General features: G+C 29.3%; 4 protein-coding genes across 4 annotated transcripts; 3 read left to right on the plus strand and 1 right to left on the minus strand.

Moving 5' to 3' along the window:
* Positions 1 to 8,515: 8,515 nt before the first annotated feature.
* On the plus strand, positions 8,516 to 23,701 carry LOC135930341 (basigin-like). Its single transcript, XM_065467124.1, has 8 exons — positions 8,516 to 8,613; positions 8,676 to 8,957; positions 9,146 to 9,204; positions 9,255 to 9,471; positions 21,061 to 21,270; positions 22,299 to 22,418; positions 22,487 to 22,628; positions 23,454 to 23,701. Exons 1-8 carry the CDS (start codon positions 8,544 to 8,546, stop codon positions 23,509 to 23,511), a joined length of 1,158 nt encoding a protein of 385 aa, XP_065323196.1. The 5' UTR covers positions 8,516 to 8,543; the 3' UTR covers positions 23,512 to 23,701.
* A 1,120-nt stretch (positions 23,702 to 24,821) lies between these two features.
* LOC135929573 (ubiquitin carboxyl-terminal hydrolase 14-like) lies at positions 24,822 to 41,267 on the minus strand. The gene is made up of 14 exons (XM_065466223.1): positions 41,246 to 41,267; positions 41,150 to 41,200; positions 40,882 to 41,060; positions 40,472 to 40,761; positions 40,249 to 40,316; positions 31,896 to 32,125; positions 31,648 to 31,810; positions 31,215 to 31,246; positions 30,149 to 30,214; positions 29,969 to 30,061; positions 29,318 to 29,552; positions 28,635 to 28,739; positions 28,205 to 28,279; positions 24,822 to 24,944 (listed from the first exon to the last, which is right to left on the minus strand). The coding sequence occupies exons 1-14, from the start codon at positions 41,250 to 41,252 to the stop codon at positions 24,889 to 24,891; spliced, it is 1,650 nt and encodes a 549-aa protein (XP_065322295.1). The 5' UTR covers positions 41,253 to 41,267; the 3' UTR covers positions 24,822 to 24,888.
* An 11,388-nt stretch (positions 41,268 to 52,655) lies between these two features.
* LOC135930342 (uncharacterized) lies at positions 52,656 to 54,161 on the plus strand. The gene has a single exon (XM_065467125.1). It carries the CDS (start codon positions 52,659 to 52,661, stop codon positions 54,159 to 54,161), a length of 1,503 nt encoding a protein of 500 aa, XP_065323197.1. The 5' UTR covers positions 52,656 to 52,658.
* A 5,787-nt stretch (positions 54,162 to 59,948) lies between these two features.
* Positions 59,949 to 67,864, plus strand: LOC135929839 (uncharacterized). Its single transcript, XM_065466567.1, has 8 exons — positions 59,949 to 59,992; positions 63,272 to 63,528; positions 63,594 to 64,499; positions 64,559 to 64,709; positions 65,186 to 65,377; positions 65,893 to 65,993; positions 66,979 to 67,099; positions 67,716 to 67,864. The coding sequence occupies exons 1-8, from the start codon at positions 59,965 to 59,967 to the stop codon at positions 67,862 to 67,864; spliced, it is 1,905 nt and encodes a 634-aa protein (XP_065322639.1). The 5' UTR covers positions 59,949 to 59,964.
* Positions 67,865 to 72,089: the final 4,225 nt, after the last annotated feature.

The raw sequence follows: 72,089 nt of genomic DNA on the forward strand, positions 1-72,089 counted from the left end.
TCTAATATAATGATTTAATTAAATCAATTAAAAAGATATATTATTGTTTTTTTTTAAAAAAAAAATGTCGCAATCATTTAATAATAATAGTAATAATGTTTATGAATAACATAAACATTTAATAAGATTAGGAGAGACACGTATTATACATAAGAACAAATGTCCAATAAAGTGATATCAAAATCATTTTGTAAGTTCATCGCTTGTTTAAACGCGTGTTATATTAAATTAAGTAATTATTATTTGTCATCATCGATAATTGGTAAATTTTTATTAAATAATTGAATTAAATATATTTAATTTTTTTATTTGAAATTTTGAGAGGAAATAATTTATTTATTTAAATCGAAAATGTCAAGGTTTTTTTTAATAAAAAATTATAAAACTTTTTCTATTACTTATCAAATTAATATATATAAACTAAACTTTTATACTAATTAAATGATATGTACATAACTAAAAGGAATACAAGATTTTACGATCAGTCAGTATTGTTCTGCAGGGGCTAGGGCCCCCCCCCTTTGGAGAGCCGCCCCCCCCCTTCCCTTAAAATTTTGAAATATTTTTATACCTAAATAAAATGGTCGTTCTAAACAAATCTAAAAGCTAATTAAAAGGATCATTTTGGCCATCTGAGACTAAGGGTAGTGAGGAGGCCACCACTGTTTATATTTAAAGAAAAAGAAGAACTGATAAAGATAGCAATTATATTTTAGACAACAATATATTTTAATATTTTTACAGGCTGGGTTAGAACTTTTAAAATATCGGCTATTTTAACCGGTTAGCCGGTTTTTAAAAAAAATCCGCTATTATTTCACGAATAATTTTTGCCTTATATTTTGGCAAATAATTTCAAACGGGGAATTGAAACAACAACGGTTTCATCGATATAAAAATAATTCGACCCGGCCCGGCTCGGCATGTCCCGATATGTAGGGGAGCGGATCTGCCGGTTTCTGGTTTTATTTTGTCAATATTCGTCAAATGTGGATTGCGATATCCGCTAACAAAAAATATAAAAACAAAGTGCGTATTTGAAGAGATTATTTTAGTCATAAAAACTGTTAGGAGGGCTGGTTCGACTTATCCCTAAACTGCCGGCCTTATAATGGGCTAAATAACTTCGGTTTATACAACCCCTAAAAAAGTAAGAGAGAAAAATGAAGAAAAAAAAACGCCAAATACTAAAAAACAAACCTTAATAGGGTGTCCAAGTTTGAAAAGGCTAGAAAGAAATTAATATCAAAAATAAACTGAACCAGGACACTTTTGTTTTTGATTCCTTTTTGAAATACCCCCGAAAAGTTTAAAATCTTAGAGGTTCATACCTGCCCCTGATCTCAATAAATTATTAGTCTTAAATTATAGTGTGATTCACGCCAAAATGAAGGGTTATTTTTTTTTAAAAAAAAAATTATTATTATTTAATATTTTTTATGACATTTTACATATATTTATTTATCTTAATATAGAATATCTAGATTAAAAACCATATTAATCGAACTTGAATATTTAAAATTGAACATTTTATTTCAGCAGAAGTTAAATAATATATATATATATATATATATCGAAATTCAATTGATACGAAACATTAAAATCTCTCAATATTTTCTATAGTATAATCCTTTTAAGACTCATCATACTAAGGAATTTAAACTTGAAATCAGCCAGAAAAGGTAATTAAATTGTACTGAACTTCTTTGCCCCAACTCTTCTTTTCTTAGCCTACGGACGTTTAAATAATAGTTTAGCAGGAGACTGTTGTTCCCTAAAAAGTATTTGAAGCTTGGCCACAAGCGTGATGGCGCATCCCCCATTTTTAATCTTTCACTCAAACCTAATTTAGCTCCAGTTAGCTGGAAATGAGCAATACATAGTCGTAGCTCTGTTTGAATCTTCACCGCCAGAGGGCAAAAAGCGCTATAAATCGCGCATCGCGTACTTATATACTTATAGCAACTTAGGATTTTAGGACTATACATTAAAAAATTTAGGCCGCATTCTAGCTCAGCTGTTTTCTTTTTTAGAATTCTTAATTAGCCGTTTTCTAAATAGAATGAAAATTTATTCGAAAAATTGTAGCTGGGAATCACCCAATGACAAATAATAATACCTGGACTGTCGATGCATTCGTAATAATGCATACGAAAGTGTCGGTTGAATGCGAATCAGCTGGATCCGCCATTTTGGTAACCCATATAGTTAATTATTTTAGTGATAAAAACTGCTATCAAACTTGCTTCCTTTATTATCTCGAATGATCAGGCAATTCTTTAATAAAGTTTGAGTCAAGCATAGGAATAAATTGGTCTCTCGTTTGAAATTTTTTTAAAATAACGATATGGGTAATCAAAATGGCGTTCTCAGCTGTTTTTCATTGGATTGTACACTTTTAATGACTGCATCGTCAGTATAAGGATTTGTAATAGATGATTAAACTCTATTAATTAAAGCAATGTATATTTAATTTATAGTTTAAAAAAATTGTTTAAATATTTATTTAATGGTGTAACCCAATAAATATTAAAAATTAAAGTTTTATTTTTTTTTTTTTAAATTTAATATTAATAATAAAATAAATAAAATAATTATTAAACGATTTTTTTTTTTTTGCAAAGCGATAATTAGGTTAATTATGAGGTTACGATAACTTTTATATAACTTCCATCACACGCTCTCTTAATTAAAACAAAAATGGTATATTGAGATTTGCTTTGCCGGAAGTATATTCCAAGTATGCATAGCATAAGTCGCCCTAGAATTTTTGCTAAAGGAGATGGGGGTGGTTGGTATTAGATGCTTACCTTTAAGTTCACTTAGTGTGGATCCTCTGCTGGTTATGTTATATTATTCTTTGAATATTTATTGATTTTTGACTTATTTTTCTTGTTTATAAAATGATAGATCTTATATGTTCTGAGACAGCCAAAAATAAATGTCGGAAATCCACTAGGTAAATATTCTGCAGATTTACTGGAAAGAAATTTCTAGCAATTGTTAAACTTTTTCAAATTATATATATAAAATTATTTTAAAAAAAATCATGTTTAGTAATTTGATTTTTATAAAGTTTTAAAAATAAATATATCCACATTTCTGGAGTATAAATACCATCTCTTGAGGCTGACATTAAATTATATTACATGAATATTTTACGCTTATATCTTTGGGCTTACAAAATATGATGAATATTGTTTTTGAATATTAATCAGATTATCTAATCTAGGAACCCAATTTAGCCATCTAAAGAAACGTGGACTCTAATGAATGCCAAGATTATGCATTCTAAAGATCTTTTACTCAAATGGGAAGAACTATCAATATACCAGTTCTGGCATCCCAAAGTTTTTATTGGCATAACAAAATTCTAATAAATACATATATATGTTTCCTAATTCATTTGCTAATTTGAAGTTAAATTCGCGATAAAATTTTATCGTTAATTACAAAACGTGCAAGCCAGGGTGGGTTTACTTTTTATAGGTTCGGCCCGAATGCGTCAAGACAGATGTTTTCGTCTATGATAATGAGGCAAGATTAGTCAGGACTCCAGGTTTGTTTAACAAAATAAAATTGAACAATTTTATTTTTTTGGGCTGGTTGAATAGAAACATATTCCATATTTTATTTGCATTTATTTCTTTTCAGAATATAGAAATCGTCAAATTTTTTCGATTATTTTTTAACAAATCATATATGTTATAGTATATACCTTCTATAATAAAATAATAATTCTAACTAACCTCAGCACATTAATACAAGAGATATATATACCATTCAAGATGATTTTAAAAAAGTAACGATTTAAATAAACAGTTACTTTTTCGGTATATTATATTTTTAATTTTTTTTTATTAATTAATATGAGATTATTCAGATTCACAACAAATTTTTTGTGAAAATATAAGCTCTATTCAAATCTAAAATAAATTTTAATAATTATTTTATATATAAATAACCCCCCCTAAAAAGAATATAATAATCTATAAAGATTATGGGAATCATAATCTTTGAAACTTCATTTTAGAATCCGTTACTTAAGACTCAGGCTTGGTTCTCTTTATCGACTGGTAAAAAATTAATTGATAAATTAGAAAGTAACTATTCGGGCGTTACATATTGAGGTACTCGGATACTCAGTGATTCTGTGAATTTCGTTCTAGCATGATTCATATCACGATTATTTCTTAATTTTGCCAATAATCTATTCTTTTAAGTATTCGTGAAATGTGTTTAAGCACAAAAAAATTAAAATGGCGCATAATTTTCAATAATCAACGATATAAATTTTAGAATGTTCCAGATGATTTAACCAATGACATATAATGATACCTAGACTGACGGTGAATTCGTTAAAAAAAATGTACCTCGATGCAAATCAGCTGGGGACTCCATTTTGGTTACCCATATCATTATTAAAAATTTTAAATGAGAGGCCAATTTATTCCTATGTCTGACACAATGAGATATGTTATTGGATTTAACGTGTAAAAGTCGTAATATCAAAGTTTCTATCTGTCTTATATTTACCCTTTTTTTTGTGGTTGGAATACATGATAATTGGAACAGATTTCTTCCATTTTTTTCCACCATAAAAATAAAAATTAATATTTACGTTTTTATTTCGATCTCTTTTTACGAATTTTTATAAATATAAATATATGATATTTTAATTCATTTTGAAATTTAAAGTAAAATAAATTAAAACATATCTTATATATATATATATACATATATATATATATATATATATAAGAAAACACAAATTTAAATAATGAATAATTTAAACATTTAAAAATAAAAACATAATATCAATCACATTACCATTCCACCCTCCTAGGAAACCCTTCATACTGTTCCTCGTTATGTTGTCAAGTAGAGCTTGTTGATTGCATAAGTTCTTGATATAAATATAATAGTAAATAATTTTGCATCAATATCGCAAAAAATATTTTGTCAAATTTATAAAAACATCCTTTTAACAATACTGTATCCAGGGTAGGGCAGTATGGTGAATACTTGTATCTAAGATATAAGATCCTTGTGTATCTTGTACTCAGTATCTTTTTGAACATAATAAGATTCTAGTATCTGTATCTAAAATCTTTTATTTTGAAAAAAAATCTTGTATCTTTTTCTTGACAAAAGATAAAGATACAGATTTTTTTTAATATTCATGTTTAAAGTTTTACATATCACAGTTTATATCTTATTTTCTTCTAGAATCTTGTATTAATTTCCTCATTCTTTTCCGCTATATTTTAAATGACAACCAAAATTAGCTGGAAAATTTACGACTCATATTAAGGAAGATAAATAAAAAATAACAACACCAAGTAGAAATAATTATATTTTATATATAAATGTAACTCGATAATATATTTTTTAATCTGTAGGATAATTGACACTCATGGCAGTGAAGAAGAAGGTAGTGAAATTTAAATTATAGAAATAAGTTCACCTGGATCAAAACCCAATCTTAAAATTTTATATGGAAACTTTTTTTTTTAAATAAAACTTAAAAATGACAATGTACAGGATAGATGTAAAACCTGCATAAACAAAAAAAAAATGATAAATGGTTATTAAACACAATTATTTTATTTTTTTAAACATGTTAAAATATATTATTTATATGTGGTTAAAAATGGGCGTAGGTTATTTTTAAAATTCAACAATATTGTCTACCTTTATTAAAAGCTGTCCAACATGGTATAGGCCAATGACATATAATAATACCTAGACTGACAATTCATTCATTAAAATGCATTTTTAAGCGTCGTTAAAAGCAAATCAGCTGGACCCGCCATTTTGGTAACCTTTATAATAATTATTTTCATGTTAAAAACTAATATTAAATTGATAACTTACTTTCTTATTATCTCGATGATCAGGCAATTCTTTAATAAAGTTTGCATCAGGTATAATATAAAATTAGGCTCTCGTTTAAAATTTTAATATTTATTACAGTAACCAAGATGGCGTCTCTAGCTGATTTGTATTGATGTACACTTTTAATGAATGAATCGTCAGTCTAGGTATTATTATATGTCATTGGTATAGGCAAAAGATTTTACATCCATATTTTAAGAACTTATGGAGTAGAAATGGTCGCGGGCCTAATTTTTTATTCACGACCCTCACACTCACGGTGGCGATAAAAAATATTCACGCCCATTCACGCTGACCACTAAAAAATTTCCGACCCGACCCGCCCGCTCACGAAAGGCGATATTTTGATTCACACCTGTCACGCCCGAAAATTCACGGTGTTTTTAAATTTTTTTAAAACTTCAATGTTATAATTTTTTACATTTTTTTTTGAATTTATTCTATTTATTTCTTTAATTCCATAATCCATAATTACGAAAAATAAATACGTATTATAGATCTAAATTTTTTCTTAGAAAAAAGAAGAATGTCTATTTTTTTTTTCATTTCAATTGTGTAAGCCTTTCCTCTAATAGACGATTGGCAACAGAAAATAACCTTTCACTAGAAACCGAATTTGCCAGGGCTGACAAAATTTTATTCTCCAATTTTCTCAAAATAAGAAATAAATTTTCCTTCTTCTAAAACTTCAAAATATTGCCATTGTTATTTGTTTTTAATCTTTTAAATTCACATAGCTATCATCGGTAGATGTTGATGCTTCATCAGAAGCATCTAAAAATATGTTTCATTTAGAGTATAAGGTTTTTATGAATTTAGGATGAATTAGGAAAGTTATTAATAACAGTTGGCATTGACTTATGCATATAAATCATCTAATTTTATATCATTTCACATTTTCAAGATTGTTTTGTAAATATCTTCCTTTCTTCATCTATTAATAACTTAGGGCTTTTGAAATTAGGATCTAGTATTATTGAGAATAAATTTTAAAGTTTAAGTAAAAAATCTCGACCTAATCATAAAAAGAAAAGAAAAGAACTAGAAGCGTGACACCAGATGTTGTTTATAAAATGCCGAATATTTTTTGTTGTCAAAATTTTTTCTTTTTTAAAAAAGAACTAAAATTAAATTAGAAAATATGTATTATAATTATAAAATTGCGAATTTATATTTATAAAAAAAAAACTAAAAAATCAAAATTTCCGTGATTCACGGGAAATATATGTTCACGCCCGGGAAAAATTTTGGGAAGGCCCGTCACGCCCAGTCACGCCTAATAATTTAAAGTTTATTCACACTCATGCCGTGACCCACCGTGACACGAAGGGTCACGCGTAATTTCACGGCCCGCGCCCCGCCCATCTCTATTATGGATGAGTTGGATAATATAAAAAAAATACTTTCAAAATATACTAATTACGCTGAAAAGGTAAAGGTCTAATGATTAATATTTAAAAAATTTGATTATCTTATAAAAAAAATTAATATATTTTAATAATCCTCCCTTCTTCTATCAATGCTAAGAATAGACTAATTCTAATATTAAAATTAATGTTTTAGTGAGTAATTATATGTAACAAAAAGCAAACTTAACACTACTAGGTCATTGATCTTCTTCATTCCTATTTTTCAATAATAATTTCAAGTCATACACTCCCCATCTTCCCTCAATAAAAGTGACAAATTTTTATCAAACTTAATTCTATTTAAAAATAACCTAGCTTTAATATTTTTGTTGTAATTTAGAAACTATTTTTGTTCGTTTTAAATTGTAAATAAAAATATCATTTTTAATACTTATATAATAATATCCTAAATAAATAAAATATCTACTATTCTATTCTATTAGATGTTTAAATTTGTAATATTTTTCAAACTTAGTCACACAAATTCTAATATAAATAATTGGCATTTAATATTCCAATTAATTCAATTATAAGAATGCCTCTAAAGCTTAATAAATGCCTACGTACTTTCAGATATTTGTATCGTTATTTTATAAACGCATTTTAATTGGAAGGATGGGGTGGAGAGGGGGGGGGGGGGGTGGATAGGATTAAAATAAAAATTTATTATAGGAAATATCATGATATGTAAATAACCCCCATTCTTCTATTATTTTAATTCATCAATTAATAATATATTGTCGTATTAAGATATGGAATTCATTATTTTCCAGATTTTCTCCATTTTTGTTATTTACTAACAGCGATTTTTAAATTCATAAATCAAACTATTTTGTCTAGAACTGTTGACTCTTAATACATATATCCACTTTTTATATAGATTAGAAAAGCTTATGGGTAAAATTGTTGATATTTTTAACTTAGATATTCCACACATTAAAAATTCTTGGTCAAATCAGATCTTTAAATAAATAACCCTCAGTATGAATGTAAAATCGAGACATTCCGAATCCTCATGGATTCCACAGTGCTATATATTTTATTATCATAGAAAATTTATAATAAAATAAAGAGGGCTTATGTTTTTAACTAATGGGTATTCTGAATATTTTAAGACACCCCTAAGAGTTGAGTGAGAATTTTATTTAAAATCAATAAATGTATCTTTCACTAAGCAAATTTTGATTGTCCAATTGCTATTTATCGACTGTTTTAAAAAGGCATTTAATCTTCATAATGCAGTGGGGAATGTCGATAATATTTATTTTTGTGTTGATATTTTACCAAATTGAACATATCCTAGCAGGTTAGCTTAAATTTTTTTGTTATAATCTTTAGTCTTAAAACTATAAATTTGGTTTATGTTAGCTTACACTATAAATATATCTGGACCTACACATGTTGTCAGTGGAGCAACAAATGTCGCTCTTAGTTGTTCTATAATGTCATCTAAAAATGAAATTCCGATTTGGTATCATGATAATCGAAGATTAGATATCACTAGTAAATCTGGTTATCAGAGTTTTTCTGAACGGTCTGGGCAAATTATTAATAGTAAGTTAATAATTAATCGAGCAACTCTTGATAAAGCTGGGACATATAAATGCCAATCTGATACCAACAAAGTTTTGGTATTTCAAATAGTTGTATGTAAGTTCTTTTAATGATTTTCTTGATGTTGCAAAATATCTGCTCTATCTAAAAACCTAAACCCATTATGAAATCTTTTACTTTCAAAGCATGCATGGAGCTTTGTCATTTAACCTTTAACCTTCTTGCATGTTATATATCCATAGTTCTTGAATATTAATATTTCAAAATATATTTGTTTTTTTTAGTTGACTCACCAAATGAAATCATGATGCAATATAAGCCATCAAAATATGATGAATTTCAGGTTTTATAAAAATAATTTATTGTTTAGATATATTTTTATGTTTAATCTAGGAGGTCATTCTGCAGTGTAATGCTAACACCAGTATTCTTGGGAAAAATAATAGATTTACTTGGAAATTTGAAAATGGCACAGTTATCCAAAATGATACTCAATATAATATAGGTTCTAATACTCTCAAAATCATGCATCCAACTATAAAACATTGTGGAAATTATTTTTGTGTTAGCTCTGACATCCCAAATATTAGGAATCCGGTATCAATTAAAGGTAATTATTTTTTTGTATTATTTATGTCATTTTATATAATATGGAATAATAAAAATCTATATAAAATAAATATTTTTTAAAATTCATTTTGATCAGAATATTACCTATCTTTGGTTTTTATAAATAAAAAAAGAGACAAAACTTTAAAATTAAAATGATATGTCTTATCTTTATTTGTTGAAAGGTTTGTATTAATAAGTGTTTTATAAATACATATATTTTTTAATGATTTTACTTATGCAAATATATGGCCTAAGCTTCAAGATTTTGATAATATATGTCTAGACCTTTGTTCCTTCTATGAGCAAAATCTTCGGGATTGCATAATATTTTTTCTGGATGAAATATTGAGTTAGCCATTTTTAAAAAATTGTATCAAAAATAAGCTGTTTAACAACACTACTTTAAATATATATATGCTAGTACACTATATATTGATATTAAATTTTCTGTGCAACAAACTATGTATCTTTATTTTAATAAAAAAATATTAAAAAAACAAATTAACCCTTCAATAGTACAGTGGGGTCTATAGGATCCCAAGCAAGATAGACATGATCTTAAAATCTTCCGTAGCTTCATTAAATATATTTTGGATTATATATTCCGAATTTTATTTATTTTAGTCGGATCTGCAGATACCATTCATGGCCCGATCCTAAAATGGGCCAGCCCTGGCTTTATATTTTCAGGCATGGCCCAATGCGGATTTTATAAAAGAATTTTTTTTATATATTACATTTATTTTTGATGTTTATAGCTAATAATGATGATTAAAATATACAGCCTGTACCGGTTTTAAAAAAAAAATTCTTTTACTTGGCCTGGGAATATTTTAAAAAATCAAAATATGGCCCAGCCCATATAGATCTCTGATTTTAATTAACTATTTATTGAGATATAAAGATATCAAGGCTGATATCGGGAAATATTGGATCTGTGAAAAATTTGTGGATCGGCACAGCTCTAGTAAAATTATTATATTTATACCATATTTTCTGTACTTCGCCTTGAATTCTCACTAACTGTGAATTCAGGGTAACCAATCACCATAGGAGGATTACGTATTGGTACTTATTCCAGATTTACGCTGCCCCATAACTAACTAACCAACTTCATATGTATTAACCCCAGTCACAATTTTTTTTAGTTTATGAATTTTTATAAATTTTGATGAAAAAAATAAATAATAATAACACTCAAATCAAAACAAATATTCTTATAACTTTTAAGTACAATATGTCTTATTGGTGATACAGAATTTATGGGGTATTTGGAATCTCATTTTTAAAATTTATCTATAAAGGCTATTTTTTTAAAAAAAATTTTGGAACATCCGGTTTGTCCAGAAAACTATTTCTGTATGGAAAGAGTGTTCACTTAATTTATATTAATCTTTACAAATAGATTTTCAAAATAAATTTACGAAAAGACAAATATGTATTAAAACTTCATAGGGTAGATACTCTTACATGTGGCTGGAATACAATTCCGATCAGATCAGATGTTTCAACTAAAGATCTACAAATCACGGCCCGGCCCGAGCCTCCGGGTGTATCGTAAAAAAATAATTACGGGCCGGGCCGGGTCTAATATATTCAAATAAATCCGAGCCGGCGGACCAATAGTTTTTATTTCTGGTCCGGGCCGAGTTTGAAAAATTTTTCGATAAATGATTTAAGATTCTGAGATCGTAAATCCCTACGAATTCCGTTTTCCCGATATGACATAAGAATACATTCAAAAAATGAAATATAAAAGCGCCTCACGAATTACGTTCACTATTCGATTTAAACGAATACGAATAATGGAATTATTCGATTTAAACGAATACGAATAATGGAATTATTCGATTTATACGAATACGAATAATGGAATTATTCGATTTATACGAATACGAATAATGGAATTATTCGATTTATACGAATACGAATAATGGAATTATTCGATTTATACGAATACGAATAATGGAATTATTCGATTTATACGAATACGAATAATGGAATACGAATACGAATAATGGAATTATTCGATTTATACGAATACGAATAATGGAATTATTCGATTCGATTCGCTCTCATGAATAATCGTTCTTTCTTAAGAAATGTTAATACATTTTTAAACTGAATTCGAAATTTAATTTTATTTCAAGTGTTTATTTTTTAAAGGAAAACAATGTTCACATAATTTTTATTCAATTTTTTTTTTAAAAAATTTTAAATAATGACAAACAAGCTTAAAATTTCCATCGTTTGAGATAGCAGCATTGATATCGTGTTTAAAATGAAACGCGTCACGAATTTTTTTTTATATAAGTAGCCTACCTAACTCACAGAAATTTATGGAGAGAAAGATGACAAAAAAAGATTCATCGCGTGACATGTCAATCGTAAATCAATTATAATAACTATTTTTTAAACGATAGAACAAAAAGCCTTTCATTGGCATCGTTAATGTTTATTGATAGCGCCATCTATTATACCTTTTTTTATATATATATATTATTCAATTCAGCTGAAGTTTGATAGAAAATAAAAAAAAATTTGAAATATCGAAGCTCAATGATATATTCGGATAATATTAATGTTTAGTAATTCCCCCCCCCTAACTCCTCCCATAATTATAAATTATGATTTAGTTATTAATGTTAGATTTAAATATTCAAACTAAATATTAGCTTTTAGGGTTGTGTCGATCCGCATATTTTTCACCGATCCGATCGATATTTTTCGATATTGTTTCAAACCCTATCCAATCCGATATTTTTACTGATTTTTAATCACCCCCGTTTGAACCAAATGTAATTAGGAAATCAATATTTTTTATGCAAAAAATCGAATTATGAATAATTTAATTTTTTTTTATTTCTACAATTAGGACTATGATAAAAAAAAAATATATATTTAAAAATTGGAATTATAAAAATTGTAATATTTAATTGTATAAAATTATAATATATTAGATTTTTTTTTAATAAATATGAGAGCCTCTAGATTTTCTGGGTATAAGTTTCTACGATAGATTATCTACATCTCCTGCCGTACTGAAGGCAGACTCAGATGATTCCGCAGATAACGCATTTTGCAAAATTATCTTTGTCTTTCGTAAAATATTTCCATAATTCAGATACCATATTTAAAAAATTTGTATTTAAAATATAAATAAAAAAATTGGCGTTATTTAAAAAGAATTAAAATAAATAAAACTTTGGGTGTTCCTTTCTATTTTTATTATAAAAAAAAGCTTCTAAAATACTATAAATCTAAGAAAAGTAAAAAGATCGATCAGATCGGTTTTTTACAGGTATCGGCCCTATTCGATATTTTTGGAAAACGCTAAATATCGGTACCGATCCGATCCTATATTTAATATCGGCACAGCCCTATTAGCTTTTAATTCACAACTAATTATTTAACCCCAATAAAAGGTTTAAAAAAGCCGATTTTTTTTAACCTCTAAATTCCTATTAGCTCAGGCAATATAATTGTTAATGAGCCTAATTTTTTGTTTCGGTTATTACTAGAACATATTATTACGTGCTCACAAATTTTTGTCTAAATTGAAAGGGGCCTGCCAAAAATCTCGATTTTCCTGCTCGTTTTGACATGGAATCACCCCCGAAGGAAAATTCCTAAAATGGGGTATTAGTTTTTTTTAACAATGTATTATTCTTTAATCTAAACTAAAAAAAAAATGGACTCTTAAAATACAGTAATTGGACCGGAAACGATGGAATGTCCTTCCGCTTTACAGATGATATAGGGATCGTTTTTTTTAAAAAAAAATATTGAATAACGCCTTTCGGGGATGTTGCGTGACGAGTCTTTTATGGACGGCCACAATAAACGCCTTAAAATAACGTCATCCAGTCATCTAAAGTTTATTTCGGCCCATCGCCATACTGCTAAAATCATCTTTAAAGAAATGGCCATCTGACGGAATTAATCAATATTTCGGATTGCCAACAGCCACCCACGGGCTGGGATCTCATAAATTGAATGACTGATGGAATAAACGCTGTCATAAAATTTGAACAGCTGATGTGACCAAATATAAAAATTAATATTTATAGAAAACGCGATTTGTTCAAGCGGCGCAGTATTGAACGCCGCGTTATTTATGGATCTAGCCAATAAATGGGTATAATTTATAAATACCGGGCGAAACGAGGAAAACGCTCTATGTTAAAGGGTTTTTTTTGTAAATTATATTATCACGGTTCCCGTTATAAATCGCTAAAAATAATAAAAAAATTAAGTACCACTAGAAAAATAATAATTATTAACAAATAGTTATATCATACTTAATACAAATATATATCTAAGGGTGAAATTATGATAAATTTTAGTATATAATTACAAATTATATTATTTAAGCAAGCGTTTTACAAATTTAATAAATATTTTAAATGGCAATAAAAAATTTCACCAATAGTTATATTATATACTTAATACAAATACATATATATCTTACAAATTATATTATTAAACAGACACTATACAAATTTATTTAGAGGCAATTATTATCTAGAAATTATGAATAATCATGGATTTGCAGAATCCCTAATAGATTTTAATGAAAAATATACATATTTTCGGTAAATTTCTATATAAACATCTAAAAAAATTTCTATATAAACATCTAAAAAAATTTCTATATAAACATCTAAAAAAATTTCTTATATTTTATAGGAACCGACGTTTATCGATAGCCAAAAGGGCAAAGCATTGCTCTTTTTTTCAAAATTTTCTTTACCGTTCTAATGGCACATACAGGAATACAATTCACTACAGGTGTTTAAGAGCTGACTGTAAAGTAACACGTAAATATATAGGGATTCACAGTATCCAAAATGCGTGGACATGAAAAACATGCTATACTTTTTCGCAAATTAGAAAACTTTGCAAACAGCAGATATCGCTCCTCCTTCATAATCGGTTTATGCCATGTCTGGTAAAAACAGGATACCATTCAATGTCCCATATTCCACCATTATTTGAAATAGCTCAATATACGACTCCTTTCTTTTATCTGGAAGAAGTGCTAGGGATCATCGTTTGATTATACATGATATGTATAGTATATAATTGGCTAAAAAAAACGTGGACATGTGTAAAACGTCCCATCCATATAAATGAATTTTGTATGGGATGATAAATTGACTAACATGGCAGACCCAAATACAATGAGTTTGTTATTACTGTTTTTTATTAAGAAGCTATCACCACTGAATGTTGTTATCAATTCGGTGGTCAATACAATTGTGTCATTGCTAGTGGGAATATTTGGCCTGGTTTGTTTTAAAACACGGTTAACCGTATTTTTAGCGGAAATAAAAGGTGGTAGGGCTCTTGGATAATTATATATATCTGGATCTTCAGAGCATTGTTGGTTTGATGCCTTTAGATAGATATCCATCCTTGTATCTAGAGGATTTTGTTGTACCGTTGCTTTTACTGTTTGCAAAGTTTTCTAATTTGCGAAAAAGTATAGCATGATTTTCATGTTCACGCATTTTGGATACTGTGTATCCCTGAATATATTTACACGTTACTTTACAGTCAGCTCTTAAACACCTGTAGTAAATTGTATTCCTGTATGTGCCATTATAACGGTAAAGAAAATTTTGAAAAAAGAGCAATGCTTTGCCCTTTAGGCTATCGATAAACGTCGGTTCCTTAAAATATAAGAAAATTTTTTAGATGTTTACATAGAAATTTGCCGAAAATATGTATATTTTTCCATTAAAATCTATTAGGGATTCTGCAAACCCCTGATTATCCATATTTTCCAAATAATAATTGCCTGTAAAATATAATGTGATTATAGCTAATTTCATCGAGAACTATTACTTTCTATTTCCGAATTAAGAGGAGATGTAAAGGAAATCATTTGATATGTTGGGAGCATCTATATTTTATGTATATATTAAGTGGATTTGTTATTAAAAATGTTACTTTGAAAGCCCCCAGACCTCATTTAGGACGGGCCAGGAATATATGCGGGAAATATCATGAGCAAAGAGGGGACGTGTAAACTGATTGGCTTTGAGTATAACCTATTTTAAAATTCGTGTTTAGATAATGGTTATATATAATTTGTTGTACCTAAAACTAAGATTATTTATCATTTTTAACTTAACCTTTAAAGGGTCAAAGATTCTCCATGATGTGAATGAGAACGTATTTGAGAATCGTCTATTTAATTTTGAGTTTGTTGTTTTATAAATTACGTGATAAAATATTTTTACCCTGAAAATGTGAACTCAAGTTGTTCTAAGATAAATGTTTGATGATAAAGGTGAAACATCTAAAATAATAATAATTTAATTGCAATTAAGTTTAAAATACTTTGAATTGGTTTACTGGTGTCTAAATGACATTTAGTTTTTACTAAAGTCACGATTAATGGTTAGTTTTGCTCTGCCACCACATCTTTTGCGGCAATAGTTAATATATTATGGCATTAATAATGGCCCGAATAAGATTTTAGCCTAAATAATATATTATGTAAGCCTAGACTTAACTCGTAGATGGTAGAAAGGGTTGGACCTTTATTTTCCTAACCTCGAGGCTTAGATATTAAGATTTTGGCTAAAATATTGATCAGGTCATTTAACAACACTAGAAAAAACTGTTAGATACTGATAAGAAACATAAAATTATTTCCAAAAAATAATTGTCTTCTTTCCAGATTATTAATTAATTGAATAACTCAATATCAATTTTTTTTTTTAAAAACTGACTAGAACAAAATTTTTATTTTTATTGTAATAAACATAGAAAAATACAATAAAGATTTCGAAAAATAAAATTTATTCGAATATTTTTAATGCAAAAATTCGAATATTTTTTTTATCATTTTCTTCCTTTTGCCACCTCTACCAGATTTGTGCTTTAAATACTGCTGATAATTCCAAATATTCTCTGTAGTCTTTATTTTTTAATGTAAATAAAATTTTCGTATCTAATAAATTATACATACTTTAATATCTAATTTCTTTAAGTAATTTATTTATGTTTTTCTGCTACGGTTTGAATCTTCATTTTTTTTAAAATAAAACATTGGTAGCCATTTTTGGGGATTTTCACTGGTGACAAAATTGCCAACATTCCCCATTTTTTTTTAGCGATTTTTCGTTTAGCGATTTCGAACCGATCCCCTTTATTCCGTATTTAAAAGGCAACTTTATTAAATTTAATTAGCGTATAATTTAAATAACTAGGAAGGGATTTTTAGTCTCCCCCCCCCCCACCTTTGTCGGCTTTCTTGCAAAAAATCCGAAAAGAATCATATGGGAGACCAGGGTAAAACGATCGGCATTTTGCATATTTACAATAAAAATTTTAAACAAGAGTCAAACACAACAATTTGCAAATCAACGTGTAGCCACATCCCTCTACGAGATAAAAGAAAGTGTAGCCCTCTACCTAAAATATTTTAGGAGCTATGATTAGTTATGTTAAATTACGCGTTTAAGCCAGGGTAAAATGGTTAAGCACTGGGGTAAAGTGGTTAAAATAATATTTGACATTATATTTATTGTTTTATTTAACAAATATTACAAATTTAAGATATATTTATGATTTTTATTTACAAACAAATCAATGTAACAGTGGCGTAGGCATGGAGGGGGTTCAACCCCCCACCTCCCCCCCCCCCCATGATAATGAAAAAAAATTATTTTTTTTTAAATTCTTAATAAACGCTTGATTTTTATGTTTTAAATTTATTATAAATAATAATAGATATACACATTTGATTATTTTTATATTTATTAAATAAATTTTATATTATTTTGCATTTCATAAAATTGTCTAATTTGTCATATTCCATTTTATAAAAAATATATAATTTCTTATTTTCAATATGAAAAAACAATCATTTATTTTATTCATATTTCAACAAATCACATCCTACACCTATCACTACATTGGAAAATCAATGCAATATGGACATGTAAAGTAATTTTCATAATTACCACATCTAGGCACATTGTCAATTCAAATACAAACAATATAATTTAATTACTTGTTTAGGCGTTTTACCATAAATGGTATACTTGCTTCTAATATGTAGTCACACAATGTAGATTCTCTTCATTTGTAAATATTTATTTATGGTGATCTTAACTTTTAATACCATTTTTATATCTTCCACTCAACGTTGGATAAGGTATGTTATATTTTTTAGAGGACAAATTAAGTGAAGTTTTGCTATTTTATATTTTATGGCTTCGTCGATTATACCTACATCTCCTGAATATTGTTTTTCTCAAATAATTTCTCGTTATTTGATTGGTGCAATAAAAGTTATAATAAATGAATGAATGAAAAATTTAATGTAAATAATCATATGTTTTAACCGTTTTTACCCATAACAGCTTTTACCCCAAGGTGACATATGTTATAAAAAACCGTTATTGCGTAACTTCTAGTATAGCTATAGATGTCAGATAAATTTATTTTATAGCTAGTACTCCATGTGTGCCGAGAATGATTTTTTTTTGACAAAATATATAAAACCAGGTAAGTTTTTGGAAAATATAAAAATACATCTTCGCACCAAATTTAAAATCTTTGTGCCTAAGGGTTAAAAAGTTATTTGCGTTAACTTTGTTACCCCGTCAATCGGGATCGCTTTACCCCGGTCTCCCCTACATCAACGCGCAAAAGACTAAAATATGCCTTTTTTTAAAAAAAATAAATGGTTTCTAAGCCATTGTTTATAGTAAACGCGATTTGTTCAAGCGGTGCGGTATTTAATGGTATTATCGAAATCACAGCTGATATATTACCGCAACGATAATATTTCGAAATGTATAAGTCGCGACATATATGTTTTTTTTCTTCAAATTTTTGTCATCACTTGTTATCATCGTTTTTCTCCCACAAATATTTGTATATTGTACCTAATATATTGGCTTGAATTTTTCTAAATAACGCGGACCGTTCGAATAAATCTCGTTTACTATAAAAAAAGAGGCGTAGCGTCAACCGATAATTTGACCAATTTGACGGGATACCATTTGAAACGCATTATTTATGTGAACGCTATGAAGCGCCCTATTTTTGTAGCACAATATATATATATATATTAAAATTGGGAAAAAATATTTGCGAATGGATTAATATACGTTGTTGGATTAGTATTATTATTATATATATAATAACCATTATGGTATCTTATTTTAAAAAAAGGAGAAAATCAATAAAATTTATGATCAAAACAAAAAAATAGTAATAACCCAAGATTTTCTATTCCTAATAACTAATGCTGAGAAGGTTTAATCACTTTTTCCGCATCGATTTTCAGTCTGGTCGAGTTCTTGAGATGGATCTTCTCCCGGCTCGAAAAATTTCTCGGTCTTAACCGGGCTGGCGATGTTGACTATACTGATATGTCCACTCGCTCATTCGTATTCCGCCTAATTATCGATTTCTATTAATCTTACGTCCTTAGGCCGCGTTCATAGTCGAATCCGATGCGGCACGACTTAACAGCTGATCGATTTTTAAAATTTGTTTACGAGATCATTTTTACAGATTCTAAAAATCGATCAGCTGTTAAATAGTGCCGGATCGGATCCCGCTATAAATCCGTCCCTAAAACTTCTATCAATCGTTAGCTCGCTCTATGGTCCCAAAATGGAGGTAAGAAGTTTAAAAAATGGCCGATTTTGGATTTACAAAAAATGTCAATTTTTACATCTTGGTATTATGTCATTTGACAATTTATATTTTTTAGCCAATATCATGGTCAAAAAAAAAATTTTTTTCCTATTACATTGAAATTTATGTTATAGTAAAAAAAAAAGTTTAAAATTATATTAATATCGATTTATATAAAAAATAATTTATGTTTCTAAAAGCGCCGCGAAAACTAAATAAGGACATATGTTTTTGGAGGATGAAAAGGAATCATTTTTATTTTTATATAAAAAAAAATGTCGACTTAAAATATCAGCTGATTTTGATTCGCGCCAAAATTAAACGGATATATTGTTCTATAAACACATCGTGGGGGAATTCTATAAATAATAATTCGGCAAAAGAAATAAATTTTTAGATGTCGATCAAATGTCGAAAATAGATATCAATCAACCTTCGAAAAATTTTTAAAGTATGATATCAATATCCGTGCCAAAAAACACAAAATTATATTATAGAGCCATCATGACCATCTTACACCTTTTCAGGATCTGATCTGAATTTTTCGCCAGACGCCACCGCCCTACTATTTTTAAGGTACCCCCAGTCCAATGACTTGTAATAATACCAAGACTGACGACGCATTCATTAAAAGCGTACATCAACGAAAAACAGCTGGGGACGCCATTTTGATTACTTGTATCGTTATCAAAAATTTAAAATGAGAGGATCCAATTTATTCCCATGTCTGACGCAAACTTTATCGAAGAATTAGCATGTTCATTGAGATGATAAGGAAGCAAGCACTCCTTAACACGAGAATAATTGCTATATGGATTAACCAAAATGGCGGATCCAGCTGATTTGCATTCAACGACGCTTTTCAAATGCGTTATTTTAAACGCGCATCGTCAATTTACGTATTATTATATGTCAATCATTCCCCAATTCAGACTGATCCTAGATTAATTCTAAAAAAAATATATATTTTAAGGAAGAATGTTAAACTGTTAAGAGTCGGTGTTTCCTAAAATGGCTCGATATTAGCCGATTTTAGCACAACACGCCTAAAGCCTTTTCTGCCATCTGTGAGCGAAAATCTCCACGATTTTTTTTTTGGCTAAAATATTGGTTAGCCGTTTAAAAAACTCTAGTTAGTTTTATAACTTTTATATTATAAGAAATTAATTTATACATTTTTTTAGAAAGAAAAAGGTTATTTTTTTGTTTGTAATTAACTATAAATTATATATATATGTGTATAGAGAGAGAGAAATTTTTATTTAAAAAGCGCCTAAAAACATATAATTTTGCAAAACAAAAAATATCTTATGACTACGAAATGTTAATTTTTTTTTAAAATATATTTTACCATTATATATATATATATATATATATATTATTAATTGAAAATGTTTTACTTTAAGTATTTTGACTTTAAAATGTTAAAAGAAGGTATTGTTATTTTATTTATTTTTTTTGGTAAGACAAAAATTTGTTTTCTGGGATCAACAGCTTGGGTCCTACTCTTAAGGAGTTCTCGAAAGCGCGAAACGATACCCTTCCCCCGTTTGATTGGAAAAGAGATCTTCCACTTAAAGTTGACGTAGATTAATAGTCATGATCAAGTTTCCCCCCCCCTCAATTACTAGTTCTGAGGTCTAGCTGTTTTAAAATAAAACCCGGGATATTCAGAAAATTAACTTTCAATTACTGATATAAACTAAAATAAATTCCCTTACTAACCAATTTTTTTTTTTTACTAATAGGAATGATATTGAGGTAATTCTAATACAAACTTTTAAGGGCAACGAAAAATTTTCGTATACTTTTAAATAATGTGTCCCTGATAAAATATTTTCATCCCTCCTAACTTCAGAATCATGATTGAACCCCGTCAGCTGTCAAATTATTAATAAAATATATATTATGTATCAAGCTCCGGTCAGGGTCAAGCCGTTGAACGAACAAGGCTCGCTTAGCTTGGTGGAGGGGGATACTCTCAAACTGAAATGCGAAGCTTTGTCCTGCCCAAAACCTTCCATTCTCTGGTTCCGGAAACGGGATAAAGACGAGTCCTTCCATCCCCTCAATTCCGCGAGCGTGGGCGTAGGGGATAGGATCAGTTTCGATCAGGACAAAGCGGAAGGTATCAATTTTTTTTTTCCAAAATTATTTGAAATAATTAAAATCGGCTCAGCTGTTTCACATTTTTTTCTTCTTCTTCGCTCGATTTACCTCGTGAGTATATATTAGCGATCTGCCGGTCCGGCCCGTTTAATTTGTTAAAAGTCGTGGCTCGGATTCCAGCTCCACCTAAAATTATATTTGCAAGGAAAGCGCTGTGTTCTTCATTTTATGTTCCGATCACTTTCTTCCATCTTTTTTTTTTAGTAGGAAGGCGCCCAGCAGTCGGAAAATTTATAATATTTCGATTCTTAGGAGGGATCTCATGATCGATTTTTTTTTTCCCTGATATTTCCTAATTTTGGACCTAAAATTTCGTTTTTTTTTAAAAAGAATTTATTGAGTTCTGATCCCCTAATAACAAAATTAACTCACGTTAATGTTAAATTTTTTTTTCTCTTTAGCTTCCACCTTTTTCTGGTGGTAAACTCCTTCAATATCTCTCTCCACTTTATGTTTGTTATTCATACTATCTCTCTTATCTAATTTATACTTCTTCATATTGGCTCTAACTTAATGGGCCCATTGAATTTTTGGCCTTCCTCTTTTACGTTTACCCATCACTTCCAAACTCTCAACCCTATTGCCTACGAAGTTCTTGTCAAATTTTTTTTTTTTTAAACATTAACAATTCTCGAACAAATATATAAAGTTTCATTATTGAATTTTAGAAATAACGAACCTAAAAACATATTTTTAGCTTTTAAGTTCCAAAATTATTAAAATTATGCATATTAAAAGATCTGCCGTCAAAAATCTCCTAATACCTCTTGTTATTTTATTTTTTTCCAAATTACCTATCGATGGTTAAATTAAAAAATTATCTAAAAAAAAATATTCTTTACGAGCGCCTGATAAGTTATTCCACACTGATCATTAGAGGGTTAAATAATTTTGGTTGTATTGGGTTGTTATTTAGCATCCTCTGGATTTAATTAGATATTTTTAAAAAGTCATTATTTATCATTTAAATTAAATTTTAATGTAAAGATGTGGAAAATAGCACCTTGAAGATCAAGAATATGGGTTACGAAGATAAGGGTTTATATACTTGCAAGGCTTCTAATCTAAAATCAGAACACAATAGCACCATTAACGTTAGAATCAAGGGTATTACATTACCAAATTTTAAAAAAAAATTAACTCATTACGCCATATTTTTTTTTTATATTATAAAGACAAATTGGCGGCTCTTTGGCCGTTCCTTGGGATTTGCTTGGAAGTAGCCATTCTGTGTGCCATAATCCTGATTTACGAGAAGAAAAGGGCTAGGAAGAACTCCGATTTGGACCTTAACACGAGCATCAAATCACCTACTTAGTAAATATTACTATAGAGGTCCACACAACCCGACCTAACTGGAAAATCCGATCAACCGACCCGATCCGTCGGTTAGGAATTTTTTTCCGGTTGGCCGGGTTTGGGAATATTGTTTACAATTAAGAATTTAATTAGAGGGATATCAATAAATCGTGATTTAATTTGTACATTATTTTATCTATTATTTCTTTAGAGTATATTTATATACTAAAAAAATAAATAAGTTTTTGGAGAAAATTTTTTTGTTTTGATTTTTTTGGTTGAAAATTATATGTTTCGAATTGGGCTAGGTTCGGGAATTTTTTTAAAAAGTTTAGGGTTGGTGTTTTACTCCACACGGGACTCGAGAAAATTTTGTTTTTAGGTCTCTAATTACCTCTCCTTATAAAGTAAAATTGTAGTCAATCGTTATGTCGCGTAATTTTATAAATGAACGAGGTTAATATAGACTCTTATGATTTTAAAAAATACATATAGAATCTATTAGATAATATTCCCAGAAATAAAACCCACCTCCACTGGGGAAATTTAAAACTCCAAAGGAATCACATAACTTTGGCAAACTCCAATACGGCTTAGCCTTAGTCCTTCAGTTGAGACTCAAATTAGAAGGGTTTAAAGTCAATTTTTTTTTAGCTTAAAAGCTTAATGGAGTCATATTGGAGCTAGCCAGTTAAGGCAATTGAACGAAGTGAAATCGACGATATTCCGATAAAAAATTTTATTATTATTATTGAGGTGCTAAAATTATTTTGATTATATTTATATAGTTAACAAACTTGAAACTACAGAAATATTAGTTAATGATATTTTTTTATAATATAGCAAATCTCCAGATATAGATTTATCGGAAGATCAAGAAATAAGGCATCGAAAATCATGAATTAAAAAACAGGACAGGACATCTAGAAATATTTTATCCTTAACAAAAGCTTGATAAATTTTTTATCATTTTAAAAGCAAATTTATTTTGCTTAAATATATTCGCGTATTTAATTATCTTTTTATCATTATCATATAACATTTAATACAAAAAAAAAGTGTATATCTGGGAAATTAGATGTTTTAAATTAAGATTTCTGTCTATTCAATTTTATTTTTTAAAAAAATATAATTTTTAATTTATGAATATGTAATGTTATACAAAAAAAAATATTTAATGATAAGCTTAAAATAATATCACGTTTATTTTTTTTAAAAAATTATTTTCAATTTTTGATTCCTCAAAATAAAAAAGTATTAAAAACATGTTAGCAGATAAAAACTGCCCATAAAATTTTTGATGCAAGATTTTAGATTACTTAAAAGATATCTGTAGTAAATACTGGAATTCCTTGATTTTTAGGACACATCCATTTCCCATTTTATTTTTTGAGGCTTTTGTTAATAAAAATTTTTGAAGTGAGGGTTTAGTTAGAATATATGTAGGTATATAAGCCAAACTAGAGGTCTGAACTTGGGCGGCCATAGTTTGGACGGGCTTGGTTGGCTTTTCTAATATTTCATAATATTGCATATTATATGTGTTTGACTAAAATTAATGGATAAAAGAGCCAAACCATCCTTAAAATCATTTTTAAACATTAGGTGGGCGGGATTGAAAAAATTTCCAAACAACTAAGTGGGCAGGCTTTTTGGCTAAAAATTTGCCCATTGCAGACATCTAAGCCAAACCTTCTAAAAAAAATTTGAACCGATACATTTGAGCCATTTGGTACTCTTTTAAGGTTTATAGCGTAATTCGATAGGAAACATATTTTAATTGTAAATGAATCAATATTATTGTTTTAAGGCAGGGAATTGTTATAAAATTAATTTTAAAAAAATATATAAGCTTAATTAAATCCAAAAGGTTTGTGTGCTAGTTTTTAAAAAGGTTCAACTCGTGCCTATATTATTATTTTACGAACCAAATTTGAACAGATATTTTGTCAAAGAGATGCTCCGCTATACTGGGCGCTGATTATCAGGGTACCTTGATTCTAATCGCTATAATGAGCACTGATTATCAGGCCTGATTCCAAGAATCTACAATTAACTTGCATTTATTTACTTTTGTAAGCACTCCTCTTGAATTTAAAGTTTTTCCAGAATGTTTAGTGTTCGACTTTTTTTACTCATTTAAAATTTTTTTGAGGGTTCAAATAGTTTTAATAAAATTGAATGTTACTCACAAAAATATATAAATAATAATTTAAAGACGAATACATTTTATTATAATAAGGTGAGCAAAAGAATAATAAATTTCGTATGAATGGCTTCAAGTTTTCAATATTCTTGGACCGTAAATTAAAACGTAAGCGGTGTGCCAATCGCCTATAAATTTTTTTTTAAAAAATATTTGTTAAAATTAAATTTAGATTAATAAATACGAAATAACATTTTTTTTTTCATGAGCAAATATTTACCAAGATCTTAATTATTGGTAATAGCTCAACTGAAGAAATGTGGTATATGAAAATATAATTTAAAATTAAAACACGCAAATGAGAAAAGGGATGTAGAATTGAAGGTTAGAGATATGGTTTAGGGGTAAATATGTTTAATATGGGCCTTTAATTCTGAGATAGGTCATGAGATTATACAAACTAATAGAAATTCAAAATAAATCAGATGTGGTAACAGTACTTTCCTTCAGTTGGAAACTTAATTCAATTATTTCGTTTCAAATATTTTTGCTAGTTTAGAAATTAATTATATTTGGATATAAATTTTGAAAAGGGAAAATATTATTTAGTTACGAATTAATTTAAAACGACAAAAATAATGCTATAATACAATTTCCAAGAACGCTTTTAAAAAGCAATCCATATTGTGTTATTGACAACGTTCGCAATCAGGCAATCTTTAAATGCCCTTTTAGGATAGTTATAAAGAGTTAGCCACTCACTACTTTTTATAGTAATAGCTAGTTGTGAGGTACTTTTATTTTAAAAAAAGCAAGTAGCCTTCCTTTTTTAGAGGAGTTCGCTAGACTTTCTTTTTAGAAAAATTGTGTAGGTAGTAGCAATACTTTTTTGAAATGTATCTTTAGCGGTAACGCGCTACATTCAAAAGTACCGGTAAATCAGATTTTCATTTTTCAAATTAAAAATAACTCCCATTAAAATATGTTCTTTATTTAGAGCGCAATCATTTGTTCAGTTTTTTAAAGAAAATTTGATTTTGGTAAAAATATTTCCCATTTTTTAGTGCATTGTAAGAATACTTATCCACTTAATTGCAGCCAATTTGTCTACGAAACTTCGAACCATTTTAATATTGGCAATACATGCCTTGTTGTAATCATTAGGAAATTTTGTAGCAATATTTTTACGATTGAATGCCCTTCCTGACAGGAACCCCCTTAAGTGGATGTTACACCCTGTCGAGGTGACGTGATCCTTTTCTAGGCCCAGACCACAAGGAACCTTTTAGGCATCATTAGCCGTTAAAGACTTTATCACTCCCCCGCCATTATGAGACTGAAGGTAGTACAAAATATACAAAATTATTTATAAACATCACATGGGTTTTTGGTAAAGAACAATCTTTATGTGCGGTTTGGAGTGAAGAAGACATTACATTGGATAAAGACGGGATTGATAGGGAAGATTTTAATGATTATCGTTTATGATACTTAGATATTTTTTTAGATATTTGTAAGAAAAGTTTGGATTTAGATATTTGTATGAATAAATTGGATTTTAGACTATAAGTGAACTTGGACTATTTCTAGTTGGTAATGCTTATTGTTGGTATTTATTTAATTATTAGAAAAGGATTGTTTGGGATAAAGTTATATTTTTTTTAAGGGGAAGAGTTGAGAGTAAGGGGCATTCTTCTATAAAAAGAAAAAAAAACAATTTCTTTTTCACGTTAATACATGGCCATTGCACATAAACATTCGCAGGATGTCCTAATTTCGTTATTTTTGGTGCTACAATGGTGGCACCGCTTTCTTAGTATTTTCGGAATGCAATAATTTTAATGAGATAAATAATCCGATCCTATTTTTCCTATTATTAGTCACATATTTTTTTATGAAATTTTGAAGGAATCGATATTGGATTGGTTTTCAAACGATGATGATACTCACAACTCAGATGATTCTCGATAATTTTTAGTTGAAAGTTCTTCGTAGTATATTTATTTTGGAAATAATAAATAATTTTTTTTACTAAGTCCGTATTGTTTAATCAGTAATTTCCATGACGTCCCCGATTCGCAATTAATTTCGCGCTAAGAAATGGGTAGTATTATACAAGTTCCCTGCCCTACCTCAATTACAATTAATATGAGTTTGTGTAGATCACTGGAATCATTATAAAGCCCTTTATGGAATGCACCAATCGGGTGAAACGATGGATGCGCGCCTTTTCTTCTTTCTAAGCGATTGCCACTTTTGTCAATAGCTTCGCGATTCATAATGTTTACATTTAATAATTGCATTTTATAAAATTTTTAGGTATTATTTTCAAAATAAATATACTTACGAAGAACTTCGACTAAAAATTATCGATAATCTTCTATCTCAAAAAATTATTTATTTGGGAATATCATCATCCTTGCAAAGCAATCCAATATCGATTCCTTCAAAATTTCATTAAAAAAATATGTGGCTGAATGATATAAGGAAAAATAGGATCGGATCATATTCCAATTAATATTCTTGCTAGTGATTAGGAATCCCTTGGAAAAATACTAAGAAAGCGGTGCCACCACTGTGTAGCACCAAAAATAACGAAATCATCCAGGAAATGTTCTATTTTTGCAAAGTATCGCTGTGTATTAAGAAAAATAAATTGTTTTTCTTTTCATAACAAAAAATAATTTAAATTATATTTATATAATACACAGTCGGACAAAAAATGTCCCTCCTGCATTTATAAATTATTTAGTAATCTTTGTATTTTATATTTATAAAAATTTAAATAAAATAATGATCATTTTTTATTTAAGTCTTTATAGGTGTGCAATAGAGGGGTTATTTTTTTTAAATGTTATCACATAATTTTTTGAACATATTAGTTTTTATATTACTTTTCTAGAGGAGTTACTCGATTTTTATGAATTTTTTTTTTCTTTTTTAAGTTCATTTTTTATTTTGCAATATATTAATGAAAAAGAAATGTTTGTCCAAAAAAAGGCATTTTTACTTTTTAAATTAAATAATCTTATAAAACTGGCTAAGGCGATGCTAACATGGATAATATTTATATCAATAGAGTCTTCCATTCACTATATTCCCTATTTTCGCACTGTGCCCTAACAAAATGTATATCAACGCGTAATCGATAATAGGCTTGAATGTTTGAACTCCTACATAGTTAGAGTTACTTTAAATCTATCGAAATATTTTAATCGAAGATAATTTTGAAATGATGAATATTTTTTTTTGTCGACCATGGTCTGGACCTGTTATTTATTTAAGAACCGAACAACGGTCGGTGTATATCGGTCTAGATCTTGACCCTTCACCACAAAATATGTCCGCCTAATTAATAATTATAAATAATGCTTTCTTTCGGATTGTGAAATTTGTTTTTGAAAGCGCATTCATAACTATCAATAATAAAAAATACATAGCAAATTACCTCCACCAGATAATTTCATGATATGTTCTTCTGTCACCGGTTTGATGTTGTTATCATCGCACATCATCCAAACGTCTATATAAATAATGAGAATACATACATATATATATATATATATGAATAATAATTAATGTATTCATAGTTGAGTATAGGCGTGATGTAAATGAATTTTAAAAAAAAAAAATTTAAGAATTAGAGGGCTAACGTATATATTATAGATCTGCTAAATTGGGACTGAAAAGGCCCAGATAAGACAAGCCATTCAAGGGCATAAAAGAAATTGACACGTGTCACTACAATCTGAAGAAAAAATTTTTTTTCTTAAAGATCACTCTACAAGCCAGTTCTCGGATTTTTTTGGGTCGGTTCTTGCAGATCGTGAAAAAAAAATATATAATAAATTTAAAAAATAATTGATCAATGAACTAACCGTTACGTTTGACCCAAGCTACGTAATGTCCACTATTGCTAGTTCGGCCTTGATGAGTCAAAACTGCCAATAAATCGTAATACCCGCTATTGTTGGATCCTTCATCTTTGAACGAATTTAAGGCAAATAAAATTATAAAAACGATTTTCACAATAAACATAGTGGCCTTTATGGTTGCTGATTTCCGGAGTTGTTATAAGATACTTTTTAAATGGATCTCCATACAGATACAACGTCTAAAATAATATCCAGATACAGATTATTTAATCAAAAATCTATCTAGATACAGATACCACATTTTTATATCTAGATACAGGATCTGGATACTTGTATCTACTAGATCCTTTAACAACTCTGCTGATTTCCGGAGTTGTTATAAGATACTTTTTAAATGGATCTCCATACAGATACAACGTCTAAAATAATATCCAGATACAGATTATTTAATCAAAAATCTATCTAGATACAGATACCACATTTTTGTATCTAGATACAGGATCTAGATACTTGTATCTACTAGATCCTCTAACAACTCTGCTGATTTCGTTCACGTGGATGGCGGAAAAGTTTGAACGCCTCTATTCGCCAAATCCCGAGTGTTAAAAAATAATTGGGGATAAAAATATCTTAATCGGGACCTTCCGAAAATGAACACACGAAAAATTCAATTTTAATTTTATTACCATCCTCAAATGACGACGAAGTTGGGGGAATCTCGGCTTCGGGTTTTCCTTGGGCGGTTTTGGCGGTCTTATTTTTGTCGGGCGACAATTCGGGTTTGGGGTCATTGGAATTTATGAGCGATTGAACCTTTTTCTCTTCCGCGTCCCTGAATTTTTGGCGCCGAGGGAGCAATTTTTCCTTCAAGATCGGAGTGCAAAACTCGTGGAGATCCAAAACCATGGGAAATTTAATGTCCTAGAAACGAAAAATTTCCAAATTTTTTTGGTGGATAAAGAATGCTTTAAATATTTCACGAAAATTCCGATAAATTCTTGTGATGTTTTTTTTTTGATTTATAATATATTTCAAATCCAATTATTTTAAATCATCTTATTTTGCGTAATTTTGGAAAATGAAGACAATTTAAATCGAGAAAAACTTGTGTCAAGGTAAAACCTTAAGAAGGGTTTAATACAAGTTTTTTTTTGTCTCGTGATTAACCGGGAACCGTGAACCCTCGATTCGAATTGTCGGGTTGGACACTTTCGAGATAGCGGACCAACTAGGACCGACAACTCATCGAACCCGAGGTATTTCCAGACCAGGGTGCGATCATGCCCTTCTTCTTCCATAAAAAAAATGATTTATTAAATTAGCGTCATAAAAAAAACCTTCCTGATTTTGGCATTTATCCTTTGATCCTTTTTGAAAAAAAATCGCTCGAATTGGACGATCAGGTACGCGGGCAAACGTGAAATGAGTGACTTGAATTTGACAATTTAAAAATAACATATGTTTTATTAATTAATTTTTTTTTCTTTTTCTTTCGGTTACCTAAAAATTTAACTTACATTTTTAGAATACGTGGCGTTTCTGTCCAAACTTTGCGAAAATCTTTCGACTTTTTCGTTAAGACCCTAAAAAAATAAATAAATGTATATAGCTATATTTGGGTGAGTTAGTGAGTATAGACGGGTAATTACGGGTAATTACTATATTTTTTAGGCCGCTTAACCTCATTTTAAGGCCAGCTAAAAAAAACTCGGTGAAACCAAGTTGCCCCGGGGGTTTTTTCTTTAAAAAGGATAGCAGCTCAAATTTGATAAAAAAAACGACTTTAACCGTTATCGGATTTTATCCGGCAGGGCGCCTGAAGATTGAGCTGAATTCGCCGATATTTTGTCAATTACCCAACAATACTATGTGACAGATTAATATTTAAAAAAAAGGTCGCAATTTATTGGAATTGAATCGATGACCCGAGGGGGAAAAAAATTGAGGTTTTTTTTTTTGTTGCTGAAAGAGAATAATATTTCCTAGAAGGTAATTTAGGGAAGGCGAACAAATTTAGAAAATTCTGCCCATGTTCTGGGTCACGGGTCTCCCGCGCAGGAAACTTTAACTGGCCAGACCTAAATTAATAATAGTAAAGATAAACCCCCCCCCTCCGCTCTCGCCCTATAGCCTTCAGAAGCTAGATAAATGATGCAAATTGTCATAAAAATTCGTAGAATATGGTATCTATCCAACACTAGGCGTTGATAAACGGCTCGTTTTGAGCCGAATATTTTATTAGGAGCTCATAGGTGGCACAAAGGTTTGCGCAACCGGTTAACGAAATCTCGAAGGTTGGTCAATATTTTTCCGGCTAAAATATTGAGCTATGGCGGTTTTTTTAAAAAAAACCAGCCAAAATCGAGCCGTTTAACAAACACTATCAAATAAAGTGATTTTAAAGGTTGCGAAAAAAAGGTTAATATATATGAATTGCGAGAGAAAACGTGTTGACCTAATTGAACGAAAAACTTGTGTTCACTTTATCGAGGTTTCCCCCTGCCTTATGTTATATTTAATGTTCCTCCAGGAACGGCGGGGTTATAATGTAATATGTATGAATATAATTAAATTAATACTTACATGTTCAATCCCGGTGCGTAGATATTTAACTTCTGAAAAAAATAAAATAATTTGTTTTAAAGCCTTAACGCTTGCATTTATAGCGAGCGGAATTAATCGCTTGCGATATCGCCGCTAATATATACTTTCCGATATATACGCAAAAACAGCTGTCGCGATTTCAGCATTTTCGCGCCGTATTTTATAAATTATACCTATCATTTGCCTTTGTTTTCGTAAATTACGCGCGCGAATTATTCCGCATCGCTTGAGCAAATCGCGCTTACTATAAATGTAGCGTTACATATAAACGCAAAAAATAAATAGATTACAATCAGCTGCAATTAATAACCCACCATTATCCATTTTTTTTAAAAAATCTTATTATTACCTTCCAAATCTCTCCCCCCATCCCCCCCCCCAAAGCATCTTTCTTTTGAATATAAAAAATAACCGTTATTGATAAAGCAGCGTAGTTGATAAAAATTTTCCCGGCTAACGACCGGCATTTCCGCGGGCGCGGTAGCTTCCTCGGGTTTCATGGTGACCTCGTATTCCCCCCTGAAATATTTGTCCATAAAATTACCGCCCTTCGCACTCGCGTCATTGCTCGACGTCTGTTTATGTGCGCGTTACGTTATATTAAATTATTGTTATACCATTTAGACGCGATATTTAAAAGTTGATTTTTTTTTTTTTTACTTTCAACTTCTCTCCCAGTATGTTCCGTATTCTCACCAAACACTCGTTAGCGTCTTGTTGCCTAAAGTTCCCGGAAACGGCGGCGGAATCTTCGGCCGAATGGCCCACTTCCGGATCGGGTCTTTCGCGTTCGGCGAATTCGGGAAAAGTAGAATGGAATATTTGCAAAAAAACGAAAGGGATCAAGTCGGTCGGGTTGGCCCGCATGTGAATGAAGAGTTGTTTCAGGGCTTCGGGAAAATGAATCACGAAAAAAATTTACGGGTGAACATGTGGAAGAGGGTTAACGGTCCGGTCCGCTTTAAACCGCTACAACTTTGGGGGGGGGGGCAGACCAATTTCAGGAAACCAAATGAGGTATCTTTATTTATATCGTAGGGTCAGGAGGGCCCGTAAAATGTTACTTGGACCCCATCCGGTTTCTAAATCTCGATCTGGGTGGAAGACGCCGAATTTATATTTTGATATGTTAGTTGCCTATTTTTTTGAAATTATTTCTAGCAGTAGATGGGACATTTTATTATAGATAACTGTGGAAATGAGAGCTAAGTTTCCTAATCTAATTATTGTAATAACCTGTCTGTAACTGGTAGAATCTTTAAAATGGCGCATCATTTAATTAAGAGGGTTAAAATGATGAATAAATGTCGAAAACTGGGAATGAGTGCCATTTTTTTTTTAAGGACAGCTAAATAATAATCGCGTAAATATAAAAAAAAACAACTTATTTTTTATAAAAAAAATCAATTTGCAGGTGCTGTTAGGACGGGGCTAGATTTAGCTCATTCTAAATTTAAGATTTTGTCTCAAAATAATAATCCGAAAGCCACGAGATTTCGGGATAGGCTAAATCGCCAAGACAAAAATCGCTAAAACAAAAATCGCTAAAACAAAAATCGCTAAAACAAAAATCGCTAAAACAAAAATCGCTAAAAATTTGGCAATCTGGCTTTTATTTCCAAAAAAAAAATTTCAAGTTAATTTAACCCTCTATTACACGCTATACCAATTAAAACGAAAAATTTATAATACTCATTTTTTTTTTACTATCTATATATATCTAAAGAAGGGGGAAAAAATTTATCCACGAATTTTTTTGAATATTTCTAAGTTTTTTTGGAGTATGTTAACTAGAATACACAACGCACATATAAGACTAAAATATATTCATTTTTTCATTTTATTCTAGTAAATTATATAATGTATAAAAATAATATACAAATGCAAAAAAAATCAGTTTTTATGATATTTAGTGAAACAATTATTTGTTGGGGTAAAACATAATGATACCCCGCATTTGTCGCATGCCACTTTTGTAATGCCCTTACATCCTGGTAATTTGCACCTGACCTTTTTGTCATTATACTTCGGCCAATGTGCAAATTGGTCTTTCCGAATTTGGTAAACACTGTGCTGTACCTTTTTTACACTTTTTTATATATTCAGATTGCACTGATATTCGTCAAATACTCGTTGTTGAAATACTTTTATTTCCTTTACACAATACTTCTGCAACTGATATTTTAAAAGTTAAAGGCGACTCCTGCTCCTTCCTGGGAATTTGTAACAGGTTACAATCCCTCCGGTACCTTCAGTCCCAAAAGGATATGCTTTCGTGTTGTCATTTAGGTGAAAACATGATTCTATGAACTCCCACCTTTTTACTGACATAATATTAGCCACATTCGCGATTCTAGTATTAGCCGCCCAATATAAACGAGTTCTTGGCAGATTTATAATGCTCATATAGAACAAAATTCCTATAAATTGTTCTAATTCATCTAACGATAAATTAAGGGGTCTGCTTATATCTTTTTGAATTGCATAGAGATTAGATTCTAGTACTATTGTAGTAAGTATGTTTCCCAGTAAATATGTGAAGTAGTATATCGGATTTTTAACTTTATTGGCGAAGGGTACACTGCCTTTCCAATCTGGGGCTATTCGTGGGACATTAGTCAAAGAAGATTTCCATATATTTCGTCTTCCTGACAATACACCATCTCAGGGCCGTAACCACGGGGGGGGAGGCGCCCCCCCCCAAAAAAAAAATTTTGGCCCCCAAACCTGGCCCCCAAAAATTTTTCTGCCCCCCCCCCAAAAAATTTGAATTTTTTTTTAGAATTGATTATTTTTATATTTTTAATATAAATTTTAAATATTTATTCAAAAATATTCAAAAAACATGTCTATTTAGAATTGATTATTTTTATATTTTTAAAATAAATTTTGAATATTTATTCTACAAACATATCTAGTTTGTAAAAATTTTTTTTATCCTGTTTTATTTTTATTTTTACCCAATATTAAATTATCATTCATTCATTTTTTTTCATCTGTTTTTGTTGTGTATCACATTCTCTATAGGTATCACATTAATATTATAATATATAACCAGTTATTTTATTTTAGAGCGTTTATTTTAAAATTATGAAGAAACAATCAATTATAAACTCTTATTTTAAGTTAAAGTTAAACAAATGTCAAGCAACATCACCTCTACAAACTACTAGTAATACTACATCAGAAATTTCAGAAACTGATTCTTCTCATAGTTAGTATAAATTTATATTATTATTTCATGAGTTATATGATATTGATATAGGGCAATATTTGTATATTATTATTTATAATATATATATTTTATATAAGATAAGAGAAAGACATTTATTATTAATATTATCATTTTTGTATAATAATTTTAATTATTAAAATAAATATATTTACTCATATTTCAAGATATCAATGAAGCTAATCTAGAAAATCAAGAGGAGGAAGATGGTAAATAGTTTAAAATTTAACCCAAATTTTTCTATTTATATATTTTTGACAATATGAATAGGAGTAGGAGATTATGGTGTTTCATTATTACATTTTGATTTTAAAACAAATAAAGACGGCGAAGAGACTCAATCATCTTCATCTAGCAGCTCAGTCTCTCATTGTCAAGAAGCAACTAGTAATTGATTTATAAATATAAAAATATTATATTTTTTTGTTAATCTTTAAAGATATAATGTTTATGACTTTTTTCTAGTTTTTAATACTAAAATTTTACTGATAATCTTCATCAGGGTTGGGCACTACAGTAACTTGTATCTTAAATACAAGATAAATTTTGTGTTTGTTCATTTTCAGCATGCCCTTCCTTCGCCCATCCTGATGACCATTATTATTTATGACCCTTTCCCTCATTACAATTTATTAATTATAATATTTTTAGTGTCAAAAAAGTCCTCTAATGGTTCAATTCAAATCCCTGGTGACCTTGGCCAGAATAAACCAAATCAAATCAAATTAAACACTTACGCGAAAAAAGATATCCATGGAAGGCAAAGATCATTTCAAAAATCATGGTATAGAGGCCGAGACTGGTTGGAGTATAGTGTAGAAGCTGACGCTGCCTTTTGTTTTCCATGTAGGAAATACTTGTGTAATCCAAGTGATGAATTTGGACAAACGGGATTCAGAAATTGGAAAAATGCGTTAGCTGCCAAGAAGGGACTGCTTAAACACGAGAGCTCAAAAGCTCGTTTAAATTCAATTACAATATGGAATGATAAAAATCAAAATATAAACAATGGTACAGAAATAACTAAAATGTTGGGAGGTGATCAAATTAATCGTAATCAATATTATATTAAATCAATATTTGATTTGATGCTGTTTCTTAGCATACAAGAGCTACCTTTCCGTGGGACTGGTTCAACAAATATTACGGATGCTGCAAAAGATGAAAACATAATTTATTCTTCTGGACTATTTATAGCAATGTTTTCCTACACCATCCAAAAAGACCCTGAATTAAATAAAATTATGAAATTTATACCCCAAAATGCCCAGTATACATCACCACAGATTCAAAACGAAGTAATATCCATTATGGCAGATATGGTGCTTGAACATATTTCAGACAAATATAATAAAAGCGAGATGCCTTTTTTTTGTCTTAAGGCCGATGAGACAAAAGATGCTTCAGGTTGTGAAAATCTGAGCATAATAATTCGCTATATTTTTTCTGGAGAAATCCAAGAAAATTTAATAGGAATCATTAATTTAGAGTGTCTTTCTGCTGAAAGCATTACAGATTGCATTTTAAAGCAACTTAATGATCTATTAATTCAGCTAATATAATAAGCCAGGCATATGATGGTGCAAACGTTATGTCTGGCCGAAATGGAGGAGTGCAAACACTTCTTCAAAAAAAAATTAATAAAAATGTTCCTTTTATACATTGCTACAACCACAAGTTGCATCTTGTGGTTCAAAATTGGTATAATAATATTGTTATTATTTCTAATTTTTTTAATTTATCAAATGCATTGTATAATTTTTTCAGGCGTTTTAACGTATACTGTAAATATACAGGCCACACCCTTAAGAGACTTTTAGACCAGAGATGGACTGGTCATTTAGAAACATCTCGCATTATTTATGAGAATTTTGAGGCTATTGGTGAAGTATTATTCTACTTTTCTAATAGAACTCTTAATTCCGAGGTTTCAATTCATGATTCAGTCGAAGCCTCTGGTCTTTTATCTCAATGTATTAATATAAATTACATTATATTAGCCATCATAATTTATGAGATATTAATTACAATAGATCCACTAAATAAGTATCTACAATCAGTAGGTACTAATTTAGTGGATGCTAAAAATTGTATTGATTCTACTATCAATATATTAAAAAATAAAAGAAGTGATAATTCTTTTGCTTTGATTATGATTAAGGCTGAAAAACTTTTATCAAAATTTAATCTCACTCCCCAAAAATCATCACGGGTACGTAAAACGCCTAAAAATTTCCAAGATTTTTTAGTTGATAGCAAACTAGAATTCGATTGTGAAAAAGACTCCAATTGGAGTTCTTTAAAAAGGATATATTATGAAATTACAGATAACTTTGTGGATCGTTTTTTAGACCGATTTACAGAAGATGATTTTAATCTTTTTTCATCTTTTAATACATTGTTCCCCCTTGACCCTGATTATTTTTTTATCAGATAAAATGGCCCCATTAAAATCCCTGTTAAACTTAAATATGGAAACACTGCATCATGAAATGAAGATAGCAAAAGGATTGCTAGCTTCGGAAGCTAAAGAAAATCATAATTTTGAAAACATCTTACATATTATGTATAAAAAAATATATAATCATGCATTTAAAGAATTATATAAATGCTACTCAGCAGCGATAATCATTGGGATATCAACGGCTTCTTGTGAGGCCTCGTTCTCTACATTAAAGAGAGTTTTATCGAGCAGTAGAGAGTCTATGAAGGATAAACGTAAACAAAATTTAGTATTAATGGCGTATGAAAAAAGAATAACGCAGAATTTATCTTTTAGTTCATTTATATTAAAATTTAAAAATAAAAATCGCCGTATTCTATTATAGTAATATTTTGTTTTGTATATGCATATTATAGTATTATTTTTTTTGTATATTCATATTATAGTATTATTTTGTTATTAAATTTTTAATAAAAATAGGAAAAAATTTCTATGAATGCGTAATTATTTGTTTGATTTTAAAAAAATAGTGCCCCCCCCCCAAGTGAAAATTCCTGGCTACGGCCCTGCACCATCTGGATGGCTGGAGTCAGAGTCAGTGCTTTCAATATCCGAATCATCTGATTCAATTACCCCTAAAAATATTTATTATAGCATAAGAAATACTAAATTTACCACTCTCACATAGTATATATTCTTCATCAGACGAATCACTCAATTGAGAATCCTCACTATCTACGGGTATTCTAAAATTTATATCACTAGTCATTGAGCTATAAATTTATTTGATAAAAATGCGATTCAAAAAGATATAAGCAGACCCCTTAATTTATCGTTAGATGAATTAGAACAATTTATAGGAATTTTGTTCTATATGTGCATTATAAATCTGCCAAGAACTCGTTTATATTGGGCGGCTAATACTAGAATCGCGAATGTGGCTAATATTATGTCAGTAAAAAGGTGGGAGTTCATAGAATCATGTTTTCACCTAAATGACAACACGAAAGCATATCCTTTTGGGACTGAAGGGTATGATGTTCTTCATTAAATACGACCTCTGCTGACGATCACAACAGATATTTAAAAAAAAATTACACTAGGAGAAAATCTATGCGTCGATGAGCAAGTTGTTCCTTTCAAAGGGCAAAGTAAGATGAAACAGTACAACCCCCAAAAACCTAAAAAGTGGGGTTTTAATTTTTTTTTATTATGTGGAAATGATGGTATTATTTATAATTACGAAATATATATGGGGAAAATTCTCCAAGCCGAAGGTATGCCAGATATAGGGGCTTGTGGGAATTCAGTTCTGCGCATGGTTGTCGCAGTCCCATTGCATCAAAATTATAACTTTGACAATTGGTTCTCCAGCATAAACTAAATGGTTATATTAGCGCAAAGGGGAATACAATGTGTATCAACGGTTAGGGCAAATCGCCTCAAAAATTGCGTTTTGCCAACAGATCAAGAGATTAAAAAAAAAAGGAAGAGGAAGTTTTGTTGAAAAAAAAAACGGTGATCAATGGAGTCAATTTATCTGTTATAAAATGGTTTGACAAACGTTCAGTTTATCTAATGAGCAGCTTTATAGGGGCCCACCCAATATCTGACGTGAAACGATTCGATCGAGAAAAAAAAGGAAAGCATTAACGTGAAATGTCCAGCCATTGTTAAAAATTACAATAAAAACATGGGTGGAGTGGATCTTATAGATTCCCTAATAGCATTATATAGAATTCATATCAGGTCTCGAAAATGATATCACCGAGTAGTTTTTCATATTTTTGACATGATGCATACTAATGCATGGCTATTATACCGGAGGGATTGTAACCTGTTACAAATTCCCAGGAAGGAGCAGGAGTCGCCTTTAACTTTTAAAATATCAGTTGCAGAAGTATTGTGTAAAGGAAATAAAAGTATTTCAACAACGAGTATTAGACGAATATCAGTGCAATCTGAATATATAAAAAAATGTAAAAAAGGTACAGCACTGTGTTTACCAAATTCGGAAAGACCAATTTGCACATTGACCGAAGTATAATGACAAAAAGGTCAGGTACAAATTACCAGGAAGGGCATTACAAAAGTGGCGTGCGACAAATGCGGGGTATCATTATGTTTTACCCCAACAAATAATTGTTTTACTATATTTCATAAAAACTGATTTTTTTGCATTTGTATATTATTTTTATACATTATATAATTTACTAAAATAAAATGAAAAAATGAATATATTTTATTCTTATATGTGCGTTGTGTATTCTAGTTAACATACTCCAAAAAACTTAGAAATATTCAAAAAATTCGTGGATAAATTTTTTTCCCTTCTTTAGATATATATAGAGTAAAAAAAAATGAGTATTGTGTAAACACTTCGATATAAGTTGAATTTTCAGAAAAAAATTACTAAAAAATAGTGGAAGGGAACTGAGATTTCATTAAGAGTATGAGCAAAATCTTAAGGTTCGCATAGCATATTTGGCATGGAATTATATTCCATCATATTTATGTACATTATTTTATTTTTCTTAGCAAAAATCAGAGAAAAAAAATTTAGATTTGTTTAAATGACAAAGATTCAATAACCATATATTTAGCTAACCTCTAAATTTGGTTAAGAGAGATGTCCAAACCTTACCACTATCTACGAGCAAACTCTCAAGGTTTGTGTAATTATATTTGGCATGGAATTAAAAATTAGTTTTTTTTTAAATGACAAATATTCAATAAACATATATTTTGCCAATTTTGTTTTTTTTTGAAACTTACAATTCGTATTAATTTTTATTTAGTCTATTTGAAAGAGAAAAAAAATATTATAAAAACATAAATATATTACTTGATTGTAAATTTGCAAAGTTGTTAAAATATCTAAGTTTTTAAACTATGAATCTGTATCTAGCTCCAATTAAAAAGTAACTTTTATCAACTCTGTTAATTTGAGGCATAAATTTTTTTTCAATATAAATGAGTATATTTTTGGCATGTTTCTTCTTCCATAAAAAAGTTAATTTGATAACAAAATTTTTAAAAGTTAAAAAAAAAATTAACACTTTCTTATTGGTTTAGAAATTTCATAGGATCAGTTATCAAATCATGGCTTAATGTAAAAAAATTTTTAAGAGAATTATTGTATTAAGTTATCAATCACTGGTATTAGATAAAACTAACAGTATCAGCCAATTTCCATATATTGGCTAATAATATGGCATTGTTAAATTTTTGCCAATTATAGAATTTGATTAACAAATGAGAATATCAATCAATATAACCAAGCTACTAAATATCTGAATGATGCCATTAAAAGATGAACATAAAATTGATAGATATACCTAATAAAAACGATTCTTGTTGATCACTTACAGCAGAAGATATACCCACTTTTGGTTCAACTTTGTAACTATAATTTATATATTTTTTTTTAAATAAATTTTTATTAGACAATAAAATTTCCATATGTTCATTTTTTTAAAAAAAAAAAAATTATTGCAATCTATGATCAAATGGCCAATAAAATAAATTATTAATGATCTGTCAAAAAAATACAAATTATACTTAACAATCCTTTCTCGCAAAGCTGGCACAGCATAAAAGCACTGAAGAGTTGAATTTAAATAACATGTGTTTCCAAGGTTGACTAAGCCAGCTGGTAGGTCATATAATTTGGCCAAAGCCTCATCAGTAATGTCCTCCTCAAATACTACCTTGTCAGTTTTTATTAAATTAGGTTTTAGTAAAGCATCTGTTGCAGAATTAAGAGAATGAGCTAATTCAGATGTTTGATCAATGCTATCAGAAGGTAGATTGTTGACTTCACTACTACCCATCAATAAAATTGTAGCACCCTTAAGATAAATAATTCTATAGCTATAATAAATTATATATATAAAGTATACAAATCATTTTATTTCTATATTATATATTTACACAATATTTATATTTTAAAAATAATCTTAATCTCTTACATCTTTCAAAATAAAATTTTGCCAATTTTCATTGTCTTTTAGAGCCATTCCTTTCATCATAATCTTTTGCCTATCTGGTAATACGCCTGATAAAGCAAAAAGTTGGGCCTTAAACACAGATGGTTTTTCTGTTATATTAACATCTACATCAAATTTTTCCTTCTTCCATTTGACTTGCACTGGCAAAAATTTTAAATAAAAAATATAATAATTATTTAAGTTGAATTAGTTATATTAATAATAGTTAGTAGTGCTAAAAAATTACTACCTTTTCGTGTGCTCATGTTGGAAAATTTTTGAAAAATGGGATAAACCGAACCTAAACAAGGATTTAAATATTTTTATATATGGGTTGTTCAATTACATATCATCGTTCAATTATCATTGGGGTTGTTTAATCTCTTTTTATTACTTTTATTTATTTTAGAACGTATTTTATAAATATACAAATCTAATTTTCTCAGAAGGGTATTCCAATTTAAATAAATTTCTGACAAAATTATATTTTTAATTATAATATATGTGCTTATGATTTCAAGTTCTAAAAATACAATAAAATGTTGAACAGCGCTCAAGTCAGGACTATCGCCTTATCAACTAAAAAATTTATTTAAAATTCATGTCTATATATTAAATTTAAATAATTATCAATATTTAAGCAAATATTTAAATAATGCCTATTTTATGACTTTGATTTTTTATCTAATATTTTACTTTCCTATTATTCTAAATTTATTATTTTTTATACTGTAATTTAACCCTTTATTTTTTTATCTTAATACAATTAATATTTTTGCTTGTTATTCAATTAATATACTTTTATTTTAAACTAATTATAATTCTTTGTTCAATTCATGATAAAAATTTATTATACTTTTTTTAATCATTATGTTTTTAATTATATATTTTATTGTGTTACATATAAATATCGGATTTTTTAACAATATTATATACGCTCTTAAATATTTTGCATATTCGGATATTTTATTATTTCTATTCGTAATTGTAATTTTTAATATATAATTTGTATTAATAAATTTTATATGACAATTCTAGTAAATTTTTAATGCTAAAACCCCAATAGAAAATTGCTGGCTATGTGCCTGATTATACATACCTATATTTCCCCAATATCAATTAAGAGTCATATATCTCTCTTCTATGGCTATCTATTTTTATAACAACAGTTTTATAAATCAATTGTGCTTATATTTGTATATACCATGCATTTTTAATTTTGTCATAAATTAATTGATTATTTCTAAATTTAGTATTTTCGTTAGGCAGCTCTTAAAATAGAAAGAAATCAGTATATTGTAATATATTTTTAAATAGTATTAATCAAAATCAAAATATTAGCTTTGAAATTTACATAAATATATCAAAATTTTAATTCTGGGGTTGTTAATTAAAATTTTACAAAATATCTGAAATTTAAGAGGCCCTACCAATGACATATAATAATAATAATACCTAGAATGACGATGCAGTCATTAAAAGTGTATCAATGAAAACATTTTGATTATCCATATCATTATTAAAATAAACAAGAAGCCAATTTATTCCAATCTCAAACTTTATTAAAGAATTGCTTGATCATTGAGATAATAAGGAGACAAGTTATCAATTTAACACTAGTTTTTAACATGAGAATAATTATTATTTTTTATCAAAATGCGGGTCCAGCTGAGTGGCATTCAACGACGCTTTCAAATGCATTATTATGAATGAATCGTCAGTCGTATTATTATATGCCATTAGGCACTACCTGATATTTTATGTATAAATTGACAGATCTGGCTCAAAAGTTATTTATGCAATTATTGACTGCCCGGCATATTTTTCCCCGGCCCCCTTTCAATTTCTTATTTTTTATAAAATCTTTCCTGCCCGTTTTAATTTTTGAAAATTTTACCCAGCCCATGGGGCTGGGCTGACTTGAGGATCTCTAATCCATATCACGTGAGAGCAGTGTTTGTAATAATTATTTTTATATTCTTATAAATTTGATAATCTTATCCCTATATTTTTATGATAATACCAATCAATTATTCACAAAATTATTGGTAGAAGACTAACTATAAGGAGATAGATTAATAATATTAATCAAATTGTGAACCCTAAATATATAAAATATTAATATTAACTAAAATATTGGACGTATTTTTATCAAAATACCAACCAACATATAACACACACATAACATATTTATTGTTTAAAACACTCAACAATAATTTTACAATTTCTTTTATTGATTCAATACTAAAGAAAACAAAGATAAAATAAATGTGCATATCACTTATTCGAAATCCATGACAAACGTTCATAAATGTCAATTATATATCGACAGATACAACACGTATTTTTTCTAAATTTTATTTCATTGAAAGAGAGAAGGAGGCTAAAAATCCATTCCAGAAAATATGTGTACCTCCTACAAAATTTTAAGAGATTATAGCGCGCTTTTTCCAATATTGATTAATTCCCTCAGATAATTTTTTAAAATATTAAATCGAGCGTCTGAAGTATTGTAGCAACAGTGTACATATTTCTATTTGCAAATCATGAATTATATGATACAAATATAAAGACCCTTAGAACTTTATTGTGGACAATTCTACCCCTATCCTATTTAAAAGATATATTGAAACAAATAGTGTCGTTAAAAGGCGCCATGGGGCCGATTTTTTAGAAACGGCTAAATCAACATTTTAGCCTGATTCATATCGCCCTAAGCCTTGAGATTTAACTAATAGATGTTTAAGCCTCTTTGCTATTTATGAGCAAAATCTTCAGGCTTGTGAAACATTTTTCTGGATATAATATTGAGTTAGCCATTTTAAAAAATTGTCTCATGAATAAATTATTGCAACTCGTGGCTACTAATCGCAGAAATAGAATAAAATCCATAATGTCGATATAATTTAAGAGGGTTCCGGTTTTAAGACCTTTGACACTAGGTATATATGCATATAAGTATAATACTGTATATTGATCTAAATTAAAGTTGCTAAAGTGTCTCTATTATTAAGAATGGGCGAGGGATGTGGGAGGTGTGAGGGGAATAAATATGTAACTAGTGAGCTGATTCTTTTATATTTACTCTCGACATCATATAAGAAATTACTATTTTGTGCTTAAGACATAGAGGCAAACTCAATAACAACGCCCATTTTCTAAGGTAATATATTGATTAATCAGGGTAGTGTTTACATTTTAGGTGGGGGGGGGGGAGGGAGTAGGAGACAAATGCCTCTAAAATATATAGCATATTGGGGGGTTGATAATGATTTTAGAAGGGTGGGTATTCATTTTTTGGAGTTTGGTATTGATTTTTGAGAATTAATTTTAGATTTGAATTATAATCTTTTATAATCCATTAATTGATAAGATTTATGTCTATTCGTTGACTTTCTGACAAATGTCAATTAATAAATAATATAAAAGTATAAATATACATCATGTATAGGATCTATATATTAGTGAATATACATGGTGCACGCTACAACTCCATTTTCATTTACCATTACTTACACGTTCATAAGTTAAAATATAAATATTTTTCATATTTGGTAAATTTTCTTAGAAGTTAACATTTATATTATCAATTTCAATAAGTAATATCTAGATTTTTTTTTAGCAGGAATTTTAATAGAATAATATATTATATTCTGAATAATTATATAATAAAATAAGTCATGCTTAAAAACATATATATATACCACACTATTATGTAAAAAGTAATATTCTAATTCTAGATACCAAGTAACAGAACCTTATTTAAAGTGATGTGATGGTATTAATTGTAAAACTTCTAAAGTAAGAAGTGAGAAGATACTTGAACATTATAATAAACATCCTCATGTCAAGCCAGCTGATGTGAAATTTACAAAGATAGGCTTCAAAAGAGATAATAACAATAATTGGGTATCCAAATGGAGTTGAAACCCAGTTACAAAAAAAAGACAATAACATCTTACTTCCGAAAAGTAAATTTTTTTAAATTTATTATAAATAAAAATAATAAATCTCTAAGGTTCCACGTCAATTCGGCGCGGCGACAATTCAGCGCGGCGGCAATTCGGCGCGTATTTATTACAGTTGAATTTATTTTAAATTACTTAGTGTAAAAATATAAGGACGATTAAATAGAAGTCAATTTGAATGTTGGCATTATTATTTATTTCTTCATATTTATTTTTACAAAAATCTCAATTTTATTTACTAAATTTATATCAAAAAAAATTATCTAATATTGATACCTATTTCTTTAACGGACCATTTTATTACATTATAAGGTATGTTGATTAGTAGTTAATATTATGTAAGCCTGGAGATTTTGCGCATAGAAGGAAGAAAGAAAAAGAAAGATTTGACCTCTATCTCTAATCTTATATATTATTTTGGTTACAATCTTAATCAACCGTTTTTAAAAATAGACATAAAATACCCCCCTGATAAGTAATATAATGTTAAATCTTAAATCCCCTTTTCACGCCTAATTTTAGACAATAGAAAAAAATAAATAAAATTGTAAAAGTTTAAAAAAATAATATACCCACCTGATAAGTAATATGCCAAAAATCTTATCTTACATAACATTGGCTACTAATCAACATACCTTATGTGATAAATTGGTCAACCAAAGAAATAGGTATAAATATTTGGTTGTAATTTTTTTTTGATATTACACATTTAATTTTTGATTTATATAATAGAAAAAATTAGCCTAAGCATAATATTTTTTTAAAAAAGGATTAATAGAATTTAAGGATTTTTAATAAATCTATGAGTCAGTCTTAATTTGATCTATTTTTAAACGGTCATTTATATTCCAGCCAAAATAATATGTAAGATTTGAGATAGAGGTCCAAACCTTTCTTTTTCTTTCTTTCTTCTATGCCCAAAATCTCGGCTTACATAACATTGGCTACTAATCAACATACCTTATGTGGTAAATTGGTCAACCAAAAAAATAGGTATAAATATTGGTTGTTATTTTTTTTTGATATTACACATTTAGTAAATAAAATTGAGATTTTTGTAAAAATAAATATGAAGAAATAATTAATAGGACCAACATTCAAAATGATTTCTCTCTAATCATCCTTATTTTTTTATACTAAGTAATTTATAATAAATTACAACTGTAATAGATACAAGCTGAATTGTCGCCGCACCGATTTTTATGCCCCGAATTGTCGTGTACCGAATTTTCCGCGCCGAATTGACCTGATACCCTATTTATTAATTAGCAAACATCCGTTATAGAAGATTCACAACTTGTATTATCTTCTCATCCAATTCCCAGTTCCAGTGATTCCGCTTACTTTGCACGATGAAGTATTTAAAGTAAATTTTGAAGGGAATAAATTATGAGGATATTCAAAGTCCAGATCTTTACCCAACCATTATTTCTATTACCATTATTTATTTATTTTATTTATTTTTTTAAACTTTTTAAACAGGAACATAAATATAATCTATTATAAAAAGTTTAATATTGATGGTTCCCTCAACCCCCAAAAATTGGTTATCCTATAGCACCACTTCAGACAAAGTCTTTCGCCTATATTGTATTATGTTTGGTGGCCCCTAAGTCCAATATTTTTTGCACTCAACTTGGATTAAATAATTGGAAAAACATCACTCGTAACTTAGAGAGACATGATTCACCTTCTATTCATAAGGATTGTAAAATACGCACACATGACTTGGCTTGCAACTAAGAGCATTCAAGATCATCGTGGAAAATCGTAATATAGTTGTTCTAAATAGTGTTGTTAAATGGCTCGATTTGAGTCAATTTTTAAAAACGGCTAACTCAAGATTTTAGCCAGAAAAAACATTGCCAAAGCCTTGAGATATCGCTTAATAGATGTCCGAACCTTTTGTGCCATCTTTGAGCAAAATCTTGCCTTACGTTATTTTCTTTTGGATAAAATATTGAGTTAGCCGTTTCTAAAAAATCGGCTCAAATAATAATATTATCGATGTCATCATGTATACCTTATAAAATGTAATATAGAGCCTTTTTTTTTGGGGGGGGGGGGGCTCTAATTCGTATGAAGGTAATTTTATGTTGCCTCATGAAATTAATGGCAACAACGGTTCGAACTTTGCGTGCATATACATGGATCACAAGGAAAAAATTTGTGGAGAAAAAAAAAATCAGATAAAATTTCAAGAACCTTATATAAATTTGTTGTCATATGCTGGGGTGGCCCAGTGGTGTATGATATATGCTTGGAAACCGAAGGTCTCAAATTCAATCCTGGTAAGGAACTAAAAAATTTCTGGTTTTTCTTCGATGACGGATGAGTATAGACATATGATATGATATGATAAATTTCTGTGAGAAATGCCACCCCGGTCACTGACAGGTTTGAACAGTCGGGTGTTAAGATACTTGTCCAATAAACCAAATAAGATGGCCAGCTAAACTCGTGGGTCAGATGATAACGATTTCTTGGCCAGCGCTATGATAATGACCTCGGGGACCGTTCAAGCTCAATGTCTACCAAGTTACAATGGACTTGATAACGATAATACGGTGGGAGATTCATCGGGATTGATACTCCCGTAAAATATCATGATACTTCGGGTGTGAGGAATACTCTTGTGGGATATTTGTCAATATTAATTTGATACACCGGTGGACGATCAAGATGATACTTTGGCCTTGATAGCGATACAACGGGGTGGGAGATACAAATGTAATCAGTTGAAATAGAAATTAGAAAAGGTGAAAGCTAAAAAGAAAAAAAAATATATATATAAATTTATTGTCATATGGGCCACGTGAAAAAAAAATTACTGAAATTATTAAGATACAAATAATAAGGAAAAACATTATTCAAAAAATCAAAGAGAATTGTGCCTATACCATTGTAATAAAATGGATGGAACATATGATGTGTCTAATCAAAATTTTGATGCCCCGAACTATATTAAAAATTGTTTAAGAAAAATCAAAGATTTTTTGCCATCATACTCTGCCCGATTATATACAAATTGCCACGCTCAGATTGGTTTTGGTCCAGAAATTTTTTTTTATCTAACTGTCCGACATGGGCCAGGCCCGTTTTAATCTCCTTCTTTACCCGACCCGGCTAAGACCGGACTTTATCTCCAGTCGGCACTTCATCAAAACTCTATTTTTACTAATTATAATAAAATTACTATATTTTCATCATTTCATCTTTTTGTTTAAAATAATAATAATATTGAAAATTATTATATAATGTAAAATATTTCTAATATACACCACTACCCCCCCCCCCTGATCCCTTGAAAGAAAAAAAATATAATATAATAATTTAAATGGTGTATTTAAATGTAATTTTTTCCATAGTAGTAATATAAATAATTTGTTAAAATGGATTAGAATTTCTTAGAATATTTTACAGCAACAAAACATTTAAAAATTGAAGAACTCTAACCCTTAACCCCCCCCCCCTTTCTAAAGTAAAAAAAATTTAATTTTTTTACAATATAACAATCTCTTCAAACAAGGCTTCAATGTCTATCGGTAATTTTAATATATTTATTAAATTACAAAAACCATCAAATGATGGTTTCTGTTCCAAGGTCATAATATTTATACACTTGTAAATAGAGTTATTAAAATCAAATCTTGATTGTAAATATTCCAAAATTGTCTTAATAAAAATATTTGCTTCATTTAAAAATACGTTAATTATAGTAATATTTGAACATTTTAATATGATATTTTTAGCAATAGCGCCATAAAATTTATTATCTATTTTTAACTGTAGAGATGAACAGAGCTGTAGCATGATTTTGTGAATCTTAATCAATAAAGAATCTTCTTGATTGCAACTGAATATTAACTACATGAAGTAGATTTCCTACATGTGAAACTAATCCCAAATATGCTTCTGACATTTCATCCTCGAAAAAATTTTTCAAAATTTTAAGCTTTTAAAATCTTAATTTAAGAAATATTTCTTTAAGGGTTCGTAAAATTTTAAAATTCTCTCGATGGCAGGTATTAATGATAACCACATGATAGGTACATATCGCAACAACTCACACCATTCCAAATCAGACCACTCCACCAATTCTTTTAATTCAGTGACTCTTTTAGTTGATGAACTAAATTCGTTAAAACATTTCATCACAATTACTTCGACATCTACAGATAGTACATTCATTGCCTTCTTGCAAGAATTATGCAGTATATGACATATACAGCCAATTGGTATTAATTCATTATTGTGCTGCCTCAATACACTTTGATTTTTGCCAAAATGAGGCATTATCAGCGCAGAAAGCTGACATGCAACTCATTGATAACCCTGAATCATATTTACCATTATGTGGTTAGCTATATCGTTGGATTTTTCACTATCGGATGAAAAAAATTTCAATTATAGAAATGCCCTTATTCTTGTTGAAATAGCGAAGGATCATGGGAAATGTTTTATTGATGCATCTGTTAAAATAGCATATGGATGTCCTTCTTTCAAATCGTCTAGAATTGACCTTTTGGATTCAGGTCCTAACACATTTGTGATATCCTTGCTCATTTTTATCCTACCACAAGTAAAGTTAGCACTTATTTTAGAGTCGTTAAATATTATGGGGAAAAGATTCGACCCACATTGTGATGACAGATAGCTCTGTAAATGTTTAACTACATGATATCTGTATACAGTTTCCGCAATTGTAGTTGCATCTGTATTATTTATTATTTTTGGAGAATATTTTTGTATTGCAATAGACGTTGATAGACTCCCCTGTACTGACTTATGCTTTGACGATTTTTGGTGTCGCAAAATATCATATTCCCCCCCATTGTAGTAACTAAATACTGCAGAACATATTCTACATTTAGCATGGCTATCCGTAAGGCTCATCAACCAAACATATTTTTGTTCCCATAACTTGTTATATTTACATATATATTTTCTTCTTTTATTCACTTTCTCGGATTCTATAGTATATAAAATATAAAAAGATAATCAATTTTGTTAGGATATTTAAAGCAAAATTAATTATCATAGTGCTATTTTATTAAAAAAATGATTTATATGAACTAAAAATATATCCTAATTTTTATATGCTTATTTTCAAAAATTATAAGAAATATATACTATTTTCAGAAAGATCACCAGTTTCATCGTTCCCATAATTTATAACTCCACTAAAAAAGTCATGAATTCTATTAATAAATATTATTATTTTGATTGTTATATATGGTAAATATTAAGTATTTTTTAATGTTTAATATTAAATTTTTAAATATGTAATAAAAATAATTTATTAAAATTATTCTTAATATCATTTTGTTCTATAAATCTATAATAAAAAAGGCAGTATTAAATATATCTCTAAATTCACTTTTTTGATAAGTGTCCATATCAAAATAATAGGCTTTCGATTTTTTATTTTTAGTGTTAAAGCCTTCTATATATATATATATAAAAAACTAGCTATTTCTTTATTTAATAGTTTAGATTTTAGAATGATAAAAATTTTATAATAACTCTATATATTTAAAAAAGGTATTTTGAAAAACAATATACGCTAACTTGCGTATTGAATATTATTGCAATTATATAATTTTTTGTTTTTTTATTATATAATTGTATAATAATTTTAAACATATATTAATAGATTAAATGAAATAAATTATGTTTGTAATATTTGGACCGATTGGTTTCTGAATGGGAAAAATACAGTCCGTGATTGGGGGTCCGGGATGGATGACGGGATCCAGGGGGTCGGGTTTTATCGATTTAGTCATGAAATCACTTGGACAACGTAGTTAAAATAATATTTTCAAAGTTTATTCAACAAGTAAAATCGATGTTACAAAAAAATATAAATTTTTCAAAACGAAAGAAAACAATTCCCCCAAAAGGTGTTTTGTTTTCAACCTTTATAATTTTTAAAACAAAAAGGAAAAAAAAAAGTTGTTATTTAATCGCGATACAATCATTCATGAAACTGGTAAGGACCAGTTTCAAATGCAATATAAAAATAAGGTATAATATATCAATTTCATAACGAAATAAAGGAGATGAGAAAACAAAAGAAACAAGTGGAGAAAACGTAAAGAAAAGAAATAAGTAGTACGGGACAAGTGGGGAGATAGAACATAACATATTTATAAAAAGTTTATAAACTTGAATATCTAATTGCCTCCGCCTAAAACTGGTTTTCAAATTATGAGCGACAGTTAGGATTTCGTGGTATTTATTTCCTCCATTAAAAATTATCTCCAGGTTGGGAACATTTATCGTTCCCATACCGAATTGGAGAATTTTATAAAAAATAAATTTTAGAGCGGAGGAATAAAATAAAAGAACTAGACATATCTTTCGAATAAATATTTAAAATGTATTTTAAAAATATAAAAATAATCAAATACTGTCTCTCAAAATTATTATTTATATATTAAAAACATTAAAATGCTAGAAAAAAAATTGTGGGAGATTTCTAATTGTGGGAGTGAGATGTATGTGGGTAAACTAAAAAATTGTGGGAGACTCCCACTGATGGGGGAGACATGGCAACCCTGCTCATATCTAGGGATTTAATATTTGATAATTTTTTAAACATCCCGATTAGGTGATATAGATATGATAAGGAACACAAATTTGACGCAGCTCAAATTTTATTTCATTTCGGTTCACGCTACCACCCGCCACGCCATGACCGCGGACTAAGTTAAGAGTATTGGCCGACAAGCTCATGGCTGATTTTTTTAATATCAGCGATGATAATAAGCATGGTTAAAATTTTTAAAAATGCTATATAATTTTATATTTATAAATTTGGATAGTTAATTCTTGTTGCATCATTCATTATCCTAAAAAAAATAATTAAAATTAATAAAGGTTTATTTCATTTTCAAAATATATTTTAATAAATTAAAACGGCCAAATCTTAAACGAAGTTATCAGATCGGGAGTTTATGTGAGTCATTTTTAGGGCACGGTCTCCATAATTTTGTGTATGTCGACGGTATTTTTAAAGTCGCGAGAATTACCCTTTATATTTTTTATCTCCCCCCCCCCTACCCCCAGACCTAGTCCAACCATTTAAGACCAAGAGTGAATATTATTAGCTGAGATAAAAAATATTTATATTAGCCTTTACCTGATGCTCATATCAATATTTTGGGTTAATAAAATAAATTCCTGACCCCCAAAGACCCGCCCATGTAGAACGAGAAATAATTATTATAATTAATTACTTTTATTGATGGCTGTATCAAACTTTTATTTTGTACAACCCCCCCCCTCCCACCATTCATTTCTAACCTATTAAAACCAAAAGTGAATACTTCCGGTCAATAATCGATATTTTGTGTATTAGAATATTACTAGCCAGGCCCTAAGCTCGCCCATTAAAGGGGAAGAGGTCGTTGATCTCCTGTTAGATAGATGCTTTGACCGACTATCGATTTCTACTTATATTGGGCCTATCGACAACTTCGAAATTACTCCTTGAGGGCATACCGCTAAGCTACTACGACAAATGGTTAACTTAGCTGCGAATTCGATTCAAAACTCCGGGTATTATAGCACTTTTTCACAAAATACGAGAAAATAATAATGTGATAAAATGAATATTCATTGGATGAATATTCCTATAAATAATGCTATTGGATAAATATGATCGACATGTATTGGAAAATTATTTATATAATAAATGGAGCTTTGAAATTTAAAATTTGATTGTTGAAATATTAAAGTTTTTTATTTGTTAAATAAATAATAAAAAAAATAAATAGATTTTAATTGATGTCATCATCTTCCGATTCCGAAGAGGAACAGGGTAAATACACCGAACAAACAATTCTTAGAAAAAAAAGCTCCGTATCCGACATTAAAAAGAATATATTTCGCAAAATAAACGAAACCGTCGCTTTTCAAGCTAAAAATCTCGCGGGAATTTCTGGCGGGGATGTGGGTTCTTCCCCGAAATCACCCTTTCAATCCCCTTCTCCAATCGAAATAAATTTAACCGACGAGGTTGAAAATCGACTAAAATTGGCTCACAATAAATTCGCAAATTCTCTCATGCAACACCACAAAGAAGACATAGATAATGTGTCTAGTTACCCTCGAAATCTTGTAACGTTAATGTCACCTAAAACTACGCCATCTCCTGTTACAAATATTATGTTGGAAATTACGAAGAGTAAAACCGGCACATCTCAAACGAAGTTAACGGATGATATTACGAAGAGTAAGCCCAGCACATCTCAAATGAAGTTAGTAGCGGAAGATATTACCAAAGATACTTTACCCGCGACGGATAATGCCATAAATAGCGAGGTGAAAGATAATACCAAAAGTAGCGTTCCGGCGATAGAGATTACCAAATCGGATAAACAAGTAAATAGGGCTGTTGGGAAAATTTCTGACCATGCTGTACCGGATGCTAAACGGAATACGGAAGAAAAAATTGAAATAAAAAAGGAAAAAAAAACAGATCTAACTATCAATGTAGGTGGTAGGATTTTTGTGTTAGAATATAAATTGTTCAAAAAGTTCCCAGAAAGTTTACTGAAGCGTTGCTTCGCAGATGACCCCTCCGTACCTCTGGGGAAAGACGAAGATGGCCGCTTTTTCGTTGATCGTACTCCGGACTATTTCGAACTGTTGTGCGACTTCGTCAAAAATGGTACAAATATCCCCAATCCGCAGTTAATCGAAAGATTAATCATGGAAGCCGAATTCTTCAATATGGAAGCCATCGTTGACGAGTTAAAAAATCGGTTGTATAACTGTCATAAGATGAGACAAAGGGGTTTGGAAAAAGTTGTCCTCCGATGCTTTGGAGATAAAGGCGAGGTCAAGAAATTCTACGCCAATTTTAAAACCAACTTCGACGCCATTTTAGCGAGCCGCATTCTCCCGCCTAGAATAGTGTGGATCGATTATTTTAGCGATAAATCCACCAGTCATGATAATAAAAATTTTGACGAGATAACGATATCCTCCGAGATACCCAAAAGCGTAGACCCCGCTCATTTAGGAGATGTTACACTTTTGATACGAAATCGGATGAGTAAAGAAGGGTATCCCGTGAAAGTGATAACGGAATCGAGCGGAAAAAAGAGAGTACCAAGGTTCGGTTTGCAGTTCGCGTTTAGCTGCTTTTCCGGGATCGCCTTAAATCAAGTCAATCACTTGAAGAGAATCGAAAATAAGCTGGGGAAATTAGATAATACGTTCCAATATTACGACGAAATTTGTGATGAAATAATTGAAACATTGACCTCTATCGCAAAACTATAAAATTTAATTTCCATTTTTTTCTTTTTTAAAAAAATATATTGATATTTACAAATTTTAATCACAAGCAATCTAAATAAAAATTTACCGGAGTTATTAAAGTATCTAGATACTATTTAAGATGTATCTGTATCTATTTTTAGATACATTTAGTTAAACTTTTATTTAAGCCTATTATTAGAATTAAATTTCATATTTAATAATATGTCCGGTTTACGTCATTACATAGTCACACCATGCAAATTTTATTTACGCAATGGACAACGACGACATCCGTAAATTTTAATTATAATTTATTTTATTTATAATAATTTTAAAAAACTATGTATCATAAACCAATGACATATAATAATATCTAGATTGACTCTGCGTTTATAATAATACCTTTAAAAGCGTCGTTGAATGCAAATCAGCTGTACCCGCCATTTTGGTAACCCATATAGTAATTATTCTCATGTTAAAAGCTACTATTAAATTGATAACTTGTTTCCTTATTATCTCGATGATCAGGCAATTCTTTTAATAAAGTTTTCGTCAGATATAGGAATAAATTGGCTTCTCGTTAAAAAATTTTAATAAATGGGTAATCAAAATGGCGTCCCCGGCTGTTTTCATTAATGTACACTTTTAATGAATGCATCGTCATTCTAGGGATTATTATGTCATTGATCATAACCTTGTAAGATCAATGTTTTCTAGAAATCTCTGTAAAGAAATCGGAATTAATTTAATATTAGATTTTTTGGGGGGTATTTCTCTAGTTGATATAAATATTTATACAAGTTTTGACACCTGACAAATTGGTAAATAGTTTTTTTTAAAAAAAATAATTTTCGGGATTTTAACATTTTGGCTAAAAAAAAATGCTCTTGGCAGACTAACAATGACATATAATAATACCTAGACTGACGATGCATTCTTTAAAAGTGTACATCAACGAAAAACAGCTGGGGACGCCATTTTGATTACCCTATCATTATTAAAAAATTTTAACGAGAAGCTAATTTGTTCCTTATGTCTTACGCAAACTTTATTAAAGAATTGGCCTGATCATCGACATGATAGCAACGTTATCAATTTAATAGTATTTTTTTCAACATGAGAAAAATTACTATACGCGTTACCAAAATGGCGGGTCCAGCTGATTTGCATTCAATGACGCTTTCATATTATGAGTGCATCTTCAGTCTAGGTATTGTTACATGTCATTAATTACGATATAATATTAATTTTTAAAAATTAAGGTTTTCGCCCCTTGAGTAGTTACGCGGAAAAAAATTACGCGCGACTGGCTGGGTGGGCCATTCCTCGCCCCCTATTTCAAAAACTGTCAAATCTCACTCAAAAAATTTATGTTAAAGATCCGATATATTTTAGAAAATTTAATTTCGTAAACTTTATTCATTAATTTGTAAATTTTTAAAAAAAATATTTGATAAATTTAACATTAAATAAATAAAAAAAATTAACTCGTTTCTAAATAGGCGGCAATAAAGCAATCGAATATTTCAAAACAAAATTTCTCCGTAATTTTAACCTTTTACATAAAATCCTTCAAGTCCTTCCTTCCCATCAAGCTTTCTTCCTTCTCAAAAACTTTTTCTTTATCCCAAAAATCCAACACGCCTTCCGCTCTGCCCCACTTTTCTTATACCCGGAAATTCTCACCCAAATAGAATCAACAATCAAAGACTCTTTAGAAGGCATCCTTAATATAAAATTCAGCCCTAATTCTTGGATGCAGGCCTCCTTACCCTCGAAATTTGGGGGTCTTGGCTTAAGATCACCCGCGTCACTCAGCCTTGCTACTTTTTTTAGCCTCAGAAACAAGCTCCCGCTTAATTATGCTATCACTTAACAATAACCCCACAGACGCCCACTTTCCCCACGCCCTAGCAATCTGGAAAGAGAATTCCTTCTCCGCTCCAATCCCCACATCACGAAAGCATGGGATCTTCCCTTAATACGCCACTCCGTTGAATATCTAATATCGAGTGCTGCTTCTAAGGGATCCCCATCAATCCTTTCTCATTTATTATCTCCCATTACAGTTGATGAATCCTTAACAGTTGATCATCTCTCTCTCCCACAACTGCAAGTTCCACAACTTTTGCCTTCCCTATCGAGCTATGAATGGTTAGAAGCTTTGCCCAGCTCAAACTTAGGACTTCTCTTAACAAACGAAGAATTACGCATACCAATAGGTCTGTAATATACTGGCCAACTCCACATGTACATTATGTTCCCAATCCGTTTATTGTTTTGGACATCATCCTCTTCATTGTCGATTCTCTAAAGGTAGACATTCTCGACACAGTGCAGTTAACGGCACCATTCTCCGTGCTCGACGCTCAGCTCAAATTCCAGCAACCCTCGAACCCTGTGGCCTCTCAACCGAGAATACTATACGGCCAGATGGAATGACATTAATACCATGGAGTAATAGAATTCCATTAGCATGGGACTATACTTGCATCGACCGATTTGCTCCCTCCTTTAATAACAACTCATTCATGCGAGCTGAAAACTCGAAAATTAATAAATACACTTCCCTAACAAATTGCAATCTCATACCAATCGTATCCGACACAACCGGGTCTTTTGGCAATCATGCCCTAACCTTCTTCAAAACCCTCGGTAAAAAAATCCGCGCCATCACTGGTGACCCTCAGGAAGGCTTCTATCTCAGACAGCGCATATCTATTGATATATGCAGATCTAACTGCATTGCCATCCATGGCTCTCTTTCTTGACCTCCTCCCACCCAACATACAATTTACTATACTAATTATTTTTTTTTTATTATACAGTTTTTTATATAGATTTTAAATAAATAGTTTACATGACATTTTTAATATATATTTTTTTTTAAATTACGTATATATGTTTTACTTTTAACGTTCAATGTATTAAATATTATAAAGTTCTTAATAAAAAGTTTATTCCATAAAAAAAAAATAATAAAAAAATGTATTTATTTGCAAAACGAAATTTCCCTTTAAAAGTTTAAAAAATATCTATTGGAAAAAAACACGCAAGATGCAATAAACAAAATTTATTAATATTTAAAATATGTTTTGGTTTAATAAATTGTGAGATTTAAAAATATGCGTTTTTTGCCTTCAAAAGTAAATACTTAATTCCTATCCAATATAATTGTTTAACACATTTCAGGGTCATCAATTGGAGATCCCTCTAGATCTTTATATACCAATGACTCTGAGAATCCCCTGATGCGTAAAATATAAAAAATAATTCAATTATAAATGAATACCGACTTATTTGTGTTGATTTTAAGAGAGTCTCCTGAAATTTTGCCTCCTCCCCCCCCCCACCTCATGAGATTTTAAAAGACACAATTGATTCGTATTATACCACACTCCGACTGTCAGAGGTGCTTATGGATGCTTAAAACTTTTTAATTAAAGGTGATTAACAAATCTAAACCCCATTTCTATAATATATTGTTTAGCACATCAAACTTTCTTCCTATTCAATTTACATTAAAATATTCTTTAATATAATACAAGCTAAACTTTCCATTTTTTTAAAAAATAACAGATTTCTCTATAAATTTGGCCAAACTCTTGGCTCAAGCCCTTCTCAATAAAAAGACAGGTGTCATTCTACCATATGCCTATATTTAGAACATCCATCTCATCATTTATTTCTTCAAAGATTGCTGCCAAACAAATTTGGAGGCAAAAGTCTAGATTTGCTTCCCTACCACCAAAAACATCTTTGAGCCTACCCCTTCCACTCTCCTAGAATTCAGAAAGATCTCAAATTAAAACAAATCCTGTCGAAAGAATTGAAGTAAGGGTTATGCTTCCATCCATAAAACCATTAAATATGGTAACCATTTTGGTTATTTGTTTTTGCATGATACTGCATAAAATGGTGTCATAATCTTTGTTTACTATTTTCAAGCCTCCCCCCCCCCCCATATCATCAAACCGATTATTATTTAGAAAAAATACCCTGATCATGGTCATAAGATAGATAGCTAGATGTATAGTTACCGCTAATGGTCACGTGTTAAGCTAAAAATATAAAGTTATCCATATGTCTGCCAATTTTTATTTTAAAATATTTTTTTCAAAATTTTTTTTTAATAAAATGAACAATAGGTTATTATATTCCATTTTTAAAAAATCTTGAAAAAATACGTCATTACAAATAAATATGATCCTTTTTTTTCTCTGCATTATTATTTTGGCAATAATTCTATCAATTCTAAAAATAATTCAATTAACAATTTTTAAAATCATTTTTTTACGAAACTCAGAACAATTTTGCCCTTGAACCTATTTGAGTCATTTTTTTAAAAAATTTATATTTTTAAAAGAAAAAATATATATATTGGAAAAATGAATATAAATTAAAAATTATAAAAAGATCCCTAAAAGTTCACGGCTTAAGATGTCTAAAAATTCGTAATCAAATTGGAATGTATTTTGACACATATTGTATCTGTGATACATTTTTTGGAAAAATTCAGATGCGTTGACGCTAAAGGTTGCGTCCTAACTCAAACTTACTTTATGTTTCTTTTCTAATTCTGTTCCGAATAGCAACCTGGACACCATCATGCCTTTTTTTTAAATTATAGATTTCGACACATCAGCTGATGTATCTTTAAAATTAGCAAAAACCCTGAACGCTCCAAAAATATACAAAATATCTTACAGAAATAATTATTATTTAGCAATTTCTGCCTAATTGGATATCTGGAAATTTTCTAATCATTTATTACTAGAAATTGATAGAATTTTCTTAGATAAATCAGTGTTTAAGTTTTGAAAAAATATAAGAAAATAAACCTTTAAATTTTCGTTAGATATAATTATTAATATATGCAAGGAAATAAATATTTAAAATTTAATTTTTACTTTTTTTGGCTATTATTTAGGATAGAATTATTTCGGAATTCTGAATTCATGAAACGCCATTTTGTATTTTTTTTTTTTCAAAATTCTTACTACGGAGCAGACGATTTACAACATAAAAATTTGTAATATATAATTATACACAAAATCGTTTTTTTAGAAAAATATATTTAATCTATATAAAAATTACTAAGCATGGTGGGGTTAGGGCTAGGATTGGAGCTAAAACTCAATTTAAACTTTTACGTAATGTATTAAGAACTCCAGAAAGTATACAGAAGAAATTACTCTTATAATAAATTCTTAATTATTAGATAAAAACTCTACCACGTGATTGTAATGTATATTTTTTGGGGGAAATAGATTATCTGCCTCAAATAATAATTTTGAATTATATATTTTAATATAATTTAATAATTTAAATATACTAAATTTATTATAAAGAAACTTAAGCTCTGATGGTCAAAATAATTTTTCAATATAATTATCTCATTTTATTTTTAATAAACTATACATCATATTTTGCTGTTTATTTTTGTCAAAAAATTTAAAATTTTTGTTTCAAAATAAAATTAAAATTTATAATTTTTTAGCCTTTATACATTATATAAGATGACATTATATTTTGAGGGTCAGTGTTGAAATTAAGGTGTATTTTTTTTTGTAAGAAGATTTATGGTAGTGTTAGTGTAATATAATATAAATAATAATAAATTTTTTTTTTTAAATTGTGATTATTAGTTAGATTTTATTTTTAAAAATTTATACCTATACTATATAAATAAATAATCATATTAGGTTTATTATTATCACCTGTAATTATAGATAGATAATAATAAAAAAATACACTTAAAAAGACCATTAGATTCTCTTTTTTTTAAAAAAAATAAAATTAAATATTTTTATTTAGGCAGGAGATGTATTTATCTTTCATATTCATATTAAGTAAGTATTTTTCAAAATCCTAAAGATTTCAAAAACTAAATTAATATATTTAAATTATAACAACATTGTAAAAAATTTTTCCACAAATGTATCGAAAGATACAAACCTTGTAACTTAGCCGTAAAATCTTATATTATTCGAAAATACAGAAATATAATCGCTAGATAAAACATTAAATTAATCGAATATTATAAGAGTTTAGCGAATTCCTGGATTGAGCTAAAAATAACTTTAATATACCTTGTAGAATTTATGATTTGACAAAGGGCTTTTTCTGCTGAACTTGTTAATTGTATTGAATATAAGAACATTTACAGCTAGCGCTTGGTTTTTTTTTTGAATAACTTTTAAAATCAATTTAGGAGTAGGGGGAGACAGGGGCGCATGTGAGCCCCCTAAAAGGCAAACGTCAATCAAATTAAAACTACTACTCGATAATATTGAAATAAATGATATCTCATTTTATTTCCTCTTATTTTACTTTTTATGCTAAGAATATTAATATTTTTGAAAAGAAATATTTTGAGAAAGAATAAACTATACCCCGTGGAAAAATAATTATAAAATAAATTAGTGAAACTCATTTGACAAATTTAAACGAATAAAAAAATGAAAAAGAAAGAAAGAAAGAAAGAAAGAAAGAAAGAAAGAAAGAAAGAAAGAAAGAAAGAAAGAAAGAAAGAAAGAAAGAAAGAAAGAAAGAAAGAAAGAAAGAAAGAAAGAAAGAAAGAAAGAAAGAAAGAAAGAAAGAAAGAAAGAAAGAAAGAAAGAAAGAAAGAAAGAAAGAAAAGAAAGAAAGAAAGAAAGAAAGAAAAGAAAGTGTAATAATTTCTATCACTTTTCGAATTTCAAATTTCAAAAAAGCAAAAATAATTTTATTAAACAACCCTCAAAAAGCTCGTATAAACCTCTTGAAAAATAGCCTCAGACCCTCAATATCTTTATAAAATTCAATGTTAAAACATATATTTTTGTTCAAATAAGGAATAATTTTATATACAGAATATAGGATTTAATCTTTTCTTATTAAGATAGTTATTGAATAATATTTAAAACCTTTAATTATTATTTTATTTTATTTTCGATAAATTGTAAAATTAAAAAAGGTTACTTTTGAGTGTATAAAATCGTATACTGTGTTATAAAAATTTTATATGATAAAATCATAAAAAATAACTATTAGAATTGAGTACTCTAGAAGAAATCCTCAAAGCTCGCAATAACCTCGGGCTCATAATAACCCCAGTCTCCCTCATGTGAAAGTTCTAAGGCAAAATTATTTGAAATTGGTGTGATAGGGTAAACCTGTGCGCTGTAGATTGACGGCTTAAAAAAAATTTTAATTGGCGTTCGGCGGCTCGCCGATGTCGTCCGTCGCCTAATAAATCAGCGATGGCCGCGGCGTGCTATTCATTTGAAAATTAAAAACATATAATTTACTTGGGACTCTTAGTTCTATAACATATATAGTTTAATTCATTTCTTAAATTATTTTATGTCTCCTCCTATTATTTAGGAATTATACATTTTTTACTCAGATCAGAGTCACATATACAACACTTAGCAAATATTCTATTGATTGTTTTTTCATATAAAACAAATTAAAATAATAAATATGGAAATTGGGAGCAAAAATATTATAATAAGAAATATAATAAATTAGAAATCAGATTTTTATGTAAAATTATTAAATTGTTATGAATCAATAAAATATTTTATCAAGATTAGTGGGAACAGAAAGAAGTTCCTTTTTCGCATTGAGTATTAAAATCCAGTGATGGAATAAAAATTCTTCACCTGGGAGCGCTGGTTGCGGGTATACAAAGAACCCTCCTAGCTAAATTAGCAAGTCTAGGAAGTTCCCGTGCTTTTTTCCCAAGAAGATCGCTGTATCTTCTTCTGGTATACTCTATAGGCTGAGCATAATATGGCATTCTTGCTCTAGATATCTCTAATGTTGTTGTAATAGTTTGCTTGGAAAGGAATATTTACGAACGATTTTAGCTATATTATCTTGAACTTGAATCGTACTCCGCGCACTAAAAGTTTTAAATATTTAATTTTAAATTGGAATGATGTCGTTGAGGGCTGAAATGATTTCTCTAACAAAAAATTTTTTTATAATCAGGATATATATTTCTGGCAACATTTTTTTTCATGCCATCAACTATAGCTAAATTCATGATCCTCCCAATCTGACATTTCTTCTGACATTAGCCCTAGGATCAGTTACCATCTGTATTATTTTGTTTTTTTTAATGAAATTCCTGCTATTAATAAGGTTTGACCCAGTGAGTTTTGCGTAGCGTTTCTAGTCGCTAGGGTAAAATATTTTTAAATCAAAATTTATATTTTAAATGACGAAGAACTAAACGTGATATGATTTCGGCGCTTGAAATGAACATCTGCCATAAAACAAAAGTGATAGGTTGATTCTAGAAATCAAATCCGATCTATAAAATGTCTTTTTATTCATCTAGTTGCACCCCAGCTACAATTCTGACGAGGAATCAATTTATCATATTCTCATTTTTTTAAGACAATTTATTTTTTAATAATTAATTAAAACGTGTAGTTTATATTTAACTCATCAAATTATATAAACAACCCCTCCTGTCGCATTAATGTTTATTAACGTCAATTAATAAAATTTCTATTAAAAACAATTAAGTAATTTTTGTGTAATTTTAAAATATGATGTAATATTTCGTTTTAAAATATGAGGCCCGGCCTGGTCCGGGTAAATTTAAAATTTCCAGGGCTGGGCCTGGCCGGGCCTGCAGGTCTCTGTTATATATTATTTAAGATAAATCGTAAGAAGATTTTAGAGTGTCTAAGGATGCGTCTTAACTAGATATTTTAGCGTTCGAGCGTTTTCGTGTTAAATTTAAACAAATATTCGATAATTACATCTCGAACCCTTCACATTTATAATTAACAATCTATCAAAAAGGTATATTATATGAGTTGTCAATTTTTAAGCTTCGTTTGAAATTCATGGTCATACAAAACAAATAAAAAAAATGTAATTGTATATAACTGACCTTTGACAAATGATTAATAATGGTCATTTATGTGTATATATATTTTTTTTTGATTTATTATTATGAAGTATTATGAAGGGCAAAAAATAAAAATTATTACGGATTATAATCAATATAAATATTTTATATTAAATTTGATAAACGACTTCAATTCCTACATAAAACGATTAAAATTTTACCATTTTTATTTAAAAAAAAACAAATAAAAAACAAATAAAAAACAAAAAAATAAAAGTTGTATTTGGAAGCGTGGTAGAAAGCCAGAAATGGATTAATTCGCACCCCTGTGATAGGCCGTGCTACGAAAATGGACCCCGAATGGAATGCTTTTTCTCATTGGTGGCCACTTTTTCTAGAACATTCAACCCAACCAAGTGCGGTAATTGTCCAACCAACGTTTCGGATTGCAGTAGGCCAGGATGCGCCGTAGGGGATGGAAGTGTGCGGCCATTGTTTCTCGTGAACGAGATGTTCCCGGGACCGGAAATAAGGGTAATACCATCTTTCTTTGATTATATTGTCTAATGGCGAAACTCGTTTAAATAAAAACAACATAGGTTTGCGAAAACGATATCGTGACAGTTAACGTGACCAATATGCTCCTGAGCGTGGAATCCCTGACTATTCATTGGCACGGGATTCATCACTTGAAAACGCCTTTCATGGACGGGACCCCGTTAGTATCCCAGTGCGATATTCTGCTCGGTTCAACGTTTCAATACAAATTTGAGGCCTACCCACCGGGTACAAAGTTTTGGCACGCTCACGCGGCTTTATTGAGAGATCAGGGTATAGCGGGTTCCTTCCTGATTCGAAATAAGTTTAGGAAATCCGGTCCCCGTTACGTGAGCTTCGAAAATGATCGCAACAGATTAGCGTTAGTTCAAGACTGGACGGCGTCATTAACTCCGCCCTATTTTGTCAGGAATACCATGCCTACAGTCGCCTCTTTAGTTGTCAATGGACGGCAAGGTGATTTTGAGGCTTCGTCCCCGCCGAGCTATTTTGTTTTCAGACCTTTCGGTCAAAAGCCCTATCTTAGAGTCATTAGTAACGGCTTTTTATTTTGTCCAATATCGCTTTCGATAGAAGGACATAGAATGACGGTAGTTGAAGGTGACAATTTCCCGTTCAGACCAGTTACGGTCGATAAGTTATACATTTTCGCGGCGGAAAGATTCGACGTGTTCCTAGAGCCAACCGATCCGAATCCTATCGTGCAGGCGGGAAATTCTAATCAAGATTTGGTTTTTTCCATGAGCTGGATTGGGGACGGAGTTTGCAGAAATGCTTCCGCGGGCTATGTCGGAAACGCGACCTCATATTTGATTTACACCAGAAACGACGATATCACTTTAGAGGAGGCTACCGCACTCATGCTAGCAAAGCAAACGCAAGATAAAAGCTCCAACAAATTTCTGACATACGCAAATTCTGACCTAGCTCCAAGACCGGGAGAAAAGGTACGTGCACATATGTTTTATATAAAGAAAGTTAATCTCGTATTTAAATTCTGGTTTAGGTATTTAATCCTGTTCACAAAGCCGATTACAATACGAATCCCGCTTACGTTCGGTTAACCGATTTGAGAGCCTTGAAATTTGAGCTTCAAAAGCCGATCAATAATCCGAGATATCGCTTCTACCTATTCACGGATAGTTTTATAGGAAATGGTAATAATAGTATTACTTTGTATGTGCTTGGTTTCGGGGGTAGTGTCGTTAAGCGGCTCACTAAATAGTTCATCCAGAAAAATATATTACCCAAGCCCTGAAGATTTTGCTCATAGAAGGAACGAAGGTCTAGACATATGTTATCGAAAACTCGAGGCTTAGACGATATTTTATCTGGCTAAAATATTTGAGTTAGCTGTAGTATAGGGTGGTTATATATATATATAATTAAATTATAAGTAAATGAATAATTAAACACCACATTATTATAATTTTTCCATTTGAATTAGGCTTTGATCAGGGCCCTACAGGGTCTCGGATTCTAATCCCGAAATTTATCCTCCCGGATCTGTTAAGAGTATCTCAACCTTCTAGTTTTTCAAAAAAAAAAGAAGAAGAAAATAATATAAGTTCTTTAACAAAATTGAAATCCTTTTTTTTCTTAAATTTGTAATATATTCTCTCTTCTCTTCCAGGTCTTCCCAACATAAACAATATATCTTTCACCCATCCCTCCTTCCCTTTGCTGACACAATTCGAGCAAATTCCATCTAGCGAGTTTTGCACTATAGAAAGAAACCCCGAATGCTCCACCAAAATATGCAACTGTATCAACATGTACCCCGTAGCGCTGAACAATGTCGTAGAAATCGTGATAGTCGATGAAGGTTATTTTATATTTAATGTAATATATTTATATTACGATAACCGTCAAAATAATATTTTGTGGCGGATGATACATTTTCTTAATAAATTAAAATAAAGAGTCAAAACCAGCAATTAAAATAGTTTTCAAAAAAATTGGGCCGGTGGGTCAAAAAATACAAAACAAGGAGGGGTTTTTTTGGCTAAAGCCTGCCCCTTGCAGACCCCTAGTTATTTACATCAGAACCTAAGAAATTTTATTAAAAAAACAAAATATTCAAAATTATTTCGTTTTTTTTTCTTTGGAGAACTTCTGGTCCAAATCCCCCCTATTTTATAGAACGTCAAAGAAAAAAATGTTTAACCTATATGATATTTACACTTGTTCCTTTTGCCCCGTTTTGTATATCCCCCTATAGTGCTAATTTAAAATTAAGCGATTTTCAATTTGATTGATAGGACATCGTTTAAAAACGGTTCGCGTTTTTAATATTCGATTATCAATAAACTTCTTTTTTTTAAAGTATTTTATTTTTAGGTAACAATTTGAGAAATGACGTCCATTCTTTTCATCTTCACGGTTACGCGTTCGCCGTATTGGGTCAAGAACGCTTAGCATCGAAAACCACCATTGAAGAGGTTAATAATAACAGAAATTAAGTAAATGCCTTCAAAAAAAAAACAAAATAATATCTTTAAGCTTTAGCAGGACATTTAAACTAAAAATTGTTTTTTTTAAACTAAACATTGTTTTTTATAAACATTGTTTTTTTTAAAACTAAACATTGTTTTTTAAAAACTAAACATTGTTTTTTTAAACTAAACATTGTTTTTTTTTAAAATAAACATTGTTTTTTAAAAAAAACAAAAAAACTAGTGTTGTGATTTGAATCGATTATTTAAAAACGGGCTCTAATAAGGTGTTAGCCTAAAATAATGATATGAATGCCTGTGCTCGTAGATGACAGGAATGCTAGGAACCTCTATTTGCTAAATCTCGAGGCTTACGTATTATTATTTTGACTAAAATCTTAAACATGGCCGTTATTATGAAAAAAACACACAAAAAACTATTCCTCGAAATCGGAGTTTAAAAAAATCTTCATCATGAAAAATTACAGAAAAAATATCTTATAATTTTAGCATTTTAGGTAAAATTTTATCAGAAATCTCATTTCTGTAAACAAAGATAAAAATGCTAAAAGATTATTTCTTCAAAATCTGGTTTGAAGTCATTCTGCTCAATAAAGTTCGGACGAGAACATAATATAAAGGGGACGCGAACTGATTAATTATCAGTTGACAATCAACCCTTTTTAATTGATTTCTTTCTTTATCTTTATCTTTCCTTTTCTTTCCCTCTTTCTTTTCTTTCTTTCTTTCCCTCTTTCTTTCTTTCTTTCCCAATTTATAAGAACTAGAAACCGGAAGTCATAAAAGTTTGAGTAATTTATATGTTTTTAAAGTTGCTATTCTAAAAGCAAAACAAGAACTAGCCCGCGTGGCCCGTTTTGAACTTAGAAACCGGAAGTAGATTTTTTAAACGGGAAATATTTTAATTTCCTGATAGTTTTGGTTTATGATAAAAATAATAATTTAATTTTAAATGTTTTTTTTATTAAAGATTAAAAGGAGAGACCGACAGGGACTCTTGAAAAGAAATTTTCAATCCCCAGTGTACAAAGATACGGTAGCGGTTCCGGAAGGCGGTTACGTTATTCTAAGATTCCTCGCGGATAATCCAGGTTTTCTAACTTTCGCCTATCTTCTTTTTTTTTAAAAAAAATGGCCCAACTCAGGGAAAATTATTTTTAATCACTTGACCTATCACATTTCGCAATTTACCAATAAAAATTATTAAATCTTTATTTAAACAAAACCCTCTTTAATATACCTTACTTACCCTTAACCCATATCTTTCTAACCTATAATCCTAACTTGCTTGTATAACTGGTTATTATCATATATGCCGCATTGACCATAGGGATTCGGAATTACTCCATTATAAATCCTATGTTCTAAAGCGATTATTAAATCTTTTTATGATCCTATTTTACCGGAAATGTAATTCTAGCACGTGCAAGAGAGCCTACCACATAAATTTAGGACAATGCCATAAAAATTTGTGTGCGTTTTTTTTTTAAATTTTAAATTTTACATTAATATAAGTTTTGATTATACTTTCATAAAGTTCGCGGTAAAATTGTTTGAATTACTCAGTGCGCATGCTCTATGGATTCCGAAATACATTTCGCTATAAAATTCATATCCTCAAAAAATACGACATATATATATTATTATTTATATTAGAAATAATTTTGTATAGAAATATAAAACTAAAATTTAAATCGTTCGATTCAGGATTCTGGATGTTTCATTGCCATTTAGGATTTCATCTGATGGGCGGTATGTCAATCATGTTTCAAATAGGAGAATACGAAGAGATGGTGCGAGCACCTCCCAGTTTTCCAAAATGTGGAACGTGGATAGCGGATGAAGTCGATTTATAAAAAAAAATCACATGATAATTGTGCAAATTTTTTTTTAAAAAATAAAAATTACATAATTGTGAATTACATTTTTATAAATGGTATTTTTTTTAAAAAAAGAAAGATGTTTATTTGTATACATTCTCAATAACTGTTAACTTTAATATCCTTCCGCCGAACTTATATCCTTCCGCCCAACTCATATTCTTGTACAAAGCAGCCCTAAGTTATCGATTTTATTTCTTTACAGTAAAAAAAAAGAATAATATGGAACTGGATTCATACTTCCGAAATTTTGATTTGAGACAGACGTTCATAACTGTTTGGACGAAATTTGTTTTTTATTTAGAAAAACAATACATTTATAGTAATTTGTTTTATATAACGAATTGACAAAATTTTCCATTCGGTTTTAAAAAATGATATTTTCCCACAATAATCGTCTATTTTTTATGAATGAAATAAATTATTTATCATTTTTATTTTCATGTCGGCATTATAATTTACAATATTAACTACGCTCATTTTTGACAAATTCCAATATAAATTAGCCCAATATATAAATGATCTGTTCCTATAACTATTATCGATACAATAAATAGATGAATTAAAGTTAAAAAAATATATAATGAACCTTAAAATAATGTATAGAGATTTGTAGGAGAGTTCAAACTGATTAGGAATCTCAAGTAACTGTATATATACAAATCTAACTCAAAATTTTATTAGCTTAATTACTTCAGTAACTTTAGACCAATGACATAATAATATAATACCTAGACTGACGATGCATTCATTATAATGAAGTTGAAAGAGTCGTTGAATGCAAATCAGCTGTAGCCGCCATTTTGGTAACCCATATATTAATTACTCTCATAAAAACTACTATCATTATCATCTCAATGATCAGGCAATTCTTTTATAAAGTTTTTTTTTACGTCAGACCTGGGAATATTGGCCTCTCGTTTAAAATTTTTAATAATGATATGGGTAATCAAAATGGTGTCCCCAGCTGTTTTTCATTTGATGTACACTTTTAATGACTGCATCGTCAGTCTAGGCATTATCATTATATGTCATTGGCAAGACGTGAATAATTGTAATCGATGACTAATGAAATGATAGAATGCCTAAATTGTGTAATATTTAAATTATAAAATAGTGTAAAGAGAATTAAGGGCTAAAGAATTTGCAAAATTATGTTGGTGGGAAGAGCTATCCCCTGTAGCCCTCTTTTTTAACAATTTTTTTTTGGAAAGTCACCTTAGAAAAGAAAGAAAGAATTTATAATATAAAAAAATATAACGCCACCTCGCTGATAAAATATTAATGTTTAATAAATATTTAATTGCGAAGGAAAAATAAATAAATTTTAAGCTATAAAATGAATGTGTTTAAAGCTAATAAATTAAGATGATTAATTTATTTCTTATTTGAAACTATATTTACATTAATCATAATTAGTCTTATGACTATAGCTAACGCCCGTGATATTTAGTAAAATATACTAAAGCTAACACCCGTGATATTTAGTAAAATATACTAAACCTAACACCATGATAATTAATAACATTTTATCACGTGACAATTCATTTTCATATGATAACCCTCTAATTTAAAAATATATTTTAATGTTTCTATTTTTTGAATTAGACAAAGTTAGTAATAATATTTGTAAATTAATTAATTAAATATTAAAATTTTATTTATAGATATGCTTATAAATGTATAGAACCTCCATATAAAAGCAATTCAAAATAGTATAGGAATTAGACAAAGTTAGTAATAATTTTTGTAAATTGATTAATTAAATATTAAAATTTTATTTATAGATAATACATTTATTGGCAGTCATGTCTAGTTAATTTATATATTGTAAGGTCTACATTGTTAAAAGCTCCCCATCCTGAAGAGCTCATAAATCTTTAAATATCAAAAGATTTATTATTCTTGTAAATATGAGGGCTCCATACAAAAAAATCGCTCAAAAAATATAAGGAATACTTCAACATTCCGTAAAATGTGCTCTTTTAAATTTACAGTGTCTAAAACACAAAGATACTACCCACTTACTACAAATTGTGACTATGGTCAATAAACATACAAACCATGATTTAGGTAAAATTATACATAATAAATTTATAATAATCATATAAATAGATAAAAATACATTTGAATCTCTTCCTAAACAAAGAGTACTTTCTCTTGAAGAGAGAAAATCAGTTGAAAAGTACTTAAACTTAAAAGCTAAAAATACAAGAATCCATGCTAAAATTAGGAAAAAATATCACCCTTAAAGATATTCACATTTACAAACTAATATTAATAAATCGAAGTGTAATGATTTAGCCAGCATTTTTCAGCTGCTTAAAGGAAATAAAGGGTCTATTGTTGAGGTCACTAAAGAAAATGATATTCTACTAGGAATTTATTTTCAAGATGAGATGATGCAACATAATCTCAAAAGATATCCAGTAAATTTGTGGATGCAACCTACAAGCTAAATAATTACGGGATGCTTCTTTTCATTACCTTAATAATTGATGAAAATGGTGAATCACAAATAGTTTCACATTGGCTTGTACAAAGTCAAAGCTATAAATGTTATTTACTTAATAAATAAAATAATTTTGTATATTACAACAAACCAAGAGTAAATTTAAAGGTTTGGGGTATATTGCTAGTATCTTTTGTCATGGCATTTTTAACAAAAGTCTTATTTGGTTGTGAGTATAGGCCCATTTTGATAGGTAATATTATTTTGCTGTCACTTATTAATTTATTATATACAAAATTTAATTTTGTAACTTGATGATAAAATAGAGCTCAACTTTGGGTTTTCAGCAAGTGTTAAATTTGGTTATGAGTGGATGCCCATTTTAATTGGTAATATCATCTATAATTTAAATTTATTATATATAAAATTTAATTAATTTCCCCTTTTTATTTGAAAGTTCTATTACTGATAAATCAGATTTTCTGGATCTACCCTTTTTTTTCATTTTGAGTGGTAGTTTGATACTTTTAAATTTTTGGAGAGTTTCATCAATATCTACAATTTTCTCAGTCTTAGGCATAATTGATATTGATTTTATGATTGGGATTGTTACATTTGTATCTATATTCCATATTTAAAATTTTATTTATATAAAATATAATCTAACCTTGTATAATGTTTATCTTTGGAATAACTATGGGATTGGGAAATATACTTTGATCCACTTCAATGACATTAAAATATTTTCCAGCTTGAACTATACTATCAAGTTTTTTTAGTTTTTCGATAACATCAAATATTTCTTGAGGAAGCTGAGATGTTAAACTTGAAAAGGGCATCAATATTCTTTGAACTTGTTTAAATTTTTCATTGGTTGACAAATTTTTTGTACATGGAAAATCATGATGTTGGGAAATGTTTAAATATGACTGAGACAGAGAAGAATCTTCAGGTGACAATATTGAGCTATCCTGTGTATATTTTTTACTCCACCTCTCTCCACAGAGATGATTAAGATAAATATCCAATTTTAAGGCAGCATGAAGTGCTAATATGTAGCAACAAGGCAGTTTTATGCAAGTATAAAAACCACATGCACATGATTTTAGTGTAACTTTAAATTCTACACTCTTTTCACAGACCAATGCATGGTTTAAAATAGTATCAATATTTAATAGATGTATTTGATTATGAAATGAGATTTCATTTAAAATAATTTTAAAGGCATAAAAGAATTGAATACAAATTTTCTGGAGTATAACATGCGTAGGTGACACATGGTAGCCTCTCAATACACATTATATTTCTGTGATGCCTTTCAAAGGCTTGAGAACAGGAGAATATTTATTTACAATTCTTTTAATTTTTTGATTAAGAGATTCTAAACTATTGTTAGTAAAATTGAGCAGATATGGTGACTCATTTTTCCAATATATCACCCATTCTTTTCTAATAAAGTGCCAATGTGTATTAAAATACAAAGAAACTAAGGGCAATTTTAAATCTATAAGTTTCTTGTAAAGATAATTGTATACATCTTCCTTTCTGTATACCATTAGTATTTCCAGCACTGTTTTAACTTCAGATGTAGTAATTTTTCTCTTTTCAGCTGTAATCTCTCTTTTAAATATCCTCAAAGCATGAAAAATACATATGTGAATATTTACTGCTGGGAAACTTTCATAAAAGGCACTTCTATCTGCCATATCTTTATCAGCCACAATAACTTCAAGCTTTGTCTTTAAAATT

This window comes from Gordionus sp. m RMFG-2023, chromosome 5, assembly GCF_954871325.1.
Source record: "Gordionus sp. m RMFG-2023 chromosome 5, tfGorSpeb1-WG-v2, whole genome shotgun sequence".
In the NCBI taxonomy this organism is placed as follows: Eukaryota; Metazoa; Nematomorpha; class Gordioida; order Chordodea; family Parachordodidae; genus Gordionus; species Gordionus sp. m RMFG-2023.

Bases quoted from the DNA above. Each gene is read 5' to 3' on its own strand.
- LOC135930341 (XM_065467124.1), top strand. From the start codon at position 8,544: ATGCAGTGGGGAATGTCGATAATATTTATTTTTGTGTTGATATTTTAC. The intron at 9,205-9,254 runs GTTTTATAAAAA...TGTTTAATCTAG, and splicing joins CAAAATATGATGAATTTCAG to GAGGTCATTCTGCAGTGTAA. The intron at 22,629-23,453 runs GTAAATATTACT...TTTATAATATAG, and splicing joins AGCATCAAATCACCTACTTA to CAAATCTCCAGATATAGATT.
- LOC135929573 (XM_065466223.1), bottom strand. The intron at 29,553-29,968 runs GTTTTTTTTATG...TTTCGTTTCTAG, and splicing joins TAAATGCCAAAATCAGGAAG to GACATTAAATTTCCCATGGT. The intron at 28,280-28,634 runs GTTAGTTCATTG...TTATTTATATAG, and splicing joins AGCTTGGGTCAAACGTAACG to ACGTTTGGATGATGTGCGAT.
- LOC135929839 (XM_065466567.1), top strand. From the start codon at position 59,965: ATGTATTTATCTTTCATATTCATATTAA. The intron at 59,993-63,271 runs GTAAGTATTTTT...AAAAAATAAAAG, and splicing joins ATCTTTCATATTCATATTAA to TTGTATTTGGAAGCGTGGTA. The intron at 65,994-66,978 runs GTTAATAATAAC...TTTTTATTAAAG, and splicing joins CGAAAACCACCATTGAAGAG to ATTAAAAGGAGAGACCGACA.
- LOC135930342 (XM_065467125.1), top strand. From the start codon at position 52,659: ATGTCATCATCTTCCGATTCCGAAGAGGAACAGGGTAAATACACCGAA.